At 46.8% G+C, this 72089-nt stretch overlaps 1 protein-coding gene across 1 annotated transcript; it reads right to left on the minus strand.

Annotated features, from left to right (window-relative positions):
• Positions 1–21141: 21141 nt before the first annotated feature.
• Positions 21142–47673, minus strand: NKIRAS2 (NFKB inhibitor interacting Ras like 2). Its single transcript, XM_075350022.1, has 4 exons — positions 47607–47673; positions 41579–41676; positions 41095–41336; positions 21142–22871 (listed from the first exon to the last, which is right to left on the minus strand). Exons 2-4 carry the CDS (start codon positions 41670–41672, stop codon positions 22632–22634), a joined length of 576 nt encoding a protein of 191 aa, XP_075206137.1. The 5' UTR covers positions 41673–41676; positions 47607–47673; the 3' UTR covers positions 21142–22631.
• Between the last annotated feature and the right edge of the window lie 24416 nt (positions 47674–72089).

The raw sequence follows: 72089 nt of genomic DNA on the forward strand, positions 1-72089 counted from the left end.
CCTGCAGACTCTGTCTCCTAGCCGCTTCTGCCTCCGGGTAACCACAACTGACTACAGGACCTTTCATGGTGTCATAGCCATGTGACCAGTCTGGTGTGAATGTTGTATTACCTCGTGGGTTACAGACTGGTCACATGGCTATGACGTCATGGAAGGTCCTGTAGTCAGTGGTGGGGTTACCCGGGTGCACAGCTGACCGGCCTCAGCTATGTACTCGGGTGAAGTCTAAGACAGCTCTCAGCTGAGTCTGTGTGAGCAGACCTGTGTTTGTCTTCTGCAACAAATGTAGCAGAGTGAAGATGCATGCCCGACTTTGGACTACGTCGGAGGTTTTTTTTGGGGTAATTAAGATGTCCTAAATGTCTACTGTTTTATTTCTAATAAAAAAAAATTCTCTCTGTTGTTTTATTTTACTGTTACAATAAAAGATGGTGTCACAGAGTGGGCGTCTGGGATTGGATGCTGGAGTAACCTTAAACCAGCCCATACATTTTAGCTTCTAGAATGTATGGGCAGATTAAAGGTTACTCCAACAGCCAATCACAGACGCCCATTCTGCGTGACAGCGTCTGTGATTGGCTGTTGGGTCCCTCACACATATACAGTAGTATTGAAAAAATAAATAATTAAAAAAAATAACGTAGCGCTCCACAGTATTTTTGATTCTCAGCACATATAAAGCGGATGGCTACGGGCTGCCACCCCCATCTGCCTGGCTTTACCTTGGCTGGTAACCAAAATACAGGAAGACCATTAATTTTTTTTCATTATTTAAAAAATAAAAAAAAATGCGTTGGCTCCCGCTGTATTTTGAGTGCCAGTCAGGTAAAATGAGGCAGCTGGGGGCTGGGATTCTTAGCATGGTAAGATCCAAGCGTTCTGGGTCCCCCACGCTAAAAACCACAGCCCGCAGCTGCCCCTGGAAGTGGCGCATTGTTTCTTAATGCCATTTCCAGGCGCTTTACCCGGCTCGCCCGGCGGCCCTGATGGTGGTGGCACGCTGGGTAATAAAGGGGTTAATACCTGATTTGTATTCTCAGCTGGTATTAAGCCCAAAATTCATGGTGTCACGCCAAATTAGAAATGACCACCATGAATTTCTAGTAATGAGTGAAAACAAACAACACATAAAATTTTATTTTAATTATAAATAAAACAAAAAAACATTTAGAGACTCCAGCTTTATTATAAAAAAAATCCTTAGTCTGACGTAGTCCACAGGTAGAGCAATGTCAGCTCTGCTTCATCACTCTGTACAGACAAGTGTCTCTACAGAGTGAGAAGCAGGGAGAACAATGTCAGCTCTGCTTCATCCCTCTGTACAGACATATACAGAGCGAGAAGGAGGTAGAGCAATGTCAGCTCTGCTTCATTACTCTGTACAGACTTATACAAAGCGAGAAGTAGGCTGACACTGAGGGTATGATTCCACTTGTGTATGACTTGTGCAAGTCTCGCATTGCATCACCCTGCACAGTGCACACTCTCCTGACAGGAGCACCTCAGCTGCATGGAAATACATGCAGTCAACCTGCTCCTGTCAGGAGATTGTGCACTGTGCCAGGTGATACCGATGCAAGACTTGCACAGCAACAGTCAAAGTTCAATCGAGTCCAAGGCTCATGCTGGTGCCTTCACAAAACACACACAAACAACAGCAGGTGCTTACTCACTGGGGGGTTGGACTAGGGCAGACAGGGAGCCAGCCTTCACAAAGCATAGCACTTCCCAGTCGCTAGGATAACCACAGGCAACACATGGGGTAGAAGTAGGAGCAACCAACACACTTTAGAGAGAACCTTCCTGGGCACAGCTTGGGATAGCACCTAGCACTGACAACTGGAGTTAGTGTTTCTTTCTCATCGTGGGCCCGTGGCTTGGAGCAGGAGGCTCGGCCTGGGTTCCGGATAGCTACAGAAGAACACTTCACTAAAAACCTTCACCGGCACTGGCGGTGACCGCCGACGGATCTAGGATCGACTGGAGCCCATCATGGCAGAGAACGGCACCTCGGGCACTGTGTAAAAGACTTGTGAGTAAACAGACTTGGAACCACAGCCCCTGCCTCTGCACTGCGGCGCCAGCAGGGACTACCACTACAACCCCCGCCATCCTCCCAGGGTAATCCCGCTCCGCCTGTGGGGAGCAGCACCATCCTGGCTGCAACCGACATCTGCCCCGATGAGAGACCCTGCAGCGGCGGCCCCCAACCCTGGCCGCTTACCACAGGTAGCGTCACGATCCTAATAGACTTTCCTAACCCCCCGACTACTACCTCCATTCACCCTGCCACCCTCCAATCCTCCTTCCTGTACGCCTCGGAGCAACAGAACCGGCCGGGGCCACCCCGTGACGATGCAGAGGATCTGCACCCACGGCCCGGTGACGAGTAGGTTAACATATTCCGCAGCGCTTTACATACATCAGGAACATTGTCCCCTTTGGGGCTCACAATCTAAGGTAATTTTTTATCATACAATGACTACTGTACATGAACTCTAACACCTTAGAAAAAAATGGAGGAATTGAGATTATTCACTTCATGTTTACATTACACTATAGGGAGGGTGCCATTTCAATTTTGCCTAAAAGGAAAGCCAGAATCTATGCTGCCAGTCATCCTTCATGACTCTGTCCACATTTCAGTATCACATTAGAGTCACCAAGAAAATGGCACTGCACTGTGGTCCAAAATAATGTTTAGCGAGTGTGCTCGCCAGTGGTCAATACTTGATCAAGCATCGGGGGTGCTTGGTTGAGTATCTTGGATGTCTCATTCATGAAACATCTAACACAAAGCACACGCTCGCTTCTCTGAATGAAGTGTGCTGGCACCCCATTGAGAGTCACTTGCAGTCTCTGAGTTGCTCACACTGGGGGTTGAAATAACATTTTCGGATGCTCTGTGTCCAAAAAAATCTTTAGACACCCCCTTCCATTTGCAAACAACTAGAAGGTGAGACAGGAGGGATCTCAGACATGCAGATCCTGCACACATTTACCGGATGCGAAAAAGCATTACACTTAGTTTTCATGCCAAATTTCAGCAGTTTCTCCCTCTAGTGTTTAAAAGCTGAAAATATTGAAATATTTTAAATAATAGTTCAAATTTTATACCATTAAAATATACTGTATATATAAAAATTAAAACATTAACACATTACATTTTTGCAATTGTTGAAAAAAGAAATTTTTTTCATGACCCATTCCCATTATTTGATAACACATTCACAGATGTTCAGGTGACTTCAACAAGAAATCGAATTTTGTCAGCCTTCTTGTGCTTGTTTTTCATCATATATTGCCTGAACTCAATTATGTCAATTCTCATGGGGATCAATTCATTCAGTGTTTTGAAGGACTCAATGTTAAACATCCAGATTATGAAAATGTTCTTCACATTTTTAGATTAGACCAAAAAGAAGGCATTACAATATAATGAAACCTATGACATTATGAAAGTACTTTAGATAGAAAGCTAGGATCCAAATTAAATTAAATTTTATCCTTCAAAACCCTGAAAAACCCCCCCCCCCTCTAAATCTAAAGATTCCGGCACGGGGAGGCGGTTACCCCTAGAGAACCTACTTAAGACTCCATAGAGGCAGAAGTGTAGCTAGGGGTTTAGCTTGGGGGAGCGAAATATCTGAGTGGGCCCCTAACCAGGTGAACCTGATTACAACTACAGTGGTGCAGCTTAATGGTGGGTACAGGAGAACCTCAACAGGTTACATAGTTACTTAGGTTGAAAAAAGACCTAGGTCCATCTAGTTCAACCTTCCTCCACCAGTTCTACATTTAGTCACTAAGTCATTTATAACCAACAATGTTGTGTACTGAGGAAATCATCCAGCCCTTTTTTAAAAGCTGTTATAGTATCTGCCATAGTGACTAAGCTGTTACTGTAAGTAAATCTCTTCACCAAGACCAACACTGATTTTACCACTATGTGGTGGTAGGTACCAGTGCTGCAAAACACAGATATATATATATATATATATATATATATATATATATATGTATGTATGTGATCACAGTACAGTTATAGATGGTGACTTAAAGCTGATGTTCTTTCTGATAAAGTTGTTTACTTTTCCCGTCTTTTCTATCTGGCTCACACATCCATGGCAATTTCTACAGCCACAAATCATCTACAGAGATTATAACAAAGGCACATTTGACTTCTCACATTTCCATCCCCGACCCCATCTATTCCCAACCTGCACAACCTCTCCATATTGCTGATACTCCAATACTGAGCCGCTGCTGCCTTATGTGTCCCTATTACTGCACCTGCTGTGTACAAAAACAGTGCTCTTAAGAGGAATGCATAATAATGGCCACGATTGGGCCCCTTACATGGTAATAATGCCTCATTTGTGCCTTTCAGCTGGTAAAATTTCCCCCTTTAAAATAATACCCTGTACCCTATACAGAAAGTAATAATGCTCCTTGTGCTTTCACTTTTATAATACCCTTAGTGCCCCATAACAATAATGGTTTTTAAAGGGGTTATCCAGCTTAATTTGCTTTTTTTTTATTTCTCTATTGGGCTACATTGGGGCAGGTAAGTAGATAGAGAGCACTTACCTGCCCTGCTGTCAGCCCCTCTCCCCCCGGCTCAGAGTGGTCATGTGACCGCTCTTGCTGCGATTTTGCTGCTTCCGGTCATTTCATGTCAACATGGGCAGGGCCATGTTGACATGCAAATCTGGAACAGCATGTCACCTCCCTGCTGGGCTGTACAGTGCGATGAGCCCCGCCCCCTTCCTTGCACCCTCCCACACATTCCCCCGCACTCTGCCCGCAACCTCCCCCTGCACTGCTGTGGGGTCCGTGACATGGGGGCGGGGCCTGGCGGCAGCTGCCGTGGGTCAGCGCCAGCATCAGGCCCTCTGCTCAGGATCCCACATTCAAATGTACCGGCATCACAGATCACAGATGTCGGTAGATTTGAAAGTGCTGATGAGAAGCAGCGCAGCGCTTCTTTTCATCACTGCCCGGCTGGCTGTGCTCTCTTCAGCACAGCGGTGAGGTCACTACTGTGCTGATATGGCCAGAGCACAGACAGCGGACGAACGTGCAGGAGCGGCGGGGACCGAGGACGGGTGAGTATGTACTCCCTACATGTGCTCCCTATGGGGATGGGGGTGGGGGGGTCGGTGCAGAGCGCCGCGTGCGGTACAGAGCCATATGTGTGTGCGTGTGCGGTGCAGAGCTATATGTGTGCGGTGCAGAGCCCGGTGTGCGGTGCAGAGCCCGGTGTGCGCGTGTGGTGTGCAGAGCCATATGTGCGCGTGTGGTGTGCAGAGCCTGATGTGGGGCTGTTATTTGCAACGCTGTAGTGATAACAGGTCAGTGCTGGGCAGAATACTGACAGGTAGGGAATGTGTGTGCAGGGGGCGAGGCTGGACAGTGAGGCCGGGCAGGGGGGTGGGGATGGACACTGAGGCCGGGCGGTGCCAGCTCTGACTGAGGTTTTTGCACAGGAAGTGGTCAGTTTGCTGGAGCTGAATGTAAACAAGGAGCTGCAGAGAATAAAGGGTGAATTCAAGAGGAACAAAAGTTAGAAAACAAGAAATAACAATGTAGGGGTGTTTTATATGACAATACAGCACAGATTAGCTTACCAAAAATTTATGTTTATGTCGGACAACTCCTTTAAGTATCCCATTAAACATTTAATAATGTCCAGAGTGCCCCAATGTACAGCTCTCCTATATGTAACGGCCCTGAGCCACACAGGGCACTACTAGGTACTGCATCCTTACCAGGATGCAGGGCATACCCCCAGGGACCTTGAACACCAGTGCCAGCAATACCTAGACACACCAAAAATCCCAGTTTCCACTCCACACCAGGGGTAATTGGCTAGTCGGACACAAGGGGATGGCCACCTAGAGGGTGGAGCTAGACCAGGGGACTAGACAACCTGGTGGGAGGGGACAGCAGTCAGTCAAGGAGAGTCTAGAGTAGAGAGTGAAAGTGAAAGATGTGCCTAGAGCAGGGTCGTGTAACGGTGACCCGGGAGCAGAGGAGAATGGTCGCCAGGGCAGGTACAACTGAGTACCGCTGGGCCCAGAGCACCGACGGGCTCAGGATACTAGGTCAGGCGACAGTTTCATACGGCCTGGCAAATACCTGCACAATGAGGGGACCTCCACGGACCTCACTTAACCTCAGATCCGGGGCACCAGCATTAAAGCAAGGATCAGGTTTCGGGACACAGACCAGCCCTTCAGGGTCCACACTGCCCACCGTACAGACAAGGAGACTGCCACAAAAAGGGACAGTCGGGCCCCAAATGCTCCACGCTACGGATACCCAACCACACTGAGGGTGCCGGGGACAGAGCAACCGAGTCATCAACTGACACTGGAACTACAGGGACCTGAACCAGCCGTCCGAGGGTCAAGAGTGAGTAAAGGCTGTTAATTACAACCCATGGAGTGGCCTCCCTTATTACTCCACCATAGCTGCCATTACCACCAGCACTAGAGATAATCAACTCAGCAGCGTCAGTTTCACCATCTTAACCGCAACCCGCAGGTGGCGTCACACAAGTGACTTTAATCTCCCCTGTAAATACTCCACATTAAAAAAGCACCAAGGGCACCGGACCGGGCAACGGCCACCAAAGTGACATTCCCCAGTGATACACTGCCCGGGACCGAGTATACCGGTCCCTGAGCAACACATATATACAGTATAATGGGCCCACAGCTCAATATACACAGTATGATAGGCCCACAGCTCTCCTATACACAGTATGATGCGCTCACAATTCCGCTATACACAGTATATGGTGGATCCACAGCTACCTTATACAAGGTATAATGGGTCCACAGCTCCCCACTATATAATATGATGGGACCACAGCTCCACTATATACAATATGATAGGCCCACAGCTCTCCTATACACAGTATAGTGGACCCACATCTTCCTCTACATAGTATGATGGGGCCAGCACTCACCCAAAACACAGCATAATAGTCCACACACTGTATAAAGGCCTCCATACGGTATAATATCCCCCACACTGTTTAATGGGCTCCACAGTTACCATCAAACTGTATACATGGGACTATATACAGTTTGCACCTAGGACAGCATAATCCTATTGCTGTGTGTACATTAAATGGAAGTATACGTGGGACTACAGAACAGGAGAAAGACGGGTATTTAGGTAACAAGAAAGCTGAGCAGCAGCACTCAATGTCAAGCAGCAGCTACAAAAGCAAACAAGATTTTAGGGTGTATAAAAAGAGAGATTAGATCCCGTGATCCCAACGTATTGTCACCTCTCTATAAATCCCTTGTGAGGCCACATCTAGAATATGGGATCCAGTTTTGGGCTCCGCATTTTAAAAAAGGATATTCAGAAGTTAGAGTCAGTTCAAAGGCGGCTAACTAGACTACTACAAGGAATGGAAGGCCTCCCATATGATGACAGGTTTGAAAATTTGGGCTTGTTTAGCTTAGAAAAAAATGTCTCAGAGGAGATCTCATTTATATGTATAAATACATGTGTGATTAATACAAAGGACTGGCGCATGACTTATTCCTCCCAAAGACAATACTAAGGATCAGGGGACAATCACTGCGAGTGGAATAAAGGGGATTCCGGCAGCTAAACATGGAAGGGTTCTTTACAGTTAGAGCAGTCAGACTGTGGAATGCCCTACCACAAGAGGTAGTAATGGCAGATACTATAACAGCTTTTAAAAAAGGGTCTGGATGATTTCCTTAGTACACAATGTTTGTTATAGATAGTATAGTGACAAAAATGTATAATTGTCAGAGGAAGGATGAACGTGATGGACCTAGGCTATTTTTTTCAACTTATGTAACTATCTTAAAATGTGAATAACTATTAATGAAGTGGGCTCATTTTACTCCAGCACTCCTTTCATTAAATAGAACCTGTCACCAGTTTTTCTTAATATAAACTAAGGGCAGTAACTTTAATGCCTCTTGAAGGCTACTTTCACACATCCGGTTTGAGCACTGCGGCTCAATCCGGCTGTGAAAACTATGCAACGGATGCGGCGAAAACACCGCATCCGTTGCATAAGTTTTTACATGCGGCCCGTCCGGTTTTTTCCGGTTGCGGCAAGCTACTGAGCATGCGCAGTGGAAAAAACCGCATGCGGCGACCGGATGCGTTTTTTTCCGCATCGCGCCGCATCCAGCCTCCATAGGTATGCATTGAAAAATGCGCCGCAGCGGCCGGATGCGGCGCGATGCGGTGTTTTTTGCCGGAGCAAAAAACGTTGCAGGGAACGTTCGATCCGGCCGCGGCATCGGCTAAATCTGCCGCATGCGGCAAAAAACGGACTGAACGCAAGCCCCTGCGGCACAATACGGCACTAATGTAAGTCTATGCAAAAAAAAAACCGCAACCGGCGTTACAAAAGCCGGTTGCGGTTTTTCTGCAGAACGCCGTATTGTGCCGCAGAGCAAAAATCCGGATGTGTGAAAGTACCCTTACAGCAGTTTATCAACCTGTGTATAAGTCCCCAATTCCCTCTATATATACACACACCAAAAAAATACCTTTTATAAATCTCTATTACGGCGCAGTCCAGTCTGATGTGCATCACTGGTCTTTGTCAGCGCGTCCTTTACTCTTGCAATTGCTGTCTTCTTGCCTTGCTTGATGTGGATGATGCATTCTACGTCATCCACACAGCGCCCCAATCTCGCACCTGCGCATGCGTACTGCACTCTACCCTCCAGAGAGTAGAGTACAGTCTTGAGAGGCCTAAAAAGCGCAGATGACCCAAAATTAAAGCTGGCACATGTGCATTACAGTATGTTGCTCTGCACTCAGAGTGAAATTGAGCGCATTGTGTGGATTACATAAGAGGTGTCATCCACATGACACAAGGCAGAAGGACGGCATTGCCACGATAGAGGAGGTGCCAAGCAAGACACCCATTAGACTGGACCACGCCATATGGGGGAGGGGATCATAAAAGCTATTTTTTGTTATATGCAGAGGGGGTTGGGAACTTGCATACAGGTTGCTAGACTGCTGTAAAAATAGCAATTAATGGTGGTGGCTTCAGTTTATATTGGAAAAACCTGGTGAAAGGTTCCTTTAAGACTGGCATGCAAAACATGTCTCAGGCAGTTTTCTGTGGAATTTGGTGTATGCAATCGCTAATAAACAAAATGACAGAAGGCCCAAAATGGACACGGTGGCTCATATTCAAGACAATTTACAATGCCGAAAAGTTTTGACCTACTGTTGAAAGGTTAAAATGTAGTTATTTGAAAGGAAAGAGTAGTTTATTGGAACCCAAGATGGTGTCTGGAAAATTCTTTCTCAATTCATAATCCTGCAGATGATGATCAGATGAAGCATTTCAGCTCTTAAAATGGCTACAAGCAACATATCATCCAGAGATGGGATAACCGTGATCCTGCAACTTTGCCACTACTTCTACCATGATCTTTGTGAAGATCCATAGAGTGAACAAAATGCCAAAGGGATGGGATTGGTGGGGAGGGAATATGAACTGACAGTGAAGTTATTGAGATGACTAGTAGATTGGAGGAAAAAAATTACTCAATTTTCAGCACCTATTAGCTGAAAATAAATCAGTGACTAGATCAATAATTTTAAAAAATAATTATTTTATTAAATACAATTAAAAACAATGCATAAAGGGCCTCAAAAGATCAAAGATAGGCACACGACTCACTCTGAATAATGATACAAATAATAAATAGATAAATAACACCCCAAAAAAATACAGGAAGAAGTACAAAAATAATATAAATATAAATTGCGAAGTGCAGCCAAGAGATATAGTAGGGAAAAATTCATAACCGTGTAGAAATACTAGACCTATAAGGGTAAACCCGAAAGGGGTAAATAGACCCACTAATAGTATATCATTATTAAATTAAAGGTAACCTATATATCTAGTGCCTATATATATCAGAATGGTGAAATCCCAAGCAGTATAATATTTAATGGCACACAAATTACATATACTGCATGTGCTCAGAAAACAAAGACAATAGTTATATTACCTGAATCAGTGGTGGTAGCGAAAGTCAGAGCGGTCGAGTGCCTAAACCCCGACACGTGTTTCGTAATAGCGTCCTCAGGGGGCGTGGGACACCCCCAACATAAACCCCCCCAGGTCAGAAAAAAAGACCATTTAAAACTGGTCCTGTAGTAATTTCAATGCTTGACACAAAAGCTTGAAGGCTTGTAACACCTGCCACTCCAAAGAAAAAATACAGAAGGAAGGTCACAAAGATACACAAATCTAATATGAATAACAACTATTAAAATCACGTAAAAACAAATTACAAACATAAGTGTCCAAAACATCAATTAAAATACATAGACTAACCATATCTTGTAAGGAAAAGATCTATAAAAAGGCCGAAAACTCTATATTCTAATTTAAACCAGAAGGCGTCAAGGTGCCCAGCCAATAAATCCATCTGCTTTCGACCTGTGCTAAAACTTTGGTCAGATTACCTCCCCTAGGTCCCAGACATACTAAGTCAATACCTTTGACTTTAAGGCGAGGATTGGGCCCATGGTATCTTTTAAAATGTCTGGGCAAAGTCTTCAACATTTTTTCATCCTCAATTGTTTTGGCCTTCTCGATATCCAAACAATGCTCTCTGGTTCTCACTGTAAGTTCACGAGTAGTAAGGTCAATATATGCCTTTTGGCATAAACATTCGGTCCTCTAAATGACACCTTTTGATGAACGTGATGAATCTTCTGATTTCATATTGTTTAGAGCCGTCATGGTTGTGATACTTAGCCTTAACCAAATTTGAACAGGCTTTACACAAACCACATGGAAAAATCCAATGGTTTTATTTAGTGTTGTGCTGAAAATCCTATTACCAGGGTCATAGTGACTAGTGGACCAACAGGTCCCGCAAATTTTTGGCCCTTTTAGCCAGCATAGATGGATAAGGTGGTAGAATTTTTCGTAAAAGCGGGTCAGTTTGGAGGACATTCCAATGTTTATTGATAATGTCTCTCAAGGTTTGCCCCTGGTTGTTATATGTGGTAATGAAACGTACCTATTGACCAGGATCACTGTGCTCTTTATTGGAATTAGCAGATAGCAGTTCCTGGATGAATTTTTGGCTCTCCTATAACCCTCTTTCACCGAGAGACGACTAACCCCTTTCAAGGAATCTCATTCATTTATGGAAATCTATTGTTTGATTTCTTTGCCTGTGTGGATTGTATGGGTTGTTCGCAACATCTGGTGAGAAATTCATGTCAATTGCACCTTAAGAAACATATTTACTTAGAAAATTGATGATGTGTTCAATACTTATTTCCCTGTATTTCACGTATGTCACTATCTATGGAGAAAGAAATACATGAAATTGCATATAGGTCACATCTATAGTATATTTAGAATGGCTTTTATATAATATAAAAGTGTATACCGTAGTTTTCGCTTTATAAGACGCACTTTTGTTCCCCCAAATTTTGGGGGAAAGTAGGGGGTGCCTCTTATAATCCGAATATACGGGGGGTATATATATATACTGCAGGGTCCAGGGGAGGTGGGGGCAGCTCTGGAGCGGTGCTGGGGGCTGGTCAAAGCTGCAGGAGGGAGCCTTTGATCTCCTGCTCCCGCTCATATAATATGCACTGCCGCTGTCCATCACCGTGGTGCTGAAACCGCACCGCGGTGACAGGCTGGGGGAGCAGCGCATATTATATCTGCCTGCGCTTCCCTTTGATCGCACATGCCCACGTGTGTTAGATATGGCCCCCATACTGCTGTCCATAGTAAAATAAAAAAAGCTTTACTTACCTCCACCGCTGATCTCCCGGTGTCTCTGCTGCCGCTGTCATCGACACGCAGAGATGATATCACACTGCTGTGCCGATCACATGACCGGCACTGAGAACCAGGAAGTGGAGGAGCAGCAGCAGCACGGAGGGAGACACGAGGAGGGACAGCGCTGAGAAGGTAAGGAAAGAGTGTTTTATTTTACTATGGGCAGCAGTATGGGGGCCATATCTAACACAGGGGAGGTGTGCCATCTATAGTGGCCATGGGCAGCACACATGGGGGCCATATCTAACACAGGGGAGGTGTGCCATCTATAGGGGCCATGGGCAGCACACATGGGGGCCATATCAAACACAGGGGAGGTGTGCCATCTATAGCGGCCATGGGCAGCACACATGGGGGCCATATCAAACACAGGGGAGGTGTGCCATCTATAGCGGCCATGGGCAGCACACATGGGGGCCATATCAAACACAGGGAAGGTGTGCCATCTATAGGGGCCATGGGCAGCACACATGGGGGCCATATCAAACACAGGGGAGGTGTGCCATCTATAGCGGCCATGGGCAGCACACATGGGGGCCATATCAAACACAGGGGAGGTGTGCCATCTATAGGGGCCATGGGCAGCACAGGGGGACGTGTGCAATCCATAGGGGGCCATGGGCAGCACAGGGGGACATGTGCAATCCATAGGGGGCCATGGGCAGCACAGGGGAACATGTGCCATCAATAAGGGGCAATGGGCAGCACAGGGGGACTTGTGCCATCCATAGGGGGCCATGGACAGCACAGGGTGACCTGTATCATCCATAGGAGACCTGTGCCAGCTGTAGGAGGCGTGTGCCATCTATAGGAGACCTGTGCCAGCTGTAGGGGACGTGTGCCAGCAATAGGAGACTTGTGCCAGGCTGCCAGCAATAGGGGACGCGTGCCAACACAGGGGGACATGTGCCATAAATAGGGGACATGTGCCAGCAATAGGGCATGTGTCATCAATGGGGGACATGTGGCATCACTGGGGGACGTGTCCCAGCACAAGGGGGCTATATTCAATATAAGGGGGCCATATCCAGATTAAGGGGGGCTAATTTTAAGATGGGGGCTATGAGGGACATATACCCTATATGATTTGTTAGACTGACACTGGCATTATAAGATGGACCCCATTTAACATTAAAAAAAAAAATTCTCTTTTCCTTCACCAAATTTGGGGCTGCGTCTTATAATCAGGTGCGTCTTATAAAGTGAAAAATACGGTAATTGTATAGAATAATTGATATATAATACATAAAACATATAAAATGCACATGTATAGTGACAAAGATACAGGTAAGTGCTTATTTTTGGATATGTGAACACAAAGGGGTATGCATGCTCCAAACATATATCCTATGCATATTACAGTACATCACAAAAGTGAGTACACCCCTCACATTTTTGTAAATTATATTTTTTCATGGGAAAACACAGACGGAACTCTGAGCATAGCTATTCACTCACTGGAAGGGGGAGGGGGGGGGGAGACACTGGAGGCAGGTGGTATTGGGGGAGGCTTTTAACCTCTCTGTGGTTTTTCCGAACCAGACAAGGGAAGGCAGTCTCAAGCATATGAAAATAATATGGAAAAATAGCCATTTTGATTTTCTTCTTTACCATATGGGATTCTTAATGCTACATTTCCATAGAGCAGGCCTTTTAAGGGAGCAGCAATACTAAATATTAATTTTTAGAGTGGAAAAAAGGAAGTAATTCAAATGTTTTACTTAAACAGGACCAGCCACCAGGATTTTCCTATATAAACTAAAGTCAATGCTACACTGGCTCTATGATGCTGATTCTATACATACCTTTAGTTGTGATATCAGATGTATACTTTTTGAAATATATACAAGTAAAGTTTGTGAAAACACTTATTTGATGATAGGTGCAACAGAATATCTAATAGGTGGGTTGGGTTTTGCTAGTTATTTCCACCCGTCTGCCTGCCTGTCCTCCTCCCCCCCTTCCTCCCCGTAATAACAGACACAAGGGGAGGAAGGACAGGCAGGCAGACAGGGGCGGGAATAACTAGCAAAATCTGACCCACCTACTGTATTAGGTATTCTGTTGCACTTATCAAGTAACAGTGAATGTCACAAACTTCACTTGACTATATTTCAGAAAGTATACACCCGGTCTCACAACTAAAGATATGTTTAGAATCAGCATGATGGAGACAGTATAGCATTGGCTTTAGTTTTCATATGAAAATCCTGGTGGTTGGTCCTCTAATATTTGTAGAAACGTTTTATTAATATACTTTATTTTTTGTTACAATAGGGGACTTAAACTTGTACTATAATAATAAAGAAAAATATTGATTTTTCTGTGCAGACAGGCAGTGAAACAACGTAAAATTTCCACTGTCAGTGATTGACAGTGGCATCAAGATGGTTAAACCGCATTGATCAGCCCTAACTCCGGTCGCTGCTGTTAGACTATGTGCACACTTACCGGATTTTGCCGCGGATTTTTTGCGGTTTTGCTGCATGTTTTGCTGCAGAAAATGTTCATAACATCTCTGCAGTGAATCACCAGCAAAACCTATGGGAAAAAAAAATCCTGTGCGCACTAGGCGGAATTTGACAGCTGCATGTTTTGCTGCGGGATTCCCGCAGCAAAAACAGTTGCATGTCAATTCTTTTCCGCAGGTAGCTGCGGGATTTCACTCCATTGACTCCAATGTAATCGTGAAATCCTGCAGGGAATAACGCAGGCAGCAAATTCTGTGCGGTTCACTGCATTTTGCTGCGTTATTCCCTGCGGTATTTTGCAGTTTACCTCCGGTAATGTACATCGCCTGTCTGCGGTTTTGCAGGGAAGTGATGTCATTACAGGAAGAGGAAGCAAAGCAGAGACTAAACACACACACATCACAGACATAGAACACAGACACATAGAACACAGACACAGACATATAGAATACACATAGAAAGCAAACGGAAATATAGAAAAAAAACACGTGGGCTCCGCTGCATATTTACCGTCCAGCTGAGGTAAGCACACAGCGGCGGTCCGGTATTCTCAGGCTGGGGAGGGAGAGGGGCACAGTTAATGTCCCCCGCCTCACTACCCCTCCCACAGCCGAGAATATCAGCCGAAGCTGCCCCGGGACTGTCGCATGCATTATGCGGCAGTACCGGAGTGTCCCCGGCTCGTCCTGCCGCCGTGTAGCAGTGGCAGTCAGGGTAATACAAGGAGTTAATGGTGGCGGATCGCCGCCATTAACTCCAGGCTTGATCATGGCAGCGTCTATGTGACAGCTGACATGATCAACCTGTAAGTAAAGTGAATAAAACACACAGAAAAATCCTTTATTTTAAATAAAACACAAACAAGCCTCGTTCACCATTTTATTAACCCCTCCCAAAACAAAGCTCCGACGTAATCCACAGCTCCAGCATAATCCACAGGTCCTGCGCTGCTTACATCCAGCCGCGACTGTCACAGCGCTGAATGAATGCAGCAGACAGCAGAGGTAATTACCGGTCATTTCCCACGGCTGGTAATGTGAACTCACTGTCGAGCATGGGAAATGCAGCGATCTGTCCTCTATCTATCTATCCCTCTATCTATCCCTCTGTCTATCCCTCTATCTATCTGTCTATCCCTCTATCTATCTGTCTATCCCTCTATCTATTCTTCTGTCTCTTTATCTATCTACTATCTAAGAAGGAATTTTTTTTTTCAATGTGCTTTATTGCATTGAATGCAATAAAGCACATACCAACCCGCACGCGGCAAAACCGCGAACAAAACCGCGGTAAAACCGTAACAAACCGCGGCAAACCGCATGCGGTTTTCGGGTTCGGTTTGCCGCGGTTTTTTACCGCGGGTGCGGTAATATTTCAGTGCCTGTGTAATTTTCTTGAGAAAATTCCATTTTCCAGTGCGCACATAGCCTTAGAGTTGGATGCCAGGTATGTAACACAGGGTTCAGAATAGGGTTAAAATACAACAGAACAACTCAGCATGTGGAATGGATTTTATCAATATAACTTATATAACAAATGTTACAAAATAAACATCAGTAAAATGTATACACAAAATAAAACATATAGGCCGAGCTGTGTCGTGTCTCTCCATATCACAGACAAACCAATTATCTGTGGCGAGTGCTCAAGAATAAATAATTGATGTCCCCCATAACCACCCCAACTCAAAAGACTAAAGTGAATGAGCTGCTGAATTTAATTTTATGAAACAGTAGAATATATGAATACATCCATCTTTGTAATATACTATATCTTTTTTTTTTTTTTTACCTTGCAGCAGCATGTGGTCCCCCTCTATTATTTAGAAACTTGCTAAATGACCCCAAAAAAATCAATTTAGCATAAAACAGTACACAAAAGACAAGATGGTGAGAGAGGAGGGAGATGAAGCTGCAGTATCTCACATTGGGATATTTTTGTCTAGCTAAATGAGACTGAATTTTGGCATTACCAGTCTTTCATGACTTGGACCATATTTTTGATGTGTTTTACACAATTTTACAACTTGTCTAACTAGAAGACATGGCCTAGCTGAACACGGGCATGATTTATCAGAAAAGGGACATGACTTATAGTGCAACACAATGTACCAAAAGAGAGCCAAGATTGTGGTGTAGCTCTCTGGCACAAAGTAAGTCAACTAATAGGTAATGTAAACCTAGACTAAAGGCCCCATTACACGCAACGACATATCTAACGATATATCGCCGGGGTCACGGACTCCATGACGCACATCCGGCATCGTTCGCGACGTCGTTGCGTGTGACACCAACGAACGGCCGTTAACGATCAAAAATACTCACCTTATCATTGATACGTTGCTCATTTTCAAAAAAACGTTGATTGTTGAGGACGCAGGTTGTTCGTCGTTCCCGAGGCAGCACACATTGCTACGTGTGACACCTCAGGAACGACGAACTACAGCTTACCTGCGGCCGCCGGCAATGAGAAAGGAAGGAGGTGGGCGGGATGTTACGGCCGTTCATCTCCGCCCCTCTGCTTCTATTGGGCAGCCGCTTAGTGACGCCGCTGTGACCCCGCACGAACCGCCCCCTTAGAAAGGAGGCGGTTCCCTGGCAACAACGACGTCGCTAGGCAGGTAAGTCCGTGTGACGGCTTTTAACGATTTTGTGCAGCAATTTGCCCGTGACGCACAAACGACGAGGGCGGGTGCTTTCACTAGCGATATCGCTGCTTGTAAAGCCCCCTTTAGGCTTAAAATTAGACAGATCAAAAATCGTGAACTACTTTCATAAATTTAGCACATTTTAAGCTTGTCTCGCGTAAATATGAACCATGTAAAGTTTGTTTACTCGTTCGGTATTTGCAGCAGTAAAATTTGCTGCAAATACAAGAAAGTTAGAAAAAAATAAACAGGATAATTAAAAATATGCAGGTTAAAAAAAATTTCCAAAACATCTGATCAAATCTATAGCTCCCGGGAAGGATTGTAATCTTCTTTAACGGGGGGTATTTAAAGTCTCTATATATATATATATACACATTTCAGAGCATTATCAGGGGATGATACTTGTTTCATAAATATGAAAGGTTTTAAAAATTATGGGGTACAGACATTTTTAATAAATACCCTATAATTAGAACTGGTCATCAATAATAGACCACAACACGCACAGAAGTAACACAGCCCCTTCAAACAGTTGATCGTTCGCGATGATCCAAAATTATACCTACACAATTTTATATGGGGCAATTAATTTTAAAAACTTGGAAAATACTTTTAAAAAGGTACGTTTACATTTTTTGCCCATTCTGTAGAATATATAAGAAGATACATGTAATAGTAATAATAATACTCTGTAGCATTTGGGGAAATACAATATTAGGAAGGAACAATATTCTCTATGCCCTTCATGTCACATTTACATTTTATATACTGCCATGTAGACCCAACAATTGACACTCTCTTTATGGAAGTTCACTTTTTAAAAAAATGGCAAATGATTAAGAGAGGGGAGCGGGCCATTCTTCAGGAGTTCTCCACTTGAAAGACACTTCTTTACAATAGAAATCTATGGGAGACTAAAATAATAAAAAAAAAATATATATATATATATATATATATATATATATATATACATATATATATACATATATATATATAATATATATATATATAAAAAACACTTCAGCATTTTTACTTTAACCATTTTAAAAATGTATTTGCAAAAAAAATAAGTAAATAAGTAAAAAAAAATAAATAAAATACAAAAAAAAAAAAAGCTTGGTCGTTAGGAAGGGGACTGCAAAATCAACAGTTTCCCCCAGCAGCAGAATTGTGATCTCAGCTCTGCAACATGACATAGGCTGTTTGAGGGTGAACATTTATGTTCAATATATTTTTATTGAGAAACAAGATATTATGCAGTTATACAGAAAGAAAAGTCATTGTTAATTTTTATAAATTGACTAATCAGTTCTACAAGAGCTTCAATCAGATGCCAATGAATGTTGCAACATAAAACAAGTTAATATCTTCTTACCAAAATAGAAAATAAGTCAGACAGTTAGACCAAAATTCTTCTATAGGACTATAAAAAAAAAAAAAAAAAAAAAAAAAAAGGGAGGAAACCCTGAATGGGAATACCCTCCAAATAAAAAACGAAAATGAAGAGGGGAAAGAAAAAGGAAAAGAGTGGAAGGAAGGCAAAAGAGACGGTTCTTAAAATCCATTAGCACCAAACTAGAATCATCGCGACAGGCACTAGAATCAATCAAAATAATCTGTGAAAAGATAATAATATTTATTCATTTATATAGCGCTATTAATTCCACAGCGCTTTACATACATTGGTCACATTGTCCCCATTGGGGCTCACATTATAAATTCCCTATGACTAGGTCTTTGAAATGTGGGAGGAAACCGGAGTACTCGGTGGAAACCCAGGCAAACACGGGGAGAACATACAAACTCCTTGCAGATGTTGTCCTTGGTGGGATGTGAACTCAGGACCCCAGTGCTACATGACTACAGTGCTAACCACTGAGCCATTGTGCCAGCCTGAGGAATCCAGAAACAGAATCCACAAACTCCATGTTCTCCTAAACGCATTGGAGGCAGCACAATTATCAGCAGAGTTCCTCCATTCAACAAATATTAACCATCTCAATATACCAATCCACAACAGAGGGGGTCAGAGACATTTTCCAGAATCAAGAAATCGCTGTACAAGTTAGGCAAAAGCGAAGGATGTCTTTCTTTTGAAACCTTATGGACAAGGGTAAAATAGAGAGAAGAGCAATCTGAGGAAACCCGGAATCCTACTTAGCTTTTGAAATGATAAGCAAAGTCTTAATAGTATTGTCCCTTGCCGCTCACCCTTACTGAATCCCATTAGGAAATGCAACAGAGGAGAGAGCCTATCCACCAATATTTTTGAGAATTTGATGTCTACATTCAACAAAGAAATTGGCCTGTAATTAGCAGTCACCAGAGGATCTTTACCTGGTTTAGGGAGAACGCTGATGTGTGCTTCTACAAATTTGGGAGGGGGGATAGGGGGCAAAACCTGTGTCTTCATCTAGAGAATTAAGAGTTTTAGCCATTATAGGTGCTAGTTGCTCTCTAAAGAATTTATAAAATGCAGGAGTAATGCTCTCTGAGCCAGGGCATTTACCGGAGGAAGTAGACTGGAATACAGAATTTATTTCATCCTCTGAGATATCGTCCTCCAGAACATCAGAAACAAGGCTATTCAGGGAAGGTAAAGAAGTTTCAGGAACATTTAATTTGTGTGGATAAGTCCAAAAGGGAAAGATCTAAGTATCAGTATTGACTTTTGATGTTATAATTTCTCATACTTAGATCAAAAAATGTCAAGAATTAATATAATGAATATAATTAATGAGTACCCTTACCATCATGTCTTTTGACATATGGGATAAATGCCGCAGAAGAACAAGGGTGAAGCAATCTTGAAAGAGGTCTTCCACATTAATCTGAGACTTCATAAAAGAAACATTTGGATTTTTCCCTATGTCTGAGGGATTTCTGATCTAGAAGTGTCCTCAGGTCACTTTGTATATTATATATATATATATATATATATATATATATATATATATATACACATACACACACACACACATACATATATATACACATATATATATATATATATATATATATATATATATATATCTCTGCAAGAGCGGTTGTGGAAAGTGTTTGTTTTTAGGATATTTCTAATGTATGAATTCGATGGAGCAATTCATCATCCTCTAGAGCACTTTCCCTTTTAAGTCCAGAACCATGCTTGATGAGGATACCTCTCATGACACTTTTTACAGTCTCCCAGTATAAGGGAGTTTGGTCATGAGTATGTATCTTACTAAAAAAAAAAATCAATAGGTGCCTTCTATTCCAATGTGTGGAGATTATCCTTTAGAAGGTTTTCATTCGGTCTCCACATCCAGGAACGTTGGACACAAAAAGGAAGGGAAAAGAAAAGAAAAATTGGAGTATGGTCTGATCACAGCATATCTCCAATCATAGCTAGTGGATGCCACAAAAGAGCAAGGTGACTCAAAAGGAAGAAGTCTCTGCGGCTGTATGAATTGTGAGCAGGTGAAAAATATGTGTAGTCTTCACCTTGTGGATTTAATATACGACAAACAATAGTCAGCCAGAGGGCGTGGAGAACCAGTTTCAATAAGAGAAGTCGTCTCAGCAGAACAGTGCCCTGTCCCTAGGAGTAAAGAATGTTCCGTTGTCTTAGAACCGCTAGAAGTTGTCTCAGGGCCCTCCGTTTTTGTAGCATGTGAAGCGATAAGTCAGGCATAAGTTGGACAGGAAACTCCTTATAGAAGATAGAGTCCATCTTTCGTACCCTTGAAAGAATGTTTTCTTTCTGCATTTATGAACCTGGCATATTACGTCATGTTTTTCACTGGTCAGCAGAATGGGGGCCTAGGTATCTGTTTGCTCTGTCCAGTCCAATCCAGTATCAAGGGGAAAACTCATAATAGAGTTGAAAAGGTGACGTAGTTTCATCAAGGTGACGTTGTTCAACCATTTCAGGAAGACCTCTAATGGTGAAGTTATTACGCCTTCCTCTATTTTCCATGTCATCTATAAAGTCTGTCAAAGATTCTAGCTGAACCGAGAGAGAAGAGATAATTTGCTCAAGAGCAGTCACTTGTGCAATAGAGGATCAGAAAAAAAGAACCCGGCACTCGAATATATGTCCAAACTATGTTGTTACTTTTATTCACCTCTGAATGATTCAGCTCCACTTTAGGCTTTTAACAGCAGTGACTGCTGTTGAAAGCTCGTGGTGAAGCTGACACTTTTAGAGGTGAATAAAAGTAACAAGATGGATTGAACATTTATTTCAGTGCCGGGTTCTTTTTCTTCTGATCCTGTTACCCTTCCAGGTGCACAAAAATTTACTTGGGTGGAGTGCCAATCACCTGTTGGATTTTACTTGTGCAATAGAAGCTGTTTGATTTTCAGAAGAAGAAACCTTTTCTGTTAATTGTTGCATCTAAAATCTTGAGGCAGATTCAGCTTTATATGAGGATTCTATTCTGGAAATGTAGTTCTCCATATCTTCCCTTGTGGGGTAGCTTCTAGGTGGGCCGCTTTCTAAACCCTCTCACCCTGTGAGGGATCATCTTGTACACTCCCTTCTGAATGCCCAAGAGGAGGAGGGCACAGAACTGCAGGGAGAGAATCCCTCTCTGGGGAGCCTACAGCATCAGTAGGTGGCAAGTACACATGATATTTGATAGGTACATGAGCCAGGTGAACCAAGTGTCGGGAAAAACCATCTTGATCACAGGGGCTGGACTTAAGTATAAGCAGTACAGGCTCATCGCCTCCCCATCTTATGACGGGAGAGGCTGTTCTGCGCAACCAAAGAGGTACCTGATTAATTTGCATCCTCAGTCTCCAGGTATCTAGACTCCACCCAAGGAGCCCGACCTGCGTATAGCGTAAGAGAAGAGTTATTTGTCTGCTAACCCTCATCATCCAGTGTCTGGGTGGAAGAATGCCAGACAGGAGGATCTGCCACCATCTTGGATCTGGCACGGGTAGGGAGGGAGCTGAACTCCAGAGAAAGCGGGTAATACTCGCCGAAGAAGGGCACTGGATTGTCTGCAGGGAAATCATCCTTCCAACATTGGCTATATATATTTGGGTTAGCTTTGACAGGCTATGCAGGGACTGGAGGGAGTCCAGGAACAGAGAGAAGTGTCTCTACTCCTCCACAGCCAGATCATGCCCCCCGGGGGTGAACATTTAAAATTAAGTAAATAACTCCTGTAAATCTTACCCATTGAAGATATAAAAGTAACTTTGCCATGTAAGCAGTAGGTGAAGTTATTGATAAGAATAACAGAATGGAAAGAAATACATAAACCAGCATTTCATTATGGCTTTTGCACACTCCTACATGTCTTCTATATAGTCATTTTCTATTAGTTAACATCACAAGTTTTAGAGATCATCCACATCCATCTTTTTGCCACAATTTATAAATTAATGGCTCTACACTACATACAAATTACAGATTACAGTGAAGTTTACAAAGGTAAAGCACATCTGTCAGTAAATGAGACACACAAGTCTTTATGGAATCTTCTCAGAAAGTTATAGGTAATATCAGTAGTGACCTATACGGGCTCTGATGAGGTAACCAACTTGTGCAAATCCTCAATTTTGCACTCAGTAATCGATAGAGAGGCTGGAAGTGAATGTGTGAGGGTGCTGCATGCAGTGATGCTCAGTCTCCAGTGTAAGCTTCTCTCAGAGAGGTCATCCATATCTAGTTGTCCAAAGAGCCGCTGCCCTTGTTCCTCCGGCTCAGTGGGAAGGCCGATTTGTTCTGAGGCTGTGTCATTTTACTAGCCAGAAATACAAAAGGCTCAATCAGGGTTCGCCTCTCGCCCACTGACACTTCCCACAGTTTCACCTTTTCGCCTTTGGCCCATTGCTGAGCTGCGTCATGCTCTACGCGCCTCTGCTCCTGGAGGTCACACTTGTTCCCCAAAACTACAATAGTAACCTAAAAAGTGAAAAAAGAAATACATGAATGAGCTGCAAAATTAAGAGCGAAATATAGCAAGGAGAAACAAACCACACAACAACATATATCCTTTAGGCTATGTGCCCACGCTGCGGAAAATGCGCGGATTTTGCCGCGGATTTCTCGCGGAAAAGCCGCAGATTTTCCAGAAATCTGCAGCACAGCTACTCCCCAGCCATTTCTATGGCATTTGGGAAATGCTGTGCCCACGCTGCTGATTTTTCTGCAGCGGAAATCGTGCGGATTTCCGTGCGGAAAAATCTGCAGCATGTCAATTATTGTTGCGGATTTCTCCGCAGGGCCCCATATACTTACCTGCCTCACCAGAGTCACTTTCTCCGTCCGGTGTACAGGAGCGCGGCGAATCCAGGTACAGGAAGGAAGAGGTGGGCGGAGCCTGCACGAGCTCTGGTCATGTGACAGCCGGAGCTAGTTCAGGCCCGCCCACCGTCTCCTACAGAAGCTGAGAGAGTGACCCGGCTGCCGTAAAGCGAGGTGCTGCGTGATAGAGGTAAGAATGTAAGTATGAACTCCCCCGATCAGTGCAGCACTTGTTCTGCATTGAGGATGCAGTGCCGAAGCCATGGTACTGTATCCTCAATGCAGAATGCCCGCACCATATCCGCACGACATTCCGCAGCATGGAAACAGACAAAAGTTGTGGTGCTGTTTCCTTGGAGCTCCTGCGGATATATCCGCAGGACATTGTCCCCGTGGACACATAGCCTTATTCTGCTCATCCTCCTGGGAGGTAACATAACTAACTGGTCACACAGAGATATATGCAAAATTTAAAACTAATAGATCAGAAAACATCACAAATGGAAATTTCATAATATGCTATCTTAGGCTGCTTTCACACTACGTTCTTTTAACATGCGTCATGAACGTTTTTTTGCTGTAAAAGCGGATCCTGTTTTTACAAACAAAAACACATGCAAACGCAAGTGTTATTTTGCAGGATCCTGTCACTTGAAGTTTATGGAGTCATGTGATCAGGAGTGAGGGGAACTGAACGTGACAGACTGGGAGCCGGCATCTTACAGCTGCGGAGGCTCGTAACCAAGGTAAACATCGGGTAACTTGCTTGGATACCCGATATTTACCTTGGTTACGAGCGTCTGCAGCTGCTAGGAGCCGGGCTCCCTGCACACGTAAACAAGATAAACATCGGGTATCCAAGCAAGTTACCCGATGTTTACCTTGGGTACGAGCGTCTGCAGCTGCTAGGAGCCGGGCTCCCTGCACACGTAAACAAGATAAACATCGGGTATCCAAGCAAGTTACCCGATGTTTACCTTGGTTACGAACCTCCGCAGCTCTCAGGCGGGGGAGAGAGGGACGGGGAGAGAGGGACGGGGAGAGAGGGACGGGGAGAGAGGGACGGGGAGAGAGGGACGGGGAGAGAGGGACGGGGAGAGAGGGACGGGGAGAGAGGGACGGGGAGAGAGGGACGGGGAGAGAGGGACGGGGAGAGAGGGACGGGGAGAGAGGGACGGGGAGAGAGGGACGGGGAGAGAGGGACGGGGAGAGAGGGACGGGGAGAGAGGGACGGGGAGAGAGGGACGGGGAGAGAGGGACGGGGAGAGAGGGACGGGGAGAGAGGGACGGGGAGAGAGGGACGGGGAGAGAGGGACGGGGAGAGAGGGACGGGGAGAGAGGGACGGGGAGAGAGGGACGGGGAGAGAGGGACGGGGAGAGAGGGACGGGGAGAGAGGGACGGGGAGAGAGGGACGGGGAGAGAGGGACGGGGAGAGAGGGACGGGGAGAGAGGGACGGGGAGAGAGGGACGGGGAGAGAGGGACGGGGAGAGAGGGACGGGGAGAGAGGGACGGGGAGAGAGGGACGGGGAGAGAGGGACGGGGAGAGAGGGACGGGGAGAGAGGGACGGGGAGAGAGGGACGGGGAGAGAGGGACGGGGAGAGAGGGACGGGGAGAGAGGGACGGGGAGAGAGGGACGGGGAGAGAGGGACGGGGAGAGAGGGACGGGGAGAGAGGGACGGGGAGAGAGGGACGGGGAGAGAGGGACGGGGAGAGAGGGACTGATCACACCAGGCTGGTTTCTGGGCATGCTCAGTAGAGCAAGCAGGATCCTGTCTATCAGCATGCCAGCGTTCACATGCATTTGCATGCAGTATAGTCAGGATCCAGCAATTTGCAGTATTTGAATGCACTGAAATGGAAACGCATTTGCACTGGATCCTTTTTTGCGTTAAAAAACGTTCAGGACGCATGTTAAAAAAACGTAGTGTGAAAGCAGCCTTACGGTCTAACAGGCTGCTGTATTAAAGGGTTAATCCCATCTACATCATTCATGGCATAAATGGGGAAGACTATGAATATGCATCATCCAGAGGTGGATTAGGACTATGGAAAAAGCTGAGTGGGCTGTACAAAGTTACAAAGTACAAATTACTTCTGGTAGTGATTATGAAAATAACACCATATTTTCCCGTGTATAAGACGACTTTTTAACCCCTGAAAATCTTTTCAAAAGTCGGGTGTCGTCTTTTATGCCGGATGTCGTCTTATAGGGTGCATAATTAGGTACCGTATTTTTTGGATTATAAAATGCACTTTTCCTCCCAAAAATTTGGGAGGAAAATGAGGGGTGCGTTTTAAAAATATAGCTTACCGGTAATGGTGGAGTAGGTTCAAAGAAGGTAGCAATGCTATGCGGTATGCTGCCAGCGCTGCTCTGTGCGGCTCAGTCAGCTCTGTGCTGTGGGGTTCGGCGCTGTGCGCCACGGTTCTGCTCTGTGCGGCGGTCGGTGAGTCACAGACCATTCTGAAGATGTTGGCGGTGAAGGCTTTTTCAAATAATGGCGTCTAGAGTCGGCGTGTGCACAGATGAGTCTCTAAGTTGAGGCTCTCATCTGCACATGCGCCAACTCCGACTGCCATTATTTAAAGAAGCCCTCACTGCCGACATCTTCAGAATGGCCCATGACTCATCGCCCGCCGAGTAGAGCAGCCCCACGCCAAGCCCAGACCCGCCCTGCCCCGCACAGACCCACCCAAGCACAGGGCAGCGCCTGCAGTATCTGGGGCCCCCTCTCTACCACTCCCAGCATCACCATACTCCAGTACCGCCCCTGCCTCCTGCTTTGCTGCCAGCCCCCCTCCCTGGTAAAACACCACCGGATTATAATACGAACCTCATGTTTTGGGGTTTTTTTTACTTTTTTTTCTCTCCAAATTTGTTGTGCGTCTTATAGTCTGATGCATCTTATAAAATGAAAAATACGGTAATTTATAAGACCTCCCTGTCTCCAAGACTAATAGAGAGGTAGCGCATCCCTCTGGCCCACCCTTGTATCCTATTATCTCCTTTGCCGCTCAGATCTCGCTCCTGAGGACTGCACTGAAGTGGCGTAGGCATGCATGTGCGAGATCTGAGAGGCAGAGAGGGAGGTAATAGGATACAAGGGCAGGTCAGAGGGGTGCGCTACCGGAGAGCTGACCAATCCAAGCAGGATTTGTATACAATAACCAGCCAATCGCCGGTAAGGTACCATACATGGCTCGCCATGGTTGACTGGTTGTTATATACTAGGTACCACATACATTAGAGTAGTCTTATACGACAAGTATATCCCAAACTCTATATCTTAAACGGAAAAGTTGGGGGTCGTCTTATACGTTGGAAAATACGTTAACTAGGCAGTGCCGACATCTACTTATTCCATGTAGTGTACTTGGCTAGCGGCAGAGCGAAGACTCAAATCCTTCACCCTCAATTAACCTTTTCACCTTCCTGACCAGGCCAAATTTTTCAATTCAGACCAGCGTCACTTTGTGCAGTAATAACTCTGGAATGCGTAAACGTATCTCAGTGATTCTGAGACTATTTTTTCGTGACATATTACACTTCATATCAGTGTTAAATTTAGGGCAATATGATTTGCGTTTAGTTATTATGGAAAGATCAAAAATGTTACAATTATGCAATTTTCTAACTTTGAATCTTTATGCCCATAAACCAAATAACCACACAAAATAGTTCATAAATAACATTTAGCCCAGGTTTTCTTTACATGAGCAACATTTTTTAAACAATTATTTTGGGTAGGAAGTTATGAAGGCTAAAAGTTTATCGGTGACAATTTTTCCAACAAAATTTATAAAACCTATAGTTTTTTTTTTAGGGACCACATCACATATGAAGTGACTTTGAGGGGCCTTTATGACAGAAAACACCCCAAAGCGTCACCATTTTAAAAGCTGCATCTCTAGGTGCTGAAAACCACATTAGCTTATTAACCCTTTAGGTGCTTCACAGGAATTAAAGCAATGTGGAAGGAAAAAAAATGAAAATTTTATTTTTTCCCACAAAAATGTTGCTTTAGCCCCAAATTTTTCCTTTTCATAAGGAGAAATTGCACCATACAATTTGTTGTGCAAATTCTACAGCGTACTGCATTCCCAGGGCTCATGTGAGATTGTTATGACACGTGAGCCCCGTGACCAATCAGCACCCGGCGTCTGTCTCTCCTCCTTCGGACATTTGAGCAAGATGTGAGCGCCGCCCTGACTTTCTGCTCAAATGTCTGAAGGAGGGGAGAAGGAAGCCAGCACCGATTGGTCGTGGAACTCACGTCATAACAATGTCACGTGGGCTTAGCTAACACGACTTCAGACATCGCTGGAACTGCAGCCGCACCGGAGGCGAGTATAGGCTTATTTATTTTTAAGGGAGAGAACATGAGGAATGAGCAGGGGTTGTCCAAGTAGTGGACATCTCCTTTAAGGTGTCTTTATTTTTCGGGTCTGTACAATCACAGCGATACCAGATTTATATTGGGGTTTTGTTTTTTTAGCTATTATCATACTAAAAATGCATTTTTTTTGTAAAAAGAAGGGAATTTTGTTTACTTACCGTAAATTCCTTTTCTTCTAGCTCCAATTGGGAGACCCAGACAGTGGGTGTATAGCTACTGCCCTCTGGAGGCCGCACAAAGAACTACACTTAAAAGTGTAAGGCCCCTCCCCTTCTGGCTATACACCCTCCCGTAGGAGTACAGATTCCTCAGTTTTAGTACCAAAGCAAGAAGGAGGAAAGCCAATAACAGTTTCAAAAACAAATTCAATCCGATAACACGATCGGAGAACTTAAGAAACAACATGAACAACATGTGCACCCGAAAAAACGAAACCCTAAGAACAAATAGGGCGGGTGCTGGGTCTCCCAATTGGAGCTAGAAGAAAAGGAATTTACGGTAAGTAAACAAAATTCCCTTCTTCTTTTTCGCTCCTAATTGGGAGACCCAGACAGTGGGACGTCCAAAAGCAGTCCCTGGGTGGGTAAAAAGATACCACATGAACGGGCTGTCAGACAGCCTCTTCCTACAGGTGGGCCACCGCCGCCTGAAGGACCTGTCTACCTAGGCTGGCATCTGCCGAAGCGTAGGTATGCACTTGATAGTGTTTGGTAAACGTGTGCAGACTCGACCAGGTAGCCGCCTGGCACACTTGCTGAGCCGTAGCCTGATGCCGTAATGCCCAGGACGCACCCACGGCTCTGGTAGAATGGGCCTTCAGTCCAGATGGAATCGGAAGCCCAGCAGAACGGTATGTGTGAAGAATTGGTTCCTTGATCCACCGCGCCAGGGTGGATTTGGAAGCTTGCGATCCCTTATGCTGACCAGCGACTAGGACAAAGAGCGCATCCGAACGGCGTAGAGCCGCCGTGCGAGAAATGTAAATCCTGAGTGCTCTCACCATGTCCAACAGATGTAAACCCTTTTCAAATTGGTGAACTGGATGCGGACACAAAGATGGTAAGGTGATATCCTGATTGAGATGAAAGGAAGAAACCACCTTGGGAGAAAACTCTGGAATTGGACGCAGTACTACCTTGTCTTGGTGAAACACCAGGAAGGGAGATTTGCAAGATAACGCCGCTAGCTCGGACACTCTTCGAAGAGACGTGACCGCCACAAGAAAAACTACCTTTTGTGAAAGCCGAGAAAGGGGAACCTCTTTCAAAGGCTCGAAAGGCGGCTTCTGGAGAGCAATGAGAACCTTGTTCAGATCCCAGGGTTCCAATGGCCGTCTGTAAGGAGGAACGATATGACAAACTCCTTGGAGAAACGTGCGTACTTTAGAAAGCTGTGCCAAGCGCTTCTGAAAGAATACGGATAGCGCGGAGACTTGACCCTTAAGAGAGCTAAGCGACAAACCTTTTTCCAACCCAGACTGCAGGAAGGAAAGAAAAATTGGCAATGCAAATGGCCAGGGAGAAAACCCTTGAGCCAAGCACCACGCTAAGAATATCTTCCACGTTCTGTGATAGATCTTAGCTGAGGATGGTTTTCTAGCCTGTCTCATTGTGGCAACAACCTCCTGAGATAAACCTGAGGCCGCTAGGATCCAGGACTCAATGGCCACACAGTCAGGTTCAGGGCCGCAGAATTCAGATGGAAAAACGGCCCTTGAGACAGCAAATCTGGACGGTCTGGTAGTGTCCACGGTTGGCCTACCGTGAGATGCCACAGATCCGGGTACCACGACCTTCTTGGCCAATCTGGAGCGACGAGTATGGCTCGATGGCAGTCGGACCTGATTTTCCGGAGAACTCTGGGTAACAATGCTAGAGGTGGGAACACATAGGGGAGTCGGAATTGCGACCAATCCTGAACCAAGGCGTCTGCCGCCAGTGCTCGGTGATCGTGAGACCGTGCCATGAAAACTGGGACCTTGTTGTTGTGCCGTGACGCCATCAGATCGACGTCCGGCGTCCCCCAGCGGCAACAGATCTGCTGAAACACGTCCGGGTGAAGTGACCATTCTCCTGCGTCCATGCCCTGGCGACTGAGAAAGTCTGCTTCCCAGTTTTCCACGCCTGGGATGTGAACTGCGGATATGGTGGACGCTCTGCTTTCCACCCACGTCAAAATCCGTTGGACTTCTTGAAAAGCTTGGCGACTGCGTGTTCCCCCTTGGTGGTTGATGTAAGCCACCGCCGTAGAATTGTCCGACTGAATCCGAATCTGCTTGCCTTCCAGCCATTGTTGGAAGGCTCGCAGGGCAAGATAGATTGCTCTGATTTCCAGAACATTGATCTGCAGGGTGGACTCTTCCAGAGTCCACATCCCCTGAGCCCTGTGGTGGAGATACACCGCTCCCCACCCTGATAGGCTCGCATCCGTCGTGACCACTGCCCAGGACGGGGGAAGGAACGACTTTCCCTGTGACAATGAGTTGGGGAGAAGCCACCAACGGAGAGAGTCCTTGGCAGTCTGAGAGAGGGAGACAGTCCTGTCGAGGGACGTCGATTTCCCGTCCCATTGGCGTAGGATGTCCCATTGTAGAGGGCGCAGATGAAACTGCGCGAACGGGACTGCCTCCATTGCTGCTACCATCTTTCCTAGGAAATGCATGAGGCGCCTCAGTGAGTGCGACTGGCTCTGAAGGAGAGATTGCACTCCAGTCCGTAGCGAGCACTGCTTGTCCAGTGGAAGCTTCACTATCGCTGATAGAGTATGAAACTCCATGCCAAGATAAATCAGAGATTGGGTCGGGGTTAGATGAGACTTTGGAAAGTTGATAATCCACCCGAAACTCTGGAGAGTGTCTAGTGCCACCTTCAGACTGTGTTGGCATGCCTCTTGAGAGGGTGCCTTTATAAGCAGGTCGTCTAGATACGGGATGACCGAGTGACCCTGCGAGTGCAGAACAGCTACTACTGCTGCCATGACCTTGGTGAAGACCCGGGGGGCTGTTGCCAGACCGAAAGGTAACGCTACGAACTGTAGGTGTTCGTCGTGTATGACGAAGCGTAGGAAACGCTGATGCTCTGGTGCGATCGGCACGTGGAGATACGCATCCTTGATATCTATTGATGCTAGAAAATCTCCTTGAGACATTGAGGCTATGACGGAGCGTAGGGATTCCATCCGGAACCTCCTGACTTTTACGTGTCTGTTGAGCAACTTTAGATCCAGGACGGGCCGATACGATCCGTCCTTTTTTGGGACCACAAACAGATTGGAGTAAAAACCGTGACCTTGTTCCTGAAGCGGGACGGAGGTCACCACTCCTTCCGCCCTTAGAGCGGCCACCGCCTGCAACAGAGCATCGGCTCGGTCTGGTGGTGGAGAAGTTCTGAAGAAACGAGTTGGCGGACGAGAACTGAACTCTATCCTGTACCCGTGAGACAGAATATCCCTCACCCAACGGTCTTTGACGTGTGACAGCCAGATGTCGCCAAAGTGGGAAAGCCTCCCACCGACCGCGGGTGTGGGAATCGGAGACCGCAAGTCAGGAGGACGCCGTCTTGGCAACGGTTCCTCCGGCTGTCCTTTTTGGGCGTGACTGAGACCTCCAAGAATCTGAGCGTCTCTGGTCCTTTTGAGTCTTTTTTGACGAGGCGAATTGGGACCTGCCCGGTCCTCGAAAGGACCGATAACCAGACTGACCCTTCCTTTGTTGGGGTTTGTTTTGTCTGTGTTGCGGTAAGGATGAGTCCTTACCCTTGGAGTGTTTGATGATTTCATCCAAACGCTCTCCAAACAATCGGTCACGAGAAAAAGGCAAATTGGTTAAGCACTTCTTGGAATGAGAATCTGCTTTCCAATGTCTCAACCACAGGGCCCTACGCAAAACAACGGAGTTGGCTGACGCCACTGCCGTGCGGCTTGTAGCGTCAAGAACAGCATTAATCGCGTACGACGCGAATGCCGCCATTTGCGAGGTCAATGGTGCTACCTGCGGGGCACATGCACGTGTGACGGAGTCAACTCGCGCAAGCCCGGCTGAGATAGCTTGGAGTGCCCATACGGCCGCAAAAGAAGGCGCTAATGACGCTCCAATCGCTTCATAGATGGATTTCAGCCAGAGCTCCATCTGCCTGTCAGTGGCATCTTTAAGTGCCGCTCCATCTTCAACTGCAACCAAGGATCTAGCTGCAAGCCTGGAAATTGGAGGATCCACTTTTGGACACTGGGTCCAACCCTTGACCACCTCAGGGGGAAAAGGATAGCGTGTATCTTTAAGCCGTTTAGGAAAACGCCTTTCAGGATAAGCGTGGGGTTTCTGGATTGCGTCTCTAAAGTCAGCGTGGTCCAGAAAAGTGCTTAAAGTACGCTTAGGGTATCTGAAATGGATTCTCTCGTGCTGCGAAGCTGACTCCTCCACAAGAGGAGCTGGTGGGGAAATATTTAACATCTTATTGATGTTAAATATAAGATCATTAACTATGGCGTCACCATCTGGTGTATCTAGATTGAGAGCGGTCCCAGGATCAGAATCCTGATCAGTTACGTCCGCCTCATCACCCATAGATTCATCTCGCTGGGATTCTGACCATTGAGATGAATGTGAAGGCCCGTCATAGCGAGCCCGCTTAGGCTGCCCGGGGCCATCGTCCGAGTCAGAGTCTTCACCCTGAGGTGTATATGCCCGTCCCGGAGCTTGGAGCTGAGGGGGACCAGGGGGCAATGATTGCACAGTGTCCGTGGCCTGAAGTACAGGCCTAGCTCGCAATGTGTCAAGAATTTGTGACATAGTGAGAGACATTCTGTCAGCAAAAGCTGCAAACTCAGTTCCTGTCACCTGGACAGCATTCACAGGTGGTACACCCTGGGTCACGTCCAGCAGAGGTCCCGACTGTGCAAGCGCCGCAGGGGCCGAGCACTGCACACAATGGGGGTCCGTGGAGCCTGCTGGTAGAAAAGTCCCACAAGCGGTGCAGGAAGCATATAATGTCTGTGCCTTGGCACCCTTGCGTTTTACGGACGACATGTTGCTGGCTCTCTGCAATGTGAGAGAGTCTATAGCCAAAGGGCGCCCAGCGCTATGCAATACAAAGTATTTGTATAAACAAAATACTAAGAATAATACTGGCACAAGAGGGGGCTTACCGCCCGCTGAATAGCGGGTAAGAGGCTGCAGATTCCCTGTCTGGGTCTCCCCGGCTCCCCTCTGCAGCTCAGCGTGTCAGCAGGAATGGCTGCCGGCGTCTGTGGAGAGGGGCGGTCCGTGGGAGTTCCCAAACAAAAGTGCGGGAACAGTGTCCCCTCTGTGCCGATTGTGAGGGCTGGAGTATGTAAAAACGACTCCAGCCCTCAGCGCTGATGCACTGGCCAGCGTCCCGCCCCTCTCCTGACTGGCAGGTCTGGGGGCGGGAACGAACGGAAGCAGGCCGCAAAAGCCGGGGACTCGAGTTATCAGCGCGGCCGCCGTAAAAGCGCGGGCCGCGCTGAAGTCCCCGGCGCACCACAAGTGTCAGCCGCGCCGCAGTCCCAGCGGCCGGCATGACCGTTCCTAGACGTGGCCAGCGTCCCGCCCCTCTCCTGACTGGCAGGTCCGGGGGCGGGAACGAACGGAAGCAGGCCGCAAAAGCCGGGGACTCGAGTTATCAGCGCGGCCGCCGTAAAAGCGCGGGCCGCGCTGAAGTCCCCGGCGCACCACAAGTGCCAGCCGCGCCGCAGTCCCAGCGGCCGGCGCGACCGTTTCCCGCTAGTGTGCCTGCTTCAGCAAAGCTGAATGAGGCCTGGCACAAGCGCCGTAGCGCTGATGTCCCCCGGCGCACTACAACACCCAGCAAGCTGCGGTGTGAGCGCCTGCACGGGGACACAGAGTACCTTGAGGATGCAGGGCCATGTCCCTGATGTACTCCGCTCCATCCAGCATCTTCTCCAGGGGCTGTAGATGGAGCACGGTCTCAGTGCCTGGAGACCGGTAAATCCCACTTCACCCAGAGCCCTGTAAAAAGGGATGGGGAAGGAATCAGCATGTGGGCTCCTGCCGCCGTACCCGCAATGGGTACCTCAACCTTACAAACACCTCCGACATACAGTGGGGTGAGAAGGGAGCATGCTGGGGACACTATATGTGTCCTCTTTTCTTCCATCCGACATAGTCAGCAGCTGCTGCTGACTAAAAACAATGGAGCTATGCGTGCGTGTCTGACCTCCTTGCGCACAAAGCTAAAACTGAGGAATCTGTACTCCTACGGGAGGGTGTATAGCCAGAAGGGGAGGGGCCTTACACTTTTAAGTGTAGTTCTTTGTGCGGCCTCCAGAGGGCAGTAGCTATACACCCACTGTCTGGGTCTCCCAATTAGGAGCGAAAAAGAAAATAAAAATGTTTGCATTGCCATATTTTGAGAGCTATAATTGTTCTAGATTTCTGCAGACAGTCATGTGACTGCTAGTTTTTTGCGGGATGAGTTGAACTTTTTATTTGTACCTTTTTGAGCACATAACATTTTTTGATTGCTTTCTATTCTGATTTTTGGGAGGCAGAATGAACAAAAACCAGGAATTAGAATATAGCAATGCAAAAACAATTCTTTTATCTAACAGCTATAGCTTTTTATTTTTTCCCTCATATAGCTGTATGGTGCCATGATTTTTTTGCAAAAAGACAAGATGACATTTTTATTTACATTTGAGTTTTTTGACCGAGTTTTATTCTACTTTTTTCGGTGGTTGATAAAAAGCATAGTTTTTAATTAATTTTTTAAATAGTGTTCACTGAAGGGGTTAACCCCTTCATCCCCCCAGCCTGTTTTCACCTTCTTGACCGGCCATTTTTTCCCAATTCTAACCAGTGTCACTTTATGTGGCAATAACTAGAACGCTTCAACGGATCCCGGTGATTCTGAGATTGTTTTCTAGGAACATATACTTCATGTTTGTGGTAAATTTAGGAAGATATTTCAGGCAAAGCTCAGATGGGAAGAGTTTAGAATTAGTTGGAATGGTGTGGGGGTGCCATATCACAATAGCAGAACCCCTGACATGCCAGAAAAACAGACCTCCCATAAGTTTTTACAATATATACCCTCAATGAATTAGTCTTGACAGCACCGGTACATCACAAGATTTTACAGTATTGGGTGGTGAGGAAAAAATTATCACTAAAATGTTCTTTTAACCCCAGATTTCCAATTTCCACAAGGGAATAGGTAAAAAAAAAAAGGCCCCATAATGGGTCAAGAATTTTTCTTGAATGTGGCAATACCCCACATGTAACTTACAGTACTGTTTGGCCACATGGCAGTACCCCAAAGTGCCGACACAGCGAAAACCCCCTCAAGTGGCCACATTTTGGAAATTACACCCCTCTGATAATTCGTCTACAGGTGTAGTAACAAGTTTGTTTCTGGAATACACCCAAGCAGTCAAGCGCAGTAAATGTTGCAGAAATAAAAATTTCAAATAAGTCCTTGTCGTGCCCAGTACATTGTAGTGCCTGTACACTGTGCCCAGCTCGTGCTTCTGGAGACACACACCCCGTAAATTAAGTGGGCTTCCTCATTACAACAATGCCAAACATGTGGACATTGGTTCAGACACACTGTGGTGCGCAGAAGGGAAGGGGGCATTTGGATGCGCAGATTTTGCTGGATTTTTTGGGAGGTGGGGGATCCAAAGCAGATTTCCAGAGCCTTTGTGCTACCAGTAACATGGAAGCCACCAATATTTCCATTAACAGATGATGTACTTGGGTTGGGACTTTTTTTTTTTTTTTTTTTTAGGTTAAACTGAATGCTATTTTGTAGGAAATTGGGTACAGAACATTTTGTATCAGTTCACATTTATACTGTGCTCTATACGGAACACTTAAATCAGGGTTTACATCTACATCTCCGATATACGTGAATCAGGTGAAATCCCCAACAGATCCATTCATTGTAATGAGGCAGTAGAGTTTAGTCCGGGCTCTGTTTGGTGTTCTGTTCAGTGCTGTCTGCCTTTTCAAAGCTGCACAAAACTGTTGACGACCGCACTTTTGTGCATACCTAAAAAGACGCATAAAAAGATGGACACCGTCGGACCGCAGGCAGTAGTTCAAAGTGACTCCCACTGCCTCATTACAGTAAATTTTCAGTTGGGAATTTTGCCCAAATCACGTTTTTCAAAGATTTACACGTACACCCCAGTGTACGTGATCAGCATAGAGCACAGGATAAATATGAGCTGCACCTTACTGCTATCTTTGGGAGTCAGAATAAACAAATCAACAGCAGTTGAAGAATTGGGTTTATTAATTTATTTTTTATGTTATTCACATTCTGTCAAGCCACACATCCAAGCCCTCTTCACCTCCTGCCGCCTCCAGCTCAAAAATATTTCCCGGATCCATACATTCCTTTCCCAAGAAGCTGCAAAAACCCTAGTACATGCCCTTATTATCTCCTGCCTGGATTATTGCAACCTACTGCTCTGTGGCCTCCCTTCTAATAGTCTCACACCCCTACAATCTATTCTAAACTATGCTGCCCGGCTCATCCACCTGTCCCCCCGCTACTCCCCGACCTCTCCTCTCTGCCAATCCCTTCACTGGCTTCCCATTGCCCAACGACTCCAGTTCAAAACACTAACCATGACATACAAAGCCATCCACAACCTGTCTCCTCCCTACATCTGTGACCTAGTCTCCCGGTACTTACCTGCACGTAACCTTCGATCCTCACAAGACCTCCTTCTCTACTCCCCTCTCATCTCCTCTTCCCACCATCGCATCCAAGATTTCTCCCGTGCCTCCCCCATACTCTGGAATGCTCTACCTCAACACATCAGACTCTCGCCTACTTTGACAAGCTTCAAAAGGAACCTGAAGACCCACCTCTTCCGACAAGCCTACAACCTGCCGTAACCCTCAGTCTGATACAGCGCCGCACAATCAACTCTACCCTAACCTACTGTATCCTCACCTATCCCTTGTAGACTGTGAGCCCTCGCGGGCAGGGACCTCTCTCCTCCTGTACCTGTCTGTGTCTTGTATTGTTTATGATTATTGTACTTGTCCCTATTATGTACAGCCCCTTGGAATTGATGGTGCTATAATAATAAATAATAACATTGTGGTATAAGTGATAGGGCGGTTTTATTCATCAAACAGCACAAATACAATACCAGTTTTATGTAGGGTTTTGTTAGTTGTTTTTTTTTAGGTTTGGTTACTATCACACTAAAAAACACTTTTTTTTTAATATACCAAAATAAAAGTTTTTGAATTACTGATTTTTTAAGGCTATTGTTTTTTTTTTAATTTTTCTGCCGACAGTCATGTTAGGGCTTGTTTTTTGCGGATCCGATTTAAGGGAGATGGTTACACTCTAAGGGTATGTGCGCACGTTGCTTTTTACCTGCTTTTTTGGTGCTTTTTCTTCTGCGCTGTTTAATGCCAAAATGGATGTGTTCTTCTATTCAAGCAAAGTCTATGGGAATTTGGGTTTCTTGTTCACACTATGTTGTTCAAAATGCTGCCTTTTTGAGGCAGAACTTTGGTCAAAAACTCAGCTTTTCAAAGAAGCAACATGTCAATTGTTTTTGCCATTTGGGTTTTGCACTGCAAAGTTGAGTTTTTGACCAAAGTTCTGCCACAAAAAGGCAGCATTTTGAACAACATAGTGTGAACAAGAAACCCAAATTCCCATAGACTTTGCTTGAATAGAAGAACACATCCATTTTGGCATTAAACAGCGCAGAAGAAAAAGCAGCAAAAAAGCAGGTAAAAAGCAGGTAAAAAGCAACGTGCGCACATACCCTAAGTCAGAACATGACTAAGACCTGAAGCGTCGAAACGCGTTGTTCTGCCATCTTTCTGACATCTATTATGGTATCTGCTGGATTTTTATTACCTTATTTTCAATAAAAAAGGATTTTTAATCTATTCCTGGCGCTGGAAACTTCTTTTTCTATTTTCAATTGGATGGTTACCGAGCCTCATTCCTTGCGCAGGATCCCTGATTGCAACCAGCAGGTCAGTCCTTGGTGAGCTGGACTCTCCCTTATCTTCTTGGAGTTTTTATTGGTACCATTTTGGGCCACATAATATTTTTTGATCGCTTTCTAATCCACTTTTTGTGAAGCAGAATAAAAAAAAATAAAAAATTCAGGAATGGTTTTATTTTGTTTTTACGTCGTTCAACTTTTCATAAAATTAAAAAAAAACGCTTTATTCTATGGGTCAGTACGATTACAGAGATAACACATTTATATTTTTTTATATTTTGCAGCTTTTACACAATTAAAACAAATTTACAGTAAAAATAATGTTTTTTCATTGCTGTATTCTGAGAGCTACATATTTTCTATTTCGCTGATGGAGCGGTATGGTGGCTTGTTTTTTGTGGAACAAAATGATATTTGCAGCTATTCCATTTTATTTACATATGACTTTTTGATCTCATTTAATTCTACTTTTTTGTATGCTCTATGATAAAGACAGCTTTTGCCATTTGTTTCATTTTTTTTAACAGTGTTCATTGAAGGGATTAACTAGTGTGATAGGTTTATAGATCGGGTTGTTCTGGACACGGTGATACCAAATGTGTACTACTTTGTTTATTTTTGCTCTTACATAAATATGCGTATTTATTGGTATATTTGTTTTGTTCTTTATTTTTTGATATTTAAGTTTTGTTTTTTTTTTTAATTTTTTACTTAGTCAATATATGGGACATTAACTTTTATTAGTCTGATCGCTAGTATAATGTATTACAATTCACCAGCATTGCAATACATTATACACGTGAGTGTGACAATGACAGAAGCCTCTCAGACCACGCTCCTGGCATGTTCTAACAGGATTGTCATAGCCAGATAACCCGGAGGTTGTCATTTGACCTCGGGTTACCAAGGCAATGATCGGGCCCCCGTGATCATGTTGCAAGGATCCAGATGGAGTGTGAGAGTGGGTGAACTCCCTCTCCTAGCCTCCTAAATGCTACGATCGCTATTGAACCCTGCATTTAGGGGGTTAAAGAGCCCAGAGCAGTGAAGGCACCGCTGCTGACTGTGAGAGCCCGGGCTCGGCTGTCAAGTAAGCCAAGCTGTAAATCATGATCGCACATGCACAGCTCCTGGTACTGGTATGTCCAAAGTTGTGACAGTTTTATAAATCAGGTCGTTACAAATATATCTCCTTTTTTTGTTTTACGTAAATATATTTATTGGTATAATATTTTTAACTTAGTTGTTTGTTCTTTATTTTGTGATTTTTATTTTTTTTTTACTTAGTCCTTCTATAGGACTTTAACTTTAATGACTCTGATCACTGGTATAATGAATTGCAATGCATTAAACCTGTGAGTTTTACACTGACAAAACGCCTTTTACACCATGCTACTAGCTACCATTGGCAGCCCACAAGCAGGGGTGCCGATCGCGTGGGAGAGGGAGCCCATGCACTCTCCTAGTCTCATAAATTGAGTTCTCACTACTGATCACAGCAAATAGAGGGTTAAACAGCCGATGGCGGCACGGACACCGGCCCTGGCTATGAGCTAGAGCTCGGCTATCATTTAAGCTGAGCTCCCGGCGGCGATTGTGTTAGCGCAGCTTCTGTGTCTGCATGATTGTCATGATGTAACTGTAAAGGGGGCGATTGCTAGCGATGTCACATGCGATAGCACCCGCCCCTGTTGTTGTAACGATATGTGGTGAACGCTGCCGTAGCGAACATTATCTCTACGGCAGCGTCACACTAACATACCTGTACAGCGACGTCGCTGTGACGACCAAACAATCCCTCCCTCAAGGGGGAGGTGCGCTTGGCGTCACAGCGACGTCACCGTGACGTCACTAAGCGGCTGGCCAATAGAAGCGGAGGGGCGGAGATGAGCGGGACGTAACATCCCGCCCACCTCCTTCCTTCCGCATTGCCGGTGGATGCAGGTAAGGAGATGTTCGTCGCTCCTGCGGTGTCACACATAGCGATGTGTGGTGCCACAGGAACGAGGAACAACATCGCACCGGCAGCAGCAACGATATTAAGGAAATGAGCAACGTGTCAACGAGCAACGATTTTTCACGTTTTTGCGCATGTTGATCGTCGCTCATTTGTGTTACACGCTGCGATGTCGGTAACGGCGCCGGATGTGCATCACTAAGGGCGGCTTTGCACGTTGCGACATTGCACGTGCGATGTCGGTGGGGTCAAATCGAAAGTGAAGCACATCCGGCGTCGCAGTCGATATCGCAACGTGCAAATCCTTTTTGATACAATGAACGAGCGCAAAAGCGTCGTTATCGTATCATCGCTGCAGCCTCCGACATTTCCATAATGCCGGTGCAGCGACAGGTACGATGTTGTTCCTCGCTCCTGCGGCAGCACACATCGCTGTGTATGAAGCCGCAGGAGCAAGGAACTTCACCTTACCTGCCGCCGGCTGCAATGAGAAGGACGGAGGTGGGCGGGATGTTTACATCCTGCTCATCTCCGCCCCTCCACTTCAATTGGCCGCCTGCCGTGTGACGTCGCTGTGACGCCGCACGACCCGCCCCCTTAGGAAGGAGGCGGGTCGCCGGCCAGAGGGACGTCGCACGGCAGGTATGTGCGTGTGAAACTGCCGTAGCGATAATAATCGCTACGGCAGCTTTCACTAGATATTGCACGTGCGACGGGGGCGGGACTATCGCTGCAGCATCGGTAACACATTGTTACTGATGTCGCAGCGTGCAAAGCCCGCCTAACCACGTGACCCCGACGATATATCGTTACTGATATCGCAGCGTGTAAAGCCCCCTTAAGTCACGTTGTGGGAACCCCTTCCCGATCATGATGTACAGTTACGTCAAATCAACAGAATCACACCCTCCAAACTAATTATATGTGCATGTAGCTCTTTCAAACACAAGGCTAGCAATACCTTTCCATGACCAGTCTGTTCTTCCTCTACAGAGAAATCAGCATTTGAATTGATATGCAACTAAAGCTTAAAAGGGGAGGTTCAAAGTCAAACTAAATTTAATTCTAAATCCCTATCTATTTAGTGTCGTAATCTAATTATTTTCTAATATACTTGTATTAACAATTCCCTACTGTTCCCTAATTACACTAAGATGCTCATCTTTTTAGTGTTTCTTGTGTGATTACATTTAGTTTGAGAAAAAGATATGATGAAGATATAATAAAAAAATTTAAAAAAAGGTGAGGGGTGTACTCATTTTTGTGATATACTGTGCATGCACATATAAATGGTTTGGAGAATGAAATCCTGCTGAAAGATTCCCTACAATACAACCACAGCGAGAAGAAATGGAGAAGAGAGAACCCAGTTCTTGTGATAGGCGGGGGGTTCTCGGTAATCAAACCACTAACAATCAGACACTTATCAACCCTATAGATAAGAAATAAAGGTTGATGATTCCTTCGATAAAAGTAAAAAATATTCAAGAAAGAAGAACTTTTCTGAAGATTTCTACTTATCTAAAACAATCCCATCTGACTGAAGTCACTTTACCTCCTTCTTATCCTTGGACCTATCAATCTCCTTCTTCAGGGCCTCTATCCGTTTGAAGGAGTCCTTGTTATCCACACTGTACACCAGTACGTATCCGTCAGTCCCCGAGAAGCAATGTTTGGGGAGCTCCGCTCCCTCCCTTAGGCCTCGTGTATCATAGAAGCGAACCTGCTCCCTAACGCCCCGGTCCGTCTCAATGGATCCAATGTATATATCTTCCTGTGTCTCCATCATGTCTGAACCTGTAAGACAAAGAAAAGATACATTTCATAAAACAAATAAACAATATAATATGTAAAATAGATCCAAGTGTGTGAGGACAGCTAACCTACTGCTATCTAATGCCCGGTGTGCACATATGCCAAATATTCTACCAGCTTTGAAGGGTGGAAAGAAGAGAAAATACGAAGATGGAAACCAGAAAGCTTCACGCTCATAAAAAGCGAATATCCCACATCAATGCCATCTCTCATACTGAACTTACCAACCACATGATTTCCATAGAGCAGCTGCTCCAAGATGGACGTTTTACCTACGGAGTGTTGTCCGCACAATACGACCTTGCAGCTTTTCCCCATTTTTCTAAAGAAAGTAGAAAAGAAAGGTTGATGACACAGTAGTAGAAAGCTAGGCCTACTTCACATGGTGGGATTATGCCCCTGCTTGTGGGCCCGGTGGCCATCCTTCATTGTTCTGCACTGACAACATACAGTATCCCTGCCACAATCACTGACACTGGAAGAGGTGCGGGGGATGGTAAGATTTTAGAGAACACACAGTGGTGTAGATAGAACCTTTACTGGAAGGAATGACCAGTTTCACATGAGCTTGTAAAGAGGTTGAGCACTACTACTTTTTACTGACGGCTTACCCATGGCATAGGCCACCAATATCTGAATGGTGGAGATGAGACACCCGGCACCTATGCCGATCAGCTGTTACCAGCAGCGGTTGTATGCTGCCGACACGCAGCAGCTCCGTCACAACATTAATGACAGTGGCAGGGTACTACATATCCACCCTATACACATTTAAAAAGTGGGTAGATGTGCAATACCCGTCATTATAGACCGATATAGCAGAGCTGCTGTGTCCTGGCGGCATCCGAGAACTTCTGACCGCTGCCGGTAACAAGTGAACGACAGGTGCTCCTTTGACTATAAATGGCACTAACAGCATCACATTACCTTCAGTATTGTCAGTCAGGGTCATCAGACCAGCAGTAGGGGGACAGAAATGCATTCGTATTATGCATGGATAAAACTAGCCATATGGGTCCCATGGTTAAAAAACTAAAGCCGTTACCCATAGCAACTAGGTTGTCCCATCTGTGAGTGCAGATTAGTGAATCAAAGTCATCTGACTGGTTGCCACTAGTATAAAATTATGACCACAACAGTCAGACGCTATATTCATACATCAGAGGTCCACTCTCACTTAATTGGGATCTGTCCCCAGGATTTTGCTCCCCCATCTGAGGGCAGCATAATGTAGAGACAGAGACCCTGATTCCAGCGATGTGTCACTTACTGAGCTGTTTGCTGTCATCTTTATAAAATGAATGTTTTCTCTGCTGCAGATCCAGCAGTTATACAGAGCTCATGAAGATGTTGGACTACCTGGCAGCATGCCAAGTAGTCTTCTAATGATAAGCTACTGCTTTTTTATCCAAACTACACTAAGACTAGTAAGTGGCACAATGCTGGAATCAGGATCTCTGCCCCTACATTATGCTGCTCTCAGATTAGGTGCGAAAAACCTGGTGACAGATTCTCTTTAAAGAAGTTGTCCCATCTCAGAAAGTTTTTGATCCCTCTTGAAGTTTGTTCTTATTAAAATAAAATAAATAAATACACACTTTATTCACTAGTGATGAGTGAGCACTAAAATGCTCAGGTGCTTGGTACTCGAATCGAGCAGGTTGGACACTCGGACAAGTATAATGGGGCTCAATGGGAAACTCAAGCATTTTCCAGAAGACCCTAACAGGAGGGCTGGGATGGGGGCAGGAAAGTCGCTGAAATGGAAGCAGCGCTCAAACGGAAAGGGAAAAGCGTGGATGCATCACTGACTCCTGGGCCGCTGCTGGGAACTAAATAAGTAATTTAAAAAAATGACATTGGGTCCCCCCCTATTTTTGATAATCAGCCAAGGTAAAGCAGACAGCTGGGGCTGATATGATCTGCCTGAGAAGGTCTATGGTTATTTGGCCCTTCCTAGACTAAAATTAGCAGCCCGCAGCCATGCCAGAATTGGAGCATTACATTAGATGCGCCCTATCTGGCAGTTTACCTGGCTTTTCCCGATTCCACTGGTGCGGTGACAATCTGGGTAATATTTATTGGGGCTGATGTCAGCTGTCAACTGGCATCGAGCCCAGGGGTTAGTAATTGAGAAGCATCTATCAGACATCCCCGCTATTAACCCAGTAACCAATCCCCCCCCCCCAAAAAAAAACAACAAAAAACACAGAGAGGAAAACATGGTTTATTTGAAGAAAGATTCCCCCACACTATCCCTTATTCACCAATTTATCAAAATGTTCCCACGAACTTCAACTTGTAGTACATGTTCACCAAATCCAGTTCTGGTGACTGAATAGCAGTACAGTACAGCTATTCACAGGAGCCGGGGTAGTGCAGACAACTCTCATCAGCGTCACTGGTCTTGCTGAGGGCAGCACTGAGCTGGCGATGCTGATTAGAGTTGTCGGCACTACCTAGTGTCTGAATAGCTGTACTGTATTGCTATTCTCAGTCGCCGGAGATGCATTTGGGGATCATGGACTATGACAGAGGAACTTTATGGAAACATTTTTGATAATAAATTTGTGAACGAGGGATAGTGTGGGGGAGTCTTTATTCAAATAAACTAAACTATTTTTTCCCAGTGTGTGTTTTTAGAGGATTATTGGGTTAGTAATAAAGGGGTCTGATAGACATTTCTCTATTACTAACCCCTGAGCTTGATGCCAGCTGACACTACACAGCTAATATCAACCCTAAAAATTATTTCCCTTATTGCCACCACACCAGGGCAATCGGGAAGAATCGGGCAAAGCGATAAAATCACAAGGCAGGTACTCGAGCACCCCGATGCTCAATCCAGTATCGAGAAGTGACAAGCACACTCGCTAATCACTATTATTCACCATTCCTAGGTTCACCACTGCTGCTGCTGTCTAGTATGGGGAGCAGCGCTGACATCCCATAGACAGCCAATCAGTGAGCTCAACGGTTCAGTCTACATGGGCAGAGCCGGTGAGTTCACTGATTGGCTGTCTATGTCAGCGCTGCAGCCCATACCAGACACCAGGAGCAGCAGTGGTGACACAGCGGTAGACTTAATAAAGTTTGGTTTGTTTTTACCAAGATTTTCTGAAAGCTGACAACCCTTTTAAAATGGCCAATCTAATAACTTGCAAGGATACATTCACAATACGATCTCGCTCCCATCTGCGTATAAATACGCAGAGCGCAATCCAGTAAAAACGGGATTGGACTTGCACCAAGATTAAACAATAAGGCTGTGCTGATCTGCAATTTTTTTCCTCAGCTGTGTTCGGCATGCTGTGTATTGTCACGTAAAACAGCTGAGCCTCGCCAGTGCACGTGTATGGGTGCGAGAAAAAAAAAATGGATGGCGCATGGACAAATCTAGTGACATCCGTTTTTAAGGACACATTACCATTCTGTAGCACAGAATACTGTAAATGGTCCTGTAAATCACTGTAGAATCATAGTTACTAAAAGAAAAAAAAAGCATTGTATATGGAGGCTAGGCGAGAAAAAAATAAAAATAAATCACACTTTCATGACATATGCAACATCACACGGATTTCACTCATTGAAACTTTTCTGGACCAAAATCGGACCGATTTATTATACGCAGATGTGAGCGAACCATAACACTAAAGTGCGTATATTTATTGATAGTTTCCTTGCAAGTTATTAGATTGGTTGCTATTGGTAACACATCCACAACACTATATTTTACATGAGATCACATGAGGGTCCCAATGTCTTCACCAGCAACACCCTCCATAGCGACCAAGGGTCCCGGATGATGCATTCCAATTCTGCAGTGCAGCCCGAGACGGCTGCTCCATCCTCCGCCCAAAGATGAGGATGTCACCCGCGAGCGGCCAGTTACAGTGACTTCCTGGTCTGGGGCATAGCGGGATGGGGAGTATGTGCTGCACTGTGATGGGGGCATGAAGCCGCCACCTCTGTGTCACTATGAATGCCGCACTCACTTACTGTTACATAGCTCAAAATGAGACAGTGCTGGGGCCCTCTGGGCATCATGCACTTATAGGGCCGGCCCTCTGGGCATCATGCACTTCTGGGGCCGGCCCTCTGGGCATCATGCACTTCTGGGGCCGGCCCTCTGGGCATCATGCACTTCTGGGGCCGGCCCTCTGGGCATCAGGCACTTCTGGGGCCGGCCCTCTGGGCATCAGGCACTTCTGGGGCCGGCCCTCTGGGCATCAGGCACTTCTGGGGCCGGCCCTCTGGGCATCAGGCACTTCTGGGGCCGGCCCTCTGGGCATCAGGCACTTCTGGGGCCGGCCCTCTGGGCATCAGGCACTTCTGGGGCCGGCCCTCTGGGCATCATGCACTTATAGGGCCGGCCCTCTGGGCATCAAGCACTTATAGGGCCGGCTCTCTGGGCATCATGCACTTATAGGGCCGGCTCTCTGGGCATCATGCACTTATAGGGCCGGCTCTCTGGGCATCATGCACTTATAGGGCCGGCTCTCTGGGCATCATGCACTTATAGGGCCGGCTCTCTGGGCATCATGCACTTATAGGGCCGGCTCTCTGGGCATCATGCACTTATAGGGCCGGCTCTCTGGGCATCATGCACTTATAGGGCCGGCTCTCTGGGCATCATGCACTTATAGGGCCGGCTCTCTGGGCATCATGCACTTATAGGGCCGGCTCTCTGGGCATCATGCACTTATAGGGCCGGCTCTCTGGGCATCATGCACTTATAGGGCCGGCTCTCTGGGCATCATGCACTTATAGGGCCGGCTCTCTGGGCATCATGCACTTATAGGGCCGGCTCTCTGGGCATCATGCACTTCTGGGGCCCTTCCACAAGAAGGTACCACTCCAGCGTTTTTTTCTTTAGTTCGCACTGGAGTGGTGCTTTAAATGCAAGTTCCCTGCCCCTAGTTTAATACTTACCTGCCCCTGTCTTCATCTTCTATGGCCGCCGCTCCCGTCGGTCTCCGGCAATTTCTGACCTGCTGGCATCTCCAGTGTTTCATGAACCACGCTGGAGGGCACATATCAATACAACTCTATGGGAGCCTCAGTCTGGCTCTCATAGACTTGTACTGTGGGCTTGTGATGTAACTTCTGCCTTATCAGAAGTTATGGCACAAGATGGCGCCACGGGAACGCAGCGGTGCAGACAAAGGATGAAGTCACCGGAGGATGAGTATAATACATGGTGAGGGGACTTAGATTAGAAGCAACACTACAACGCTGAAATTAAAAAAAATGTCCCAAAATAACTAAAAGCTAGACTGGTGCTTTAATGGTGGCTCTGTGGATGACACACACAGGTGTTGCACCTGTCTCACCTATGGGGGGCAGCACTGCGGTACAAGTCAGGGTATGTCTGCGTCTCACCTATGGGGGGCAGCACTGCGGTACAAGTCAGGGTATGTCTGCGTCTCACCTATGGGGGGCAGCACTGCGGTACAAGTCAGGGTATGTCTGCGTCTCACCTATGGGGGGCAGCACTGCGGTACAAGTCAGGGTATGTCTGCGTCTCACCTATGGGGGGCAGCACTGCGGTACAAGTCAGGGTATGTCTGCGTCTCACCTATGGGGGGCAGCACTGCGGTACAAGTCAGGGTATGTCTGCGTCTCACCTATGGGGGGCAGCACTGTGGTACAAGTCAGGGTATGTCTGCGTCTCACCTATGGGGGGCAGCACTGCGGTACAAGTCAGGGTATGTCTGCGTCTCACCTATGGGGGGCAGCACTGTGGTACAAGTCAGGGTATGTCTGCGTCTCACCTATGGGGGGCAGCACTGTGGTAAAAGTCAGGGTATGTCTGCGTCTCACCTATGGGGGGCAGCACTGTGGTACAAGTCAGGGTATGTCTGTGTCTCACCTATGGGGGGGCAGCACTGTGGTAGAAGTCAGGGTATGTCTGTGTCTCACCTATGGGGGGCAGCACTGTGGTACAAGTCAGGGTATGTCTGCGTCTCACCTATGGGGGGCAGCACTGTGGTACAAGTCAGGGTATGTCTGCGTCTCACCTATGGGGGGCAGCACTGTGGTAAAAGTCAGGGTATGTCTGTGACCATATAACACTTTTATATACGGTACATACATATAACACGCTCCTATCCCCATCCCTCAGATAAGAAGGACGATTACATCCTGATATCTGTACACCCGTAACCTGCACATAATGTTACAGGCCACCACACCAGAACTCGGTGCAAGGAATACCGGGGGACATCGCCATCACTACGACGTCACACGTACCTTCAGCTCTCGGTAATGATGAGGAGGAAACACCGGACGCTTCCTGCTTCCTGCCAAACAGTGGAAAGAAACAGGAGAGCGGAGCGCGGGCGGACGCAGCGCCACCTAGTGCCGCATCAGGGGAACAGCATCTGGCGATAACCGCGCTCTCGGCTGTGGCGGAGAGAAGATTACACAGCTCCTGTGTCCCAGGACAGTGGAGAGGATAGAGAGGCTCCCAGGACAGTGGAGAGATTAGAGAGGCTCCCAGGACAGTGGAGAGGATAGAGAGGCTCCCAGGACAGTGGAGAGGATAGAGAGGCTCCCAGGACAGTGGAGAGATTAGAGAGGCTCCCAGGACAGTGGAGAGATTAGAGAGGCTCCCAGGACAGTGGAGAGGATAGAGAGGCTCCCAGGACAGTGGAGAGATTAGAGAGGCTTTTGTTCCCCGGACAGTGGAGGAGAGATTAGAGAGGCTCCTGTTCTCCATGACTGTAGAGAGATTAGAAAGGCTCCTGTGCCCCCAAACAGTGAGAGATTGGAGAGGCTTCTGTACCTCTGGATACTGGAGAGATTAGGCTCCTATGTCCCAGGACAGCAGAGAGATTAGAGAGGCTTCTGTTCCCCAGGACTGTAGAGAGATTAGAGAGGCTACTGTGCCCCCGGGCAGTGGAAAGATTAGGTTCCTGTGTCCCAAAACAGTGGAGAGATTAGAGAGGTTCCTGTGTCCCTGGACAGTAGAGAGAATAGAAAGACCCCTGTATCCCGAGACAGCGGAGAGATTAGAGAGGCTCCTGTGTCTCAGGACAGTGGAGAAAATAGAGAGGCTCCTGTGTCCCAGGGCAGTGGAGGGAATAAAGAGGCCCCTGTGTCACAGGACAGTGGAGAGTATAGAGAGGCTCCTGTGTCCCAGGACAGTGGAGAGAATAGAGAGGCTCCTGTGTCACAGGACAGTGCAGAGATTACAGTGGCTCCTGTGTCCCAGGACAGTGGAGAGTATAGAGAGGCTCCTGTGTCACAGGACAGTGGAGGGAATAGAGAGGCTCCTGTGTCCTCAAACAGTGGAGCGATTGAAGAGGCTTCTGTACCTCTGGATAGTGGAGAGATTAGGCTCCTATGTCCCAGGACAGCAGAGACATTAGAGAGGCTTCTTTTCCCCAGGACTGTAGAGAGAATAGAGAGGCTCCTGTGCCCCCGGACAGTGGAGAGATTAGATTCCTGTGTCCCCAAACAGCTGAGAGATTAGAGAGGCTCCTGTGTCCCTGGAAAGTAGAGAGAATAGAAAGACCCCTGTATCCCGAGACAGCGGAGAGATTAGAGAGGCTCCTGTGTCTCAGGACAGTGGAGAAAATAGAGAGGCTCCTGTGTCTCAGGACAGTGGAGGGAATAGAGAGGCTCCTGTGTCCCAGGGCAGTGGAGGGAATAAAGAGGCCCCTGTGTCACAGGACAGTGGAGAGTATAGAGAGGCTCCTGTGTCCCAGGACAGTGGAGAGAATAGAGAGGCTCCTGTGTCACAGGACAGTGCAGAGATTACAGTGGCTCCTGTGTCCCAGGACAGTGGAGAGTATAGAGAGGCTCCTGTGTCACAGGACAGTGGAGAGATTACAGTGGCTCCTGTGTCCACAGAACAGTGGAGAGTATAGAGAGGCTCCTGTGTCCCAGGACAGTGGAGAGAATAGAGAGGCTCCTGTGTCCCAGGACAGTGCAGAGATTACAGTGGCTCCCGTGTCCCCGAGCATTCATGTGGAGGCTATGGTCTAAGGGGTTCCCTCATTCTATATGCACGCCTCCATTTCCTCCCTTAAGGACGAGGGAACTGTGTGACTTTCTGCTGTGCCATCTGACTGGCTGCTATGAGGACAGTTATGACAATCGTGTGGCTGGCAGTGCTATAGGAGCTCTATGGCTAGCTATCCCCCTGTAGATCAGAATATAGGTGTAGCCCTTCGACCCCCAAACATCTCAGTTCCAGGATGCCGCAGTGACAGACACAGACATGGCGGGATTAAAGGAAGTTGTCACTCCCAAAACGTATTTTAAACTAACTATACAGTCCTATACGCTGCTCAGCCCCCTATAAAACATTCCTGCAGAATACATTTTACTTCCTTAGTTGTACAGAAAAATGGTTTTATGACATGTATAAATGAGAGCTCAGTGCACTTATGGCGCCGCCAAAGGCTCCGCTCACCACCCCTCCTTTCAACATGGCATGCACCTCCACTGCGGTTGAGTTCTGCGCACAGTGTGATTCTGTGTGCAGCAAGCAGGCGCCGCGGAGGCGTGTACACATATGTGGCTCCTGCATTGTCAGTGTGGACATGCAGTGCCATGTTTTGGACAAGTGCGTACTGTCAATCAAGGTAATGGCACATGACTCGCCCACCCCAGGGCTGTGGGACACCCGGTGCCGGGCCGGACTAGTCCGGTGGTAGTCAGTGGTGGCTGGGCCCGGCTCCGTGGCCCTGATGGGTGTCAGTTAAATATGTGGCTTGAATTAAAGTTTGTGTTCGTGACGCCACCTGTGGTATGCGGCTAATAGGCCGCCGCTGCTGTGTAAGGCCTCCGGGGTGATGATATGGCAGCAATGGTGATACTGCTCCCCACAGGTGGAGCGGTGTCCCGGGGCACCGTTGGTGCTTGTGAGTGTCTATGCATATGAAATAACAGAGGCAACTCCAAGGGTACAGTTTCAAGTTCTTTACTCACAATTCTTGTCACAGTCCTGCAGGAACCCTTGGACTGCTGGGACCACTGTCAGGGACCTCCGCCGTTTCTGGGTGATTCTTGGAGTAAAAGCCGGTACCCTTCTCTTAAGTGTCTCTGTCTTCAGCTGTCTTCCTAAGCCTTGCCTTTGTAGGATGAACCTGGCTCGGCCTCCACTACAGCCTCCAGGCTGGGGGGTCACCTGTCGGCTGATTATCCCTTTTCTAGAGGTACTGCTGTGGGCTATGGCCCGGGCAGTTTACAACTTTCCCTGGGCCTCGGTTTTTACTGTTTGGAGATGATTTTGCACTCCTCCAGTTTCTAGGGACCGTCCCCTGCTGCAGCTGGATCCCTCCACCGATGTTCCTGTGGAACAGGCCACCGCAGCTCTACAGCTACCCGTGGCCCTGGGACCCCTTCTGTTCTCTGCTTGGTGTCATCTGGACCCTCTGAGTCCCAGGATCTTCACCAGGAAGCGTCTCTTTCTTTCCTTAGCTCCTGACTGACTTGGAGCTCTTCTTCCTTTCTCTTCTCCTCCTTGCCTGCCTCCTGCAGGCCTCCTCCTCCTTCCCCACTCTCTTTCTATCTGACTAACCTAGACCTTCCTTTCAGTGTCTGCTCTCTGGTGGCTCCTCCCACCTCCCCAGTTGCTCTGATCTACCCTATAGGAGCAGGGATGGGTCTTACGGCCCCTCCCAGCATGCAGCATGGGAGGGTTTTCTGCCACTATCCCTGGTCCCAGTGTGTTCCTAGCAATGGGTGTAGTGTGGATTTACCAGGGGACCGGTGTTCACTCCCTTCCTCACCCAGAATGGGGCATCACACCGCTGATGGGGTGCAATGACCTGTGGCGACGGAAGCCTCAGGGGCGCCACACTCCCCCACAGCGAATCCCAGCACGTCCTCGGGCTGAAAAGACAACAAAACATGTGGGAGAAACTGCAGAAACATTTTTGTTATGCATAACATAAAACAATAAAACATTTCTTCCCTTTATGGGAGGCATAGGTACTTAAACGTTGCAAACTTCTTATAAAGAAACATCTAAGTGTGCACTTTCAGTTCATTGCACAGTTTGGGCACATCCCCCATAATTCTGGTAGGGGGCACAACAGGTGCAACTATATACATTCTTGGCTACAACAAGTCCAGTAGCCTGGCAGTTCGTTTCTTTTTCAATCAACAAAAGTGCAAAAAAAACTCAACCAGCCACTAAGTCCAGTGGCCTGGTTACACAGGACACATAAGACATCACATTCACCGGGGCCCACATTCCAGTTACGTGGCCCGGTAACACATACACATGGGGGGTGACATCTTCAAAAAGTACACGGGGCAGTAAGGCAGGGTAGGGTGTCGTCTTCAAAAAGCACATTAGGGCAGCACAAAAGGGACATCTTCACAAAGAATAAGGGGCAGACAGGGGCTATATACAGTTCAGCATCTTCTTACTTCTTTACATGTAGGGATTCTTCTCCGGCTCCCCACCTGGCAGCAGGTAGACAGCGGTCAGCACAGTCTGCGTCTGCTGGTCTTGGCGGGCCGCGCCTGGCATGGCGGCGGCCTGTATTGGAGTCGCTGCTGTGACCGATTTTTGACGGGCCGCACCTGGCGTGGCTGCGGCCTGGGCTTGGTGGGCCGCATCTGCGGCGTAGATTAACGTTGCCGCTGCGGCGGGATCTTGCTTGTTCGAGCGGGGTATCGCTGCTGGGGCCTGAGCTGGACGGGCCGGGCTTGGCGTCGCTGCTGCGGTGTGGATGGGCGCCGCTCCGGCGGCGAAATCTTGGTGGGCCGCACCTGGCGTGGCTGCGGCCTGGATCGGCGTTGCCGTGCCGGGCGTCCCTCCAGGGACCGCGGGAATGGCAGCGGGGGTTGGGGCACTCGCGCCGGCAGGGGCAGCATGGGACTCACCCAGATCTAGGCCGGAGATGCTCTGCAGCAGGATCGGCATCGCTGGTGTGGACTCTGGATGGACGTGGGCATCACCCCCATGCAGGCCTCGCTGCACAGACTTCTGCAGACTCCTCATGGCCAGCACCATCTCCTTCCCCCACGCGGCTGTCTCCCGTACGCTCTGCTTCTTCATCCCGTCAGCCATCCTTCCGACCTCAGCCTCCAGCCCAGCGGCGGTCACCGGCCTGATCCAGGTAAGCTCCTCCTGGCCTCCGCTTGCAGGAGCCATCTTCTCTCTTCCTCTAGGCAGCATTCTTGCTCTTGTCTGGTCTGGCATTTAGACTCTTTCTGCCAGCCGGCCAGCTTTTCTAGTCGCCATATCTTCTTCTTCCGCCTTCCATGGCGGGCACTGCTTCGCGCTCTTTTCTTGGACAAGGGGGCGGGGCTTCTCTTCGCGCCCTTTCTTCTGGCACGCCCCCCTTCTTCCTGTGCTCAGTGGCTTCAATGGCGGCAGTTTCTCACAGTAAAACACAGGCTATTTCACGATTCTTCAGGCGCACAGTACCCGGTGTGACCGGGCACGAAATCCTGTTCATGACGCCAAAAGTTGACTCGCCCACCCCAGGGCTGTGGGACACCCGGTGCCGGGCCGGACTAGTCCGGTGGTAGTCAGTGGTGGCTGGGCCCGGCTCCGTGGCCCTGATGGGTGTCAGTTGAATATGTGGCTTGAATTAAAGTTTGTGTTCGTGACGCCACCTGTGGTATGCGGCTAATAGGCCACCGCTGCTGTGTAAGGCCTCTGGGGTGATGATATGGCAGCAATGGTGATACTGCTCCCCACAGGTGGAGCGGTGTCCCGGGGCACTGTTGGTGCTTGTGAGTGTCTATGCAGATGAAATAACAGAGGCAACTCCAAGGGTACAGTTTCAAGTTCTTTACTCACAATTCTTGTCACAGTCCTGCAGGAACCCTTGGACTGCTGGGACCACTGTCAGGGACCTCCGCCGTTTCTGGGTGATTCTTGGAGTAAAAGCCGGTACCCTTCTCTTAAGTGTCTCTGTCTTCAGCTGTCTTCCTAAGCCTTGCCTTTGTAGGATGAACCTGGCTCGGCCTCCACTACAGCCTCCAGGCTGGGGGGTCACCTGTCGGCTGATTATCCCTTTTCTAGAGGTACTGCTGTGGGCTATGGCCCGGGCAGTTTACAACTTTCCCTGGGCCTCGGTTTTTACTGTTTGGAGATGATTTTGCACTCCTCCGGTTTCTAGGGACCGTCCCCTGCTGCAGCTGGATCCCTCCACCGATGTTCCTGTGGAACAGGCCACCGCAGCTCTACAGCTACTCGTGGCCCTGGGACCCCTTCTGTTCTCTGCTTGGTGTCACCTGGACCCTCTGAGTCCCAGGATCTTCACCAGGAAGCGTCTCTTTCTTTCCTTAGCTCCTGACTGACTTGGAGCTCTTCTTCCTTTCTCTTCTCCTCCTTGCCTTCCTACTGCAGGCCTCCTCCTCCTTCCCCACTCTCTTTCTATCTGACTAACCTAGACCTTCCTTTCAGTGTCTGCTCTCTGGTGGCTCCTCCCACCTCCCCAGTTGCTCTGATCTACCCTATAGGAGCAGGGATGGGTCTTATGACCCCTCCCAGCATGCAGCATGGGAGGGTTTTCTGCCACTATCCCTGGTCCCAGTGTGTTCCTAGCAATGGGTGTAGTGTGGATTTACCAGGGCACCGGTGTTCACTCCCTTCCTCACCCAGAATGGGGCATCACACCACTGATGGGGTGCAATGACCTGTGGCGACGGAAGCCTCAGGGGCGCCACACACATGCAGAGGACGATATCTAAGGTGAGGAATAATGCACTGTGCGCTCTGCAATGCCAAGGGTGCTAAGGGGAGCCCTCATTTATATATGTAGTGACGTTATTCTGTACATTTAAGGGAATTTACACTGCAGGAATGTGTTATATAAAGGCTAAGGGGTACTTTGCACGCTGCGACATCGCTACTGCGATATAGTCGGGGTCAAATCGAAAGTGACGCACATCCGGCGCCGGTAACGACGTCACAACGTGTAAAGCCTAGATGCGCCGATAAACGATCGCAAAAGCGTCGTAAATAGGTGATCTGTGTAGTGTCGGTCATTTTCATAATGTCGCACCAATAGGAGATACGATGTTGTTCCTCGTTCCTGCGGCAGCACAGATCACTGTGTATGAAGCCACAGGAGCGAGGAACATCTCCTACCTGCCTCCTCCGGCTATGCGGAAGGAAGGAGGTGGGTGGGATGTTTACGTCCCGCTCATCTCCGCCCCTCTGCTTCTATTGGCCGCCTGCCGTGTGACGTTGCTGTGACGCCGCATAACCGGCCCCCTTAGGAAGGAGGCGGGTCACCGGCCAGAGCGACGTCGCAGAGTAGGTAAGTGTGTGTGAAGCTGCCGTAGCGATAATGTTCGCTACGGCAGCCATCACAAGATATCGCATGTGCGACGGGGCGGGTACTATCGCGCTCGGCATCGCATAAGTAATTTAAATTGCGTTTTGGGGCAGACTCCCTCTAAACACAAGAACTCAGAATGAGGCACACAAGCGTTTTGGTCGTACTCGGGGCACACACTGGACGGTGGTCAGTTACATGAATATTGAGGGATTGATCAACAGAATCGTCTTCTTTGGCGTCTCTGATTGGTCGTTTTGTTAGCGGCATTGCCCCCAACATTTTTTATTAACTGTACATACAAAGTAGTGAGCGGCTTCCAAATGGAAGCCACCAGAAGGATGGACAGGTCACCTCTTTTAGCCGTTTTATGACTTTTGAAGCCTGAAGCTGCATGGATCCCGCAAGTTGTTTTCCCATGGCGGTTCTTATGTTTATTTGGGTTTTTTTACCATTTTCTGTGCTCTTTTTCAGGCGAGTTACTGACTGGACCGGCTTGGAACGATGCCGTGAAAGCATGCACACTCTTAGTGGCAGGGGCCGAGTGCTGCTGTTTGTCTCAAGTAAATGAGAGATCCAGTGCAGAACTTGGCAGCAGCCACTAAGAATGTACTTGGCCTCTGTGTTTTGGGCCATACATTTCTTAGTTCCGGATGATGATGAGTAGTGTCCAGTGATCGGTGGGAGTGCCTGGTGTCGGACCTCCCCCAATCTCATATTGAGGTCATCAATGGAAAACCTCTATAAGGAATGCATAGCTCACCACTAGTGATAAGTGAGCACTACCATGATTGTGTGCTCACTACTCGTAATGACCAGTAGGATGCTCGGACGGGCGCAACTCGTGTACCAAGGGACATGGAAGTCAATGGGAAACTCAAGCATTTTTCCTGAAAATCATTCAGAAAAATGCTCGAATTTCCCATTGTCTTCCATGACACTATTGGAGCGACGGCCATCCGAGCATCCAACTGCAAAACAACTTGCTGGCGTATATATTACATAGTTTTTGCTGCATTTTTATTTTATGGTGTTCACTGAAAGGGTTAACTAGTTTGACGGTTTCATAGATCTGGTTGGCCTGGACACATTGATACCAAATACGTGTACTTTTTTTTTTTTTTACATAAATATACATATTTATTGAGATATATACAGAGTGGTCCAAAAGTAGGTGGACAGAAAATAACATTTATTTTGATTTATATATAAAATTATATTTACTAACACAAACATAACATTGACAATTAAATTTTATTATGAACAATAATACAAAATCCCTTAAATTTTATTGGCGCAGGTGCTGAAACTGTTTTCCATTACACTTTGCACAGCTTTGAAGTCTGCCTCTTACGCTTCGACAAACATTTTTGCACAAGTCTCTTTGGGTATTCATTTCTTGAAATGCATCTCATGTAATTTTTCAAATCACTGACACTTTTTTGTTTTCGACTATAAACTTTGTCCTTGAGTACTCCTCAAAAGAAAAAAATCCAATGGGGTCAAGTCTGGTGAATGTACCAGTCAATCAAGTGGGCCTCTTCGGCCAATCCATTTATTAGGAAATGTTCCATCAAGATACTCGCGGACGACTCTTGAATAATTTGGAGTTCCCCGTCTTGTTGGATATAAAGATCATTTGAATTAGGCTGTTGCTGTAACTGGGGAACAACTTGATTCATTAGAATTTCGAGATACTTATCTCCTGTGACTGTTCCATCAAAAAATATTGGTCCTAAAACACCAAAACCTGAAATACCACCTCAAACATTGACACCGGGCTCATTTAGTTATTGCTCCAATGTTAAATGCATGTTCTCATTATACCAGTAGATACAATTATATCTGTTAATATGGCCGGATAATTTGAAAGAAACTTCATCACTTCACATAATGTTATCTAAAATTACTGGATTTTCTTCACTTTCGTTAAGCATAATCTCACTAAATTGCAGCCGCCTGTCTGGATCATCCTCCAATAAACCATGAATTAGACGTGGATAAGCTTTCAGGAATAGATTTCAGGATTCGCATGATAGAAGCTCATGAAATTCCCAATTCTAAAGAGACTCTTCTGGGGACTTTTTTGGACTCTGAATAAATGTTTCAGCAACAAGTGGTTTATTATTTTCTGTACAGGCTGTTTTGGGTCAACCAGTTTTTGGAGCATTAAGGATTGAGCCAGTGGCATTGAATTGGTCACGAATGCGGTAAATGGTTTGTCTCTTTGGGGCTTGAGTACCAAATGTTTCAACCCAATTTGCTCAAACGGTTTCAGCATTTTTAGATTTCCAATACTCTTTTAAAATCCATTTTCTATGATCTGTATTTAAATTATTTGGCATTATGGGTTATCTGAAAAGAAAACAGATTTGGGAGAGATTTATCTGTGAAACTGACTCAGTTGCCCTTAGCAACCAATCTCATTCCAGCTTTCATTTGCCAAAGAGTCTGTGAAGAATTAAAAGTGGAATCTGATCGGTTGCTGAGGGCAACGGTATAAGTTTCACTTTACACCATGTTTGATATATCTTCCCCTTCGTAACCCTATCACACTTACTGTCCACCTACTTTTGGACCACTCTGTACATATTGTGAGGTAGCAGCGTTGTTTGGGCAAAAACTTGAGGCAGTGAGGCAGCAGCGTGTACACACCAACAGTCTATTTATTGTTATTGTTGCAGCATAAATAGATCCAATTTCCCACTGTCAAAGTCTCTTCCGGATCACAGCCGGTGCATATAGACAAATTCTTTGCATCAAAAAGTCTTGTTACCTTAGGACCCCGTTAACCGCAGGGATCTGTGTAAGGTTCTCCTAGGCTCACACTCTTGGCCTGTGTTCACTCCACACAGAGCCAGCCTAGCTCACACGGCATGTGTTAGCTTCACCAAGCCTGGCTCTCAACTGAGACACACCCTGCTGTGCTCTGCATGAGTTTAAATGAAAATGCTGGACATGAGGATTGCTACAAAACCTGGACTGGGAGGAGGGATCTGTCTCCCTGTTACCCTTTGTGCTATACTCCCAGTAATAGCTATAGCAAACTCAGAGGGTTTCCAGACACATTCTGGGGGACACATAGCGGTCTTCAAATATTACCCCTGTCACTGCCTCACATATCCCCCCCCTCAGTTCAAACGGGTGGGGTTGAACTTTTGCCAACATACAGGGACCTCTGGACAGGGCATCTGCATTGCCCTGCAACCTACCAGCCCGGTGTTCCACAGAAAAGTGAAAGTTCTGCAAGGAGAGAAACCACCTGGTGACTCTAGCATTTCTCTCCTTAGCATTCCTCATCCAGACCAAAGGGGAGTGGTCTGTCACCAGGCGAAAGTGTCGCCCCAGCAGGTAGTAGCGTAGGGATTCCAGAGCCCATTTTATGGCCAGGCACTCCTTCTCCACTATGCTATAGTTCTTCTCTGCCGGGGTGAGTTTTCTACTCAAATAGGTGACCGGGTGCTCCTCTCCATCTACCTCCTGGGACAGAACCGCCCCCAGACCCACCTCAGAGGCATCTGCCTGTACTATAAACTCCTTTTGAAAGTCAGGGTTGACAAGGACAGGCTGACAACATAGGACTACCTTTAGCGCCTGAAAGGCTTCCTCTGCTTGTGTAGTCCAGTGGACCATGACCGACTTCTTCCCTTTTAAGAGATCGGTCAAAGGCGCCGACCTTCCAGCAAAATTGGGTATGAATCGTCGGTAATACCCCATTATACCCAGAAAGGCTCTTACCTGTTTTGCGGTAAGGGGACGAGGCCAGTTTTGAATGGCTTCGATTTTGTTTACTTGTGGCTTGATAACCCCTTGGCCTATCACATACCCCAAGTAACGGGCTTCTTTGAGACCCATAGCACATTTGCTTGGATTCGCCGTCAGACCAGCCGCTCTGAGCGAATCCACTACCGCTTTTACCTGAGATAAGTGGGTGCTCCAGTCACTGCTATAGATGATGATGTCATCCAAATATGCGGAGGCATATGGTTGATGGGGTTCTAACACTATGTCCATTAATCTCTGAAACGTGGCCGGAGCCCCATGTAAACCAAATGGCAAGACGACATAGTGATAGAGCCCCCCTAGCGTGACAAAAGCGGTCTTTTCTTTTGCCGCCTCTGTCAGCGGCACCTGCCAGTAACCTTTAGTGAGATCGAGAGTCGTGAAGTACTGGGCCCGTCCCAGTCTCTCTATCAGCTCGTCGACCCTGGGCATGGGATACATATCAAACTTCGATACCTCATTTAACTTTCGGAAGTCATTACAGAATCTTAAAGAACCGTCTGGTTTCGGGATCAGTACAATGGGACTGGCCCATTCGCTCGTGGATTTTTCAATAACCCCTAGTTGGAGCATATTTTTTACCTCCTCCGCAATGGCTTGCCTACGAGCCTCTGGTACCCGGTATGGCCTCAGGCGTACCCTTACTTGAGGCTCGGTGACAATATCATGGTGGATTACGGTTGTTTGGCCGGGTAGGCTTGAGAACACATCCGTACTCCGCTGCACTAATCTCCGAGACTCCCGTCTCTGCTGTTTTGAGAGAGAATCCCCTATCCTTACTCCCAATTCATCATCAGGGGACTCCTCCTTTGTTGTTGTCAAGGCACCTGAAAAGGTTAGGTCCAACGTTACGTCAGCCACCATACATTCCCTGTCTTTCCACGCCTTCAGCAGGTTTACATGGTAGATTTGCTCTGGTTTTCTTCTACCTGGCTGATACACCTTATAGTTTACTTCCCCCACTTTCTCCCGGATCTCATAGGGACCTTGCCATTTGGCTAAGAACTTACTTTCTGCAGTAGGTATTAGGACTAAGACACGATCTCCCGGTTTAAAAGACCTGATGGAGGCCTATTATACTGAGTACTTTGGGCTGCCTGAGCATCCAGCAAATGCTCTTTAACAATGGGCATTATTGCCGTGATACGATCCTGCATACCCATAACGTATTCCACTGTGCTTTTGTGAGGGGTGGGCTCCTGTTCCCAAGTTTCCTTAACTATATCCAGCAGTCCCCGCGGATGTCTGCCATACAGTAACTCAAATGGCGAGAACCCGGTGGAAGATTGTGGGACCTCGCGGATAGCGAACATTAAATAGGGCAATAACATGTCCCAATCTTTCCCCTCTTTCGAGACCACCTTTTTCAACATAGCCTTTAGAGTTTTATTAAAACGTTCCACTAGACCATCAGTCTGGGGATGGTACACCGACGTGCGTAGCTGCTTGATCTGGAGGAGTTTGCACAGTTCCTTTGTAATTTTAGACATAAAGGGAGTGCCCTGATCGGTCAGGATTTCTTTGGGTAACCCCACGCGACAGAACATAGCAAACAACTCCCGAGCAATAAGCCTCGCTGAGGTGTGACGTAGTGGAATGGCCTCCGGATAACGTGTCGCGTAATCCATCACTACCAGGATGTGCTGGTGACCACGGGCTGATTTTACAATGGGTCCGATCAGATCCATAGCAATCCGCTCAAAAGGCACCTCTATAATGGGTAAAGGTATCAGAGGACTACGGAAACGGTGCGTTGGTGCGGTCAACTGACAAACTGGGCAGGACTCACAGAACCTCTTAATTTCTGCGCCGACCCCTGGCCAGTAAAACCGCTGAAACATGCGTTCCCGCGTTTTCTCTTCACCTAGGTGCCCACTCATTAGGTGGTTATGAGCCAATTCCAAGGTCTGACGGCGGTACGGCTGAGGGACCACCAACTGTTCCACTATTTCCCCTCGGATTGTATCAACCCGATAGAGCAACTCTCGCTTTAGAGCCATGTAGGGAGTTTCCAGCCTGGCACCAGGCCGCTGGGGTACCCCATCAATTACCTGTACATTTCCACGTCCAGGAGCCAATGTGGGGTCCCGGAGCTGTGCTGTTCCGAAATTATCTGGAGACACGTTCAACTCCGGGATTGCCTCGGGTGGCTCAACCTGTCCTGCCATTACCTCTAGGGGGAACCTGGCAGGGTTACACTCTGTCCCTATACTGGTGACCCCTACGGCAGGTATCCCTGAGTCGGGATCGTCCGGCTCAGGGCCTGGTTCAATCATACACCTCGGAGGGCTAGGTCGCCTCCCACATAATGTCCAGAACAGGGGCAAGTCTCTTCCCAAAATAACAGCATATGGAAGTCTTTTCATCACCCCCACTTCATGTTGTACCTCTCCACACGAGGTAGCAATGGTGACCCTTTCCATAGGGTATTCACGTAGGTCTCCATGAATACAAAGTACCCCTACTTTATGTCCCGTAGGGTTTCCCCCGGAGACCAAGGAGGCATGTACAAGAGTCACTAAACTTCCTGAGTCCAACAAAGCCTCTGCTGTATAGCCATTAACACGTACTTTGCAGAGATGGGGCTCCTCCCCCATAGTAACAGTGCTTACGGTACAAACAGTATGGGCATACATTGATACCCGGCGAGCGTACCGGCAGTCCATGGGTTCTGATGTGAGTGGGCACTGTGCCATCACATGCCCGAGCTGATGGCACCGCCAGCACATAATAGCAGAGGTGTCCCTGTTTCGGGTGTCTGACTTTGGGGAACCGGGACTCCTGCTGACCTTAGTCTGGGGTTTACTCTCTGCCAGGGCTGAAGACGGGGCAGCACCCGAGGAGGGACGGGAGTCTTTTACCAACTGTGAAGGGGGCGTATCCCTACGGAGTGCCCGCCGTGAAGCAGAGTCCCGGACCAACTCCTGGGTAGCTGTGTAGCGTTCCACCAAATTCACTAGCTGGTCTAGGGTACTGGGGTCCCCCTGTCCCACCCACCGTTGAATGGGGGCTGGCAAAGTCCGCACAAACCGTTCAATCACCACCCGCTCAATCATCTGTCCGGGGTTCAAGGTCTCCGGTTGCAGCCATTTTTTTTACAAGGTCCAGTAAGACATGGGCCTGTGAGCGTGCAGGTTTTCCCTCCTCAAAGGACCACTGATTCACTCGTTGGGCCCGGAGATAAGTGTTAACCCCCATTCGTGCAAGGATCTCACCTTTCAGTGTGCCATAGTCCTTGGCATCCTCCGTGCTGAGATCCAGGTAGGCTTTTTGGGGTTCACCTACCAAGAACGGGGCCACGACATCAGTCCAACGGTCGATAGACAATTTCTCTCGCTCAGCGGTCCTCTCAAACACGGAGAGAAAGGCTTCTGGGTCATCCTCTGCACCCATCCTCGTAAGTGCTGCCCTTACTCTGTCCTGGACCGCAGGAAGGACTGGATGACCTGGAGTTACCGCTGGGAGCGCTTCTCGCAGAGCAGAAAGCTGCTTAGCCAACAAGCTGTTTGTCTCCTGTTGCTGAATGAACGCCCGCTGGAGCTGGACATTGGTTTGTTACTGCTGAGCATTAGCCTGGGCCAGCTGCTTTACAAGATCCTCCATGGTGGCTGCTGAGTTAAACTGTAACTTTGCAGGCTTGATCATAAACATGTGACAACTGGGTTGTTGCAACCAGGCTGCAACGCCTGCAGGCTTCGTGGACCCGCTGATCCACCGCAAACAGTCAGTAGGAAAAAAAAAATTTTATTTTTTTTTTCTTCAGGGTAAGTACCTCTTAGGCCATTGCCCTTAGCAACCAGGCTGCCATGCCCGCATTCTCCACCATAATGTGAGGTAGCAGCGTTGTTTGGGCAAAAACGTGAGGCAGTGAGGCAGCAGCGTGTTCACACCAACAGTCTATTTATTGTTGCAGCATAAATAGATCCAATTTCCCACTGTCAAAGTCTCTTCCGGATCACAGCCGGTGCATATAGACAAATTCTTTGCATCAAAAAGTCTTGTTACCTTAGGACCCCGTTAACCGCAGGGATCTGTGTAAGGTTCTCCTAGGCTGACACTCTTGGCCTGTGTTCACTCCACACAGAGCCAGCCCAGCTCACACGGCGTGTGTTAGCTTCACCAAGCCTGGCTCTCAACTGAGACACACCCTGCTGTGCTCTGCATGAGTTTAAATGAAAATGCTGGACATGAGGATTGCTACAAAACCTGGACTGGGAGGAGGGATCTGTCTCCCTGTTACCCTTTGTGCTATACTCCCAGTAATAGCTATAGCAAACTCAGAGGGTTTCCAGACAAATTCTGGGGGACACATAGCGGTCTTCAAATATTACCCCTGTCACTGCCTCACAATATATATATATATATATATATATATATATATATACATACATGCATATATATATATCAGTATAAACTATTTTTTACAATTTTTGTTAACTTCTTTATTACTTAGTCCCTATATGGGATATTACCTTTTATTAAAACTATAAATCCAAAGTCAGATCACTGATTAGAAGTCCTTGGAAGTAATAACGGGAATATTTCACAGGTACTCGCCCAGAGAAAGCTCGAGCAAACGATATTCAAACAAAATGTCGAAAATCAGATATCCCAAATTAAAAAAATAGCATGTTACACAAGGTCAAGCACTGTCTGGTAGAGCACAGAAAACAGCCAGTAGAACAGACTACACGTTTCATCCAAGACTGTTTTCTCTGCTCTGCCAGACTGTGCTTGTCCTTTAAATGTTCTATTTTTGGGCTATCTAGTTCCACCCTGGATTTTTCTACATTTTCATTAAATTAATTTTTATTGCCCTGTTTGTTGACATAATGTATTGCAATGCAGCAATACATTATACAGTGTGTCCACTCATATCCTGTCCACCGCCATTAACTTGAGAACGGCGGCAGCTACAGGCATAGAAGTGGTGTCTAGGTATAGTAAAGTAGCCATGCGCTATGCAATGAAACCACCTATAGTGCCACCTGGTGGAAAACAACGGAGTTAGCATTTTTATCTCGAAAATGAACGACAGAGAAAAAAAGGGAATTACAAAGTTGTAGGGCATCATTAATTCAATACAAATCGACACCTTGCATACAGAAATGCTATGATAAGATACCTCATGGAGACCTTCCTACAAGTCATTGGGTATGGTGGCTGCGTGGAGTGGCCTCCACACTCACCTGACCTGACCTCATTGGACTTCTTTCTGTGAGGTCACATAAAACAGCAGGTGTATACGACTCCTCCACCAACATTGCAGGACCTACGACGATGTATTACAGATGCTTGTGCAAACATGTCACCTTTCATATTGCACAATGTGTAGCAAGATACAGTATACTGTACAGAGTCCAGATGTGCATTGCAGCTGATGGTGGCCACTTTGAGCATCAAAGTTAAATGAACGCCATATGCATGACCAGTATTCAATGTTTTGGGGGGGGGGGTCATGGGTTTCATATCATAGCATTTCTGTATGCAAGGTGTCAATTCGTATTGAATTGACGATGCCCTACAATTTTTTAATTCACTTTTTTCTCTATCTCGTTCCGTTTTCGAGATAAAAAGGCTAACTCCGTTGTTTTCCACCAGGTGGCGCTATAGGTGGTTTCATTGCGTAGCGCATGGCTACTTTACTACACCTAGACACCACTTCTATTCCTATAGCTGCTGCCGTTCTCAAGTTAATGGCGGTGGACAGGATATGGGTGGACACACTGTATATGTTGGTGCTGCACTGATAGAAGCCTCAGGAATCATGCTCCTAGCATGATCTTAGAGGCTTTCCATAGCTGGGTGACCTGATGGCTGTCATGATGACTTCAGGCCACCATGCCAACAATTGGACCCTGGCGATGACATCGCGGGGGCACCGATTGGATGGGACAGCACTCACTCTCCCAGCCCCTATATGCTGCAATTGATATTGATCGTAGCATTTAGGAGCTTAAACAGCAAGGGATGGCTCGGCTGTAATGCACACTGAGCTCCCAACAGCAATCGCGTGGGCACAGCTACTGTATCCGCATGATCACCAGGATGAACTGCTACGTCCAAGGTTCGGAAGTCCCCACCAAATAGGACATACCAGGACGTCCAGGATTGTGAAGGGCTTAAGATAAAGCATATGACACTAAATATTAGAGATTTCTTTTTTTCTATCACTATTTGGACTACATGGGATTTCATGGACTATGTTGGGCCAGCATGAGATCTAGTTGGTTAATAAAATGGTCAAAGGGAATTGGTGTAGGGTAGTGATTTTTCTTTTTTAATTAAGTGTTATTTTTTTTGTTTGTTTTTTTTGTAACACTTTATTATTACATTAGTTATGGAGTTATCTGACAGACCTTTAAGTTATTACTACCGAGGCTTAGGCGGGCTTTACACGTTGCGACATCGCTACCGATATATCGTCGGGGTCACGTTGTTAGTGACGCACATCCGGCGCCGTAGCGACATCGCAACGTGTAAATCCTAGGTGCAACGATGAACGAGCGCAAAAGCGTAAAAAATCGCTGATCTGTGTCACGTTGTTCATTTCCATAATATCGTTATTGCTGTAGATACGATGTTGTTTGTCGTTCCTGCAGCACCACACATCGCTGTGTGTGAAACCGCAGGAACGACAAACATCTCCTTTCCTGCGTCCACCGGCAATGAGGAAGGAAGGAGGTGGGCGGGATGTTATGTCCCGCTCATCTCTGCCCCTCTCCTTCTATTGGCCGGCCGCTTAGTGACGTCGCGGTGACGCCGAACGCAACTCCCCCTTGAAGGAGGGACTGTTCAGCGGTCACAGCGACGTCGCCAACCTGGTATGTGCGTGTGAAGCTGCCGTAGCGATAATGTTCACTACGGCAGCAAGCACCAGATATCGCACTTACGACGGGGGCGGGTGCTATTGCGCTCGACATCGCTAGCAATTGCTAGCGATGTCGCAGCGTGTAAAGCCCGCCTTAGTGTCAGCAAGAGTTGTTTTGTCACTTCAAAAATGGACACCTCCCTCACTATTAATTTTCTGCCTAATGCACAAGCAGCTGGTTACACCAGAAAAAGACCATCCAGTGTGGTAGTTTGTGCCTCGGATGGGTGCCAGCTATTATTCTTAGATTATACAGTTACCAGCATTTAGGGATGTTTTCATCCTTACTGGATCAGTTTAGTGGTGTTGGTTTTGAATTGGGTGGGTATGGATATGTACGGACTAGAATAGAGCGCAGTTCGTGGTTCTCTAGTTCGTGGTTCGAGTGATTTTGGGGGGTGTTCTAGATAGAACTAGAACTCGAGCTTTTTGCTAAAAGTTCGGCAGCTCGAGTAACATTCGAGAACGGTTCGATGACTATAAATGTGGTTTTTCACAGTAAGGCTATGTGCACATGTTGCTATTTTCATGTGTCCTGCGTCCCCAGCACAATCCCTCTCCCTTTCCTACTCACCGATCATGGGCGTCTCGCTCCCCGGCTGTCACAAATCTGCGGCCTCTTTAGAAAATGGCTGCCGCTTCATTAGTCAATTAGTTATTCCGTGCTTTCCCCGCCCACCGGCGCTTATGATTGGTTGCAGTCAGACACGTCCCCAAGCTGAGTGACAGCTGTCTCACTGCAACCAATCACAGCCGCCGGTGGGCGGGTCTATATCATACATTAAAATAAATAAATAAAAAAAAAAAAGCGGTTTCCCCCATATTTGATACCAGCCAGGATAAAGCCGCACGGCTGGAGGCTGGTATTGTCAGGATGGAGAGCGCCACGGTATGGGGAGCCCACCACCCTAACAATATCACCCTGCGGCCGCCCAGAATTGCCGCATCCATTAGGTGCGACAGTCCAGCTCATCCCGAATTGCCCTGGTGTGGTGGCAATTGGGGTAATAATGAGTTTAATCATGGCAGGCGTCTCCCCGAGATACCTTCCTTGATTAAACTGTAAGTGAAAGTAAATAAACACACACCGCGAAAAATCCTTTATTTGGAATAAAAGACAAAAAAACAACCCTGGTTCACCCCTTTATTAATCCCAAAAATACCCCTCCAGGTCCGAAGTAATCCACACGACAAGGTCAGCTCTGCTCTCTCGGGCTGTAGTGGCTCCGTAGCTATGAAGCAGAGACTTCAGTCAGCACAGCAGACTTCAAGATTAGAAAATCTGCCTATCTCTTACGTAAGAAGCAATAGACTAGTGGATAAAGCGCCCGCCTAAGAAGCATAATGTCGGGAGTTCTAGTCCTGGTAAAGATTTTTTTTTTTTATTTTATTTTTAATTTTAAATTATATTTAGAATATATTTATAAATATAATTTAATTTTGCACTGAGGGGAGAAGCCGGACATCAGCTGTGAGCTCTCTCTCTATCTCTCTCCTTTCTCTCTCTCTCTCTCCTTTCTCTCTCTCCTTTCTTTCTCTCCTTTCTTTCTCTCCTTTCTCTCTCTCTCCTTTCCCTCTCTCCTATCTCTCTCTCCTTTCTTTCTCTCCTTTCTCTCTCTCCTTTCTTTCTCTTCTTTCTCTACTTTCTCTTCTTTTTCTTCTCTCTCTTCCTTCTCTCTTTCTCTTCTTTCTCTCTCTCCTTTCTTTCTCTCTCTCCTTTCTCTCTCTCTCCTGTCTGTCTTTCTCTCTCTCTCTCCTTTCTCTCTATCCTATCTCTCCTTTCTTTCTCTCCTTTCTCTCTCTCTTTCTCTCTCTCTCCTTTATTTCTATCCTTTCCCTCTCTCCTTTCTTTCTCTTCTTTCTCTACTTTCTCTTCTTTCTCTTCTTTCTCTACTTTCTCTTCTTTCTCTTCTTTCTCCTCTTTTTCTTCTCTCTCTTCTGTCTCTCTCTCTCTCTTTCTTCTCTCTTTCTCTTCTTTCTCCTCTTTTGCTTCTTTCTCTCTCTTCTTTCTCTTTCTCTCTCTATCTTCTTTCTCTCTCTCATTCTCAGACCTGGCGATGATCAGCTGATGCGGTCACCTGACGGAATCAGCTGACACTATAAGTGGAGCGGTGAGGCCGGCTTTTTACCGCCCGGCCGGCTAAACTATCAGCTGATGCTGTCGGACAGGAGTCTGTGTGTAGTTTTTTTTGTTTGTTTTTTGCATGGATGCATCAGCTGATTGTATAAAAGCCGTTTATACAATCAGCTGTTGTGTCATGATTCAGGCCCTTGAACCTGACACATCATCTGATCGCTTTGCCTTCTAGCAAACCAGTCAGATGATATTGGATCCGGAGTGGACGGCGCGGGACCCTTGACCAAGGATTACTGCGGAGGGGGGTTCTTTATTTCAATAAAGATGGAGTCACTAATTGTGTTGTGTTTTATTTCTAATAAAAATATTTTTCTGTGTGTTGTGGTTCTTTTTATCGGTACTAGAAATTCATGGTGGCCATGTCTAATATTGGCCTGCCACCATGAATTTCGGGCTGAGGGACAGTTGATAATATACAGCTAGCCCTAACCCCATTATTACCCAGCAAGCTACCGTCACGAGGGCTGTTGGATGAGTTGGATACAGCGCCAGATGATGGCGCTTCTATTCTTCATTTTCTGGCGCGGCTGCGGATTGCAATTCGCAGCAGAGGCGCCCAGAAACCTCGGGCTAACCTGTGCTGCGGATTCAAATTTCCAGTTGCCTAGTTGTACTTGGCTGTACACAAAAATATGGCGAAGCCCACGTCATTTGTTTTTTAATTATTTCATGAAATAAGTGAAATAATTAAAAAAAACGGGCTTCCCTATATTTTTTTTTCCCAGCCGGGTACAAATAGGCAGCTGGGGGTTGGGGGCAGCCCGTAGCTGCCTGCTGTACCTGGCTAGCATACAAAAATATGGCAAAGCCCACGTCATTTATTTTTGAATTATTTCATGAAATTCATGAAATATTTAATAAAAAAAGGGCTTCCCTATATTTTTGGTTCCCAAGCGGGTACAAATAGGCAGCTGGGGGTTGGGGGCAGCCCGTAGCTGCCTGATGTACCTGGCTAGCATACAAAAATATGGCGTAGCCCAAATAATTTTTTTGGGGGGCAAAAAGTCCTGCATACAGTCCTGGATGGAGTATGCTGAACCTTGTAGTTCTGCAGCTGCTGTCTGTCTGTATGGAGGAGAGCAGACAGCAGCTGCAGAGCGGCAAGGCTCAGCATGCTCCATTCACTAGTGTACGCAGGAGAGCAGACAGCAGCTGCAGAACTACAAGGCTCAGCATACTCCATCCAGGACTGTATGCAGGGATTTTTTTTGCCCACCAAAAAAATGACGTGGGCTTCGCCATATTTTTGTATGCTAGCCAGGTACAGCAGGCAGCTACGGGCTGCCCCCAACCCCCAGTTGCCTATTTGTACCCGACTGGGAACTAAAAATATAGGGAAGTGAGTTTTTTTTAATTATTTCACTTATTTCATGAAATAATTAAAAAACAAATGACGTGGGCTTCTCCATATTTTTGTATGCTAGCCAGGTACAGCAGGCAGCTACGGGCTGCCCCCAACCCCCAGCTGCCTATTTGTACCCGACTGGGAACTAAAAATATAGGGAAGCCCGTTTTTTTTTAATTATTTCACTTACGGTATTTCATGAAATAATTAAAAAACAAATGACGTGGGCTTCGCCATATTTTTGTGTCCAGCCAGGTACAACTAGGCAGCTGGAGATTGGAATCCGCAGCACAGGTTAGCCCGAGGTTTATGGGCACCTCTGCTGCGAATTGCAATCCGCAGCCGCCCCATAAAATGGCGCATTCATAGAAGCACCATCATCTGGCGCTGTATCCAACTCTTCAACAGCCCTGGTGATGGTGGCTTGATGGGTAATAAGGGTTAATACTCGCTTTGTTTTAATAGCTAGTATTAAGCCAGAGATTCTTAATGTCAGGCAAGTTTGACCCGGCCATTAAGAATCCCCAATAAAGGGTTAAAAAAAGACACCACACAGAGAAAAAATACTTTAATAGAAATAAATACACAGACACATTAGAGACTCCATGTTTATTACTCCCTCTCACCCCTCCACGATGAAGCTCTTCTGTCTTCTTTCTCCTTCAACACATGCAGCTCTGCTCCATCAGCAGCGCTGTATAGGAAGAAGGCGGTGCTATTCCCCGTGCAGTGTTCTCAATCCGTGAGTGAGAAGGAGATGCTGCTTGTGAGCGGTGACGTCACCACTGACAGGCACGTTGCTATAGCAACGGTGATCTCCGTTATCGACCGGCTGTGGCAGCCGGTTTATAACGGAACGGGGAAGCAGACCGGGAACCCGACCGCGTGCCAGAGCATGTCCCCGGTACACGGCGATACACACACGATCGCCGCGTACTGGAGAGATGCACTCACAGGTCCTACATGACGCGTCATAGTCATGTGACCAGTCTGTAGTCAATGAGATAACAGACACGTGACTGGTCACATGGCTATTTTGACGTCACGATAGGTCCTGCATCACTACTGTTACCGGGAGGACGCAGCGATTACCGATGGAAAAGCGGTGGGAGACAGAGTGCAGGACGCATCGCGGGCACCGGTAAGTGTTATGGCAATGTTTATTAACTGTATGTGTACATTTATAATGTGTTTTTATGTGTTTGTGATTGCCTCCAATTGTTTCCTATGGGGTTCGAGTGGTTCGCCGAACCGAACTCGAACGAGACTGCCAAGCTCGAGCCGAACCGCGACCGGTTCGCTCATCTCTAGTACGGACCTACATAAAAATGAATAAATTAGGTTGATTGAGAAGTCAGCATTATATTCTGTGTTTGCTTGAAAACGGAACCAGAGGCTCAAGATGGCAAAAATTACCTGCCTCTATTAAAAAGACATAGAAATAATTGGCTCCTATATAGTGTAATATGAACGACTCGATTCTACATAAACTAATAGAAAACAAAATTATCACAGTTCCTTTCAGTTTACAATCGACCAAGGTGAAAATAATACCAGTACAGAAACAATCAGGATGGGAATGTCCATAGATAATGGCCCATTCACACCCTAAAAACACCAGCCAGCAGTCACTCCAGAGGTGGCCGATCACATTGGATGGTCCAATTCTGAGGGTAATCCGGTATTGGAAGGGTATCTGTATTGGAAGTCGGGATATATCATTAGTGCAACCTGCGCAGCCGCACAGGGGTCCAAGAGGTAAGGAGGCCCATTTACACCTCCAAAGCAGATGCTATTGGACTACAAAGGGCCCATATACTCTTCTTGCACAGGGGCCCTCTTCTGTCTGTGTTCAAAGTGCGGTATTGGTTGGTAAATAATAGTGATTGGGTGGGAGGGAGGGGAACAGCATAAAAACAAAAATGGCTAATACCAAGTCCTAGTGATAATAATGCAAGGTTTTTGTCAGACACATTACTAATGCTGTAATAAAATTTAAAAAAAAGAAAATACTTCATTTATAAAAAAAAAACAAAACTTTTTTTTATTCAAAGACATAGATCCCATGCTCGTCTAACATAGTCCACCAAATCCAACGTAGACCAAACTGGAAATCTGCAAAAAGTAAAAGCGCTATACAAATAAGACAATAGGACGAATAAAAGAAATCTCTTATTTTTACTTTCAGAGGCTTTGTCCTAACACGAAAACTGCAGCACTAAAGAGGTTCAGATCACAGTCATCAGTGTAAGTGCTGAAGGAGCACTCCACTAAAACAGCACCACATACATCAAGCAGGCAATATAGAAGGATCATTAACAAATGCATTATCCATAATATCTTTACAAAATGTATTAATGCTGTGAGATTCTGACTTGCTTGGGTGCGTGTTGAAGGTAGACTCAGGAATCGTTTCCATTTATATGACCGGTTGGTTCATTCAGGCCTCTTAAACCATGCAGTACAACAAACTCACGCAGCCTTCTTCCTTCACAATCATACCATACAAACTGAAAACAAGTCTATATATTGCTGTGGGGGTCGGTCCACCCACTCAAGATAATGTCCAGCAACACCACTGGAGGTCTGCACTCCTCCACACATAGACACTTGAATGAGACTAAACATTGTAGCCTTGACTGAGCATCAGCGTTGCCATGTAGTTTCCCAGGCCTATGCTCTACATGGAGGCTAAATTCCTGGAAGGGTAAAAACCATCTAGTCACTCCTCAAGCATTCTTTCTTTCTTTTCCCTGATCCACCTCAGTGGGGCATGGTTTTACACTAACCTAAATTTCTGGCCTAATAGGTAGAATGTTATATGGGGTTCTGTAATTATCTCATATTCTATGATTGGCATACACCCCGGTAAGTCAGAGAACAAGTCCCTGTTTTGATGGAGCAATTCTCGGCACTCCTGCTTCTGGACCAATGACAGTGTCTTTGCCACCATGACATCCTCCATGTTCTCTTCAAGCTGGGCCACCAATCATGGAGATTTGATTGGCTCCCTATCATACCATGGTTTGATCAGGTTGATGTGGTACTGTCACGGGTGTGTCACGTGTGTCAGACAAGCATGTGGTTTCTGGCCACAGAAGGTCACAACGTCTGGCAGCGCAGAATGCTCCCTGACTTTCCATTGTCAGTATTCATTGGTATCCAGTAGGTAGCTTTCATGCTGGATTCATCCTTCTCCCTTTTGGACCCAGCAGGAGCTCGACTTCCATCCAGCTGTTGATCATCAGTATTCCCGTGGTGTTTAAATACCCCCTCCTTCCTTTGGGCTGGTGCTGATGATATTTTTCACTTCCTTCAAGCCTACGTGGCAGCAGTAGGT

Source organism: Anomaloglossus baeobatrachus, chromosome 5, assembly GCF_048569485.1.
Source record: "Anomaloglossus baeobatrachus isolate aAnoBae1 chromosome 5, aAnoBae1.hap1, whole genome shotgun sequence".
Lineage (NCBI taxonomy): Eukaryota > Metazoa > Chordata > Amphibia > Anura > Aromobatidae > Anomaloglossus > Anomaloglossus baeobatrachus.

Excerpts from the sequence above, each read along its gene's own strand:
- NKIRAS2 (XM_075350022.1), bottom strand. The coding sequence starts at position 41,672 with ATGGGGAAAAGCTGCAAGGTCGTATTGTGCGGACAACACTCCGTAGGT. Across the intron at positions 41,337-41,578 it reads CTATGGAAATCATGTGGTTG|GTTCAGACATGATGGAGACA; the intron begins GTAAGTTCAGTA and ends TTTGTCTTACAG. Across the intron at positions 22,872-41,094 it reads GGTCCAAGGATAAGAAGGAG|GTTACTATTGTAGTTTTGGG; the intron begins GTAAAGTGACTT and ends TTCACTTTTTAG.